The sequence below is a fragment of the Drosophila albomicans genome, chromosome 2L, assembly GCF_009650485.2.
Source record: "Drosophila albomicans strain 15112-1751.03 chromosome 2L, ASM965048v2, whole genome shotgun sequence".
Classification (NCBI taxonomy): Eukaryota; Metazoa; Arthropoda; class Insecta; order Diptera; family Drosophilidae; genus Drosophila; species Drosophila albomicans.
In genome coordinates this window covers 23,645,896-23,716,269 of record NC_047628.2, presented here as the reverse complement: position 1 = coordinate 23,716,269, position 70,374 = coordinate 23,645,896, and the positions used below count along the sequence as shown (strand labels likewise).

The 70,374-nt window shown below is 36.7% G+C and overlaps 1 protein-coding gene across 5 annotated transcripts; it reads right to left on the bottom strand.

The window, feature by feature from the left end:
• Window positions 1-19,695: 19,695 nt before the first annotated feature.
• LOC117564090 (transcription factor hamlet) lies at window positions 19,696-60,488 on the bottom strand. 5 transcript variants are annotated; one of them, XM_034242723.2, is made up of 8 exons: window positions 60,335-60,488; window positions 43,701-44,263; window positions 38,717-38,851; window positions 38,399-38,645; window positions 30,253-30,376; window positions 27,088-27,244; window positions 21,402-22,472; window positions 19,696-21,335 (listed from the first exon to the last, which is right to left on the bottom strand). In XM_034242723.2, exons 1-8 carry the CDS (start codon window positions 60,393-60,395, stop codon window positions 19,995-19,997), a joined length of 3,699 nt encoding a protein of 1,232 aa, XP_034098614.1. In that variant the 5' UTR covers window positions 60,396-60,488; the 3' UTR covers window positions 19,696-19,994. The 5 variants fall into 5 exon arrangements, with proteins under 5 accessions (XP_034098614.1, XP_034098617.1, XP_034098615.1 ...); XM_034242726.2 differs by lacking the exon at window positions 60,335-60,488 and adding an exon at window positions 54,628-54,720; XM_034242724.2 differs by lacking the exon at window positions 60,335-60,488 and adding an exon at window positions 48,094-48,635.
• Between the last annotated feature and the right edge of the window lie 9,886 nt (window positions 60,489-70,374).

The following is a 70,374-nucleotide window of genomic DNA, read 5'->3' as shown; positions in this document are numbered from 1 at the left end:
AAACAACATTTTAAGGAATGTAAGTTAATCAAATGAAGAATTGAAAAGTACATTAAACTTTAACCATTTTATTAAGAATTAAACTAAAACTAAACAAATTTAAGACCTTTTTATATTCCTTTGATTTGAAATTCTCATTTTAGCTATAAATACATAAAAAATAATGAACTTATGAAAGTAAAGTCAAGTTCATTAAGGCTTTAATCAATTTTGTAATAAGTAAAACAATTAATACCACTTCATATAATCATTAGCTTGTTCTGAGCTGCTTTAGTTGCCAGACAATTTAAGCCATAAAACCCTCAGAGACAGACAGAAAAATGGAGAGAGAGGGAGATAAAGAGCTTCATACACTTGTTGGCACATATTAAAAGGCAATAACAACAATGGGCAATGTTTAAAAAGAAAAACAACAAAAAAATAGAAACCAAAGCAAAGCATTAAAAATACCGTCGGCGATTTCGAGGCAACTGGAGATCTTTACAGATGTTGTCGTTGTCGTTGTTGGGCCTCTTTATTTTTTTTTGTGGGCGCTTTTTATGGGCGTACAAGATCTGCACTGTTTTTATGATGCGGCGCTGCGGAGATCGTCGAAGATCGCCGACGGTGGCTTTAGATGCGATTTTAACGACTACCGAATTCTGTCCAGACAGACGTTAAGCAGGAGGAGGAGGAGGAGGGGAAGACGGGGGGCAAACTTTTGGAGTGGGAGCAAGTCATAGAAGTCGCTTTGTGCCACGCCATGAATCATCCACAGTCGCAGCTGGTTTTTGGCCATGATTATTTGTGGCTCTTAACTTTGGCTCAGCATGAAGCTGTTAAAAATTTGTGCGAAAATTAAGTTGGCCTAATGACAGTCTCGTCGTCTGGCAATTGCATAATGCAACAACAACAGTGACAATTGGCCAACACACGTGTTTGTTGCCACTCGATAAGAATCGAGTCAAAGTCAATTTGCGTTACGTATACGACACGTGTGCACCACACCATTGTACTCGTATCTTTCTAAGCCGCTGTAAGGCAATGTGTAACGGACATATATCAAGAGCCAAAGCCCACGGATTACTCATTCATATCCGCAAATTGTGTAACAAACAGAGCCACAGCCTCAAACCCAACGTTTTTCTGTCTTCGTCTCCGTTTCCATCTCCATCTCCTTCTCCTGTGCTGCAATCGCTGTCCGCTCTGGATGTGGACACCGAATGCAGCACGCAGGCAAACGCCATTAAAAAGTGAATCCAGTACCCAGCTGTCCCACAGCTAAAGTAAACCAATTTCTGCAAAATATTAGAGCAACAAATTAATGACAGAAAAACATGCGACTAAAGGATGTGTAGACGCATCCTGAATACTCTTTTAAATACGAAAGTGTGAGTGTAAAATAAATACCAATTGATAACCGAATGTATTTCAAAATCATCTATCATCATCATATCTTTAAAGCGCACTTAATGTTCATTCGTAAAATTTGTTTGAAATGTATGTAAAGCTCTAAACTTTATTGTGCTATGATTTTTTATGTTATTACTATAATTTGTTTGAGTATTTTTTTTAAATAAATGCTACATATTACTTCATTACTACTATTTAATCCTTTTAAATCTCATATTCTATTGTAATTTACAAAAAATCTCTACTTTTTTTAAATTTATTATAAATTGGCAAAAATATCATGATTTCTATTTTATCATTTTCTACTGTACTTTATAGAATATAATATTTAAAATTGTAAATCATTATATTTTCAATTTTATTACATGTTTTAAGAAATTTTCTGCCTTTATGTCATCCAATGAGTTCTTAAATTCGCTCATAGCTAATAGTCCTTTATATATAATATAGTATAGTATAGTAATTAAGAAAATAGAATAGAATGTATGAATTGTAATTTATATAATCTATAAAACCACACAGTGAGTAATAGTTATTATTGCGTAATCAGATATATCAACAACTTTATCAATTTGATGGGATATGCGAAGAGAAGAGAGGAGAAGAGTCAAGTGACCAACAGATTAGCTTAGCTAGAACAGCCAGCTGGTGAGAGTATGAGCAACTACGCCTGGCGACTTTCAATTAAAAAAGAAGCAAAAAACAAGAATGACAATCTGATGTCGTCGTCGTCGTCTTGCTTTGACTGTTGTTGTTGTTGTTGTTGTTGTGGTCCAATGAAAAGCAAAAGCGGCTGGCCTGCAATGCAGTCCACGTAGCTCTGGTTGTCGACATTGTTGTTGTTGTTATTGTTGTTGTTGTTGCTGTCGCTAAAGCCAAAGCCAAGCCCGAGTCTCAGTTGGAGTTTGCAGTCAGAGTCGAAGTTGGAGTCCGCGCTTGAGTTTGAGTTTGAGGTCCAGCGCAATACAATTTACTAGCTTAGATGCTTGGCATGAATAAATAAAATAGCAAAGCACATTAACGCCCCGCTGCAGCTGCCAACTGTGGCAACTTGGCCGCCTTCGCTGCGGCAGAGCCAGAGTCAGAGCCAGAGACCCAAAGACCATCCGAAAAATCGCCTCGCGAAACTTGAATCACCCCAAAGAGTAGAAAAAAAAACAACAGACAAGTAAGTAAAATAAACCGGACCGATAGATAGCAGCGCAGCTCAGCCGATCAAAATAGCAAAGGCAGCGCCAACTGCGACGGCGACAGCGACGTCGACAGCGCCGCACAATTACAAAAGGAGCAAAGCGCTGTCCAGCTGTCCAGTTGTCCAGGCGAGGCAGCGGGCGCGAAATGGCTTCAAGCAAATTGACGCCGCAGCCACCACAGCAATAGCAATAGCAACAACAACAGCAACAAAATGCCAAAGCAGCTGGAGGAAAACACAGAAAACCAACGCGAATGGACCACAGTTTGTCTCCCTCTCTCTCTTTTACTCTTTTATTATGATTATTTTGCTGTCTGTTTTTCTTCTTTTTTTTGCAATCCAGTCAAGGGTGTGGTGGCGTCGCTGCCGACGTCGCTGCTTGCAATGGTCGGTGGTCGGTGGTCGGCTGGTCTCGTGCAAACAACGACGACAACAACAACAACAAAACGAGTCACGCTCAATGCTAAAAACAAAAGACTTGGGCAACAAGCCTCTCTCTCTCTCTCTCCCCCTTCTTGGCAGCGGCCTTTGATACAATTTTTTTTTTGCCTTATTTTGCTTTGTGTTTTGCTTTTTGTTTTTGCGCTGTCTTTGCGCCTGACTAAGCGACTGTCTGTCAGCTGCAAGCGAGTGTATGTGTGTGTGTGTGTGTCTTTGTGTGTTTGTGTGTGACGTGGGCACCCGCCCAGGCAAAACTGACTTTGGCTGCATTGGCTACTGCCCATAACGGCGTTGTTAGTAAAGCAGCGTCAGCAGCGGCGACGACGGCGACTGCGCTGCCGATTACCGTTAGCGCCAGTCAGTGTTACGCTCTCTCTCTCTCTTGCGCTCTCTCTGTGTATTGTATTCGCTGTGGACTCCATTTGTGTTGGATCTCTGCTCCTGCTGCCGCTCTCTTTCTCTCTCTCCCTCGCTCACTCGATGTGTTCTGTGTTCTGCACGTTGTTGTTGTTGTTGCTGTTGCTGTGTCGCTATTAAAAGCAAAAGTTTGCAATTAACAAGCGAGCGAAAATTGTTTTGTGGCTTGAATATCACATGTTGCTTGCACTCGGCTTTTGGTTTGGGGCTGGCCTTTTTGTATTTATGCAACACGACACATAACATGAAATATTAGCAATAAATTTGTAAATGATTTCCATTTGTTGTTGTTGTTGTTGTTGTTGCTGTTGCTGTTTTTCGCGCTCTGCACAAACGGAAAAGAAAAACGATATGTGGGCTGGCACTTGTTACAATTTAATCAAAATGGAAAATGAATTTAACAAAAAAAAAAGCTTGAAAAAATAGAAATCCGACACAGAAAATGTTGCAAACATTCGTTGTAGGCAGATTACGATTTGTTGAGATTGGCTTTTCAGATTAGATGATATATTTATGTACATGCCATATCCATATATGCGGGTCTCTTGGTTTTCTTACTCATTTTTTTTAAAGGTACTCGCTCTCCATACAGTATTTCGACATTGAAGTTGATTCAGTTTCTTGGGTAAATTAAGACATTGACAATGTTTCAAAAAGTGAAAGACAACAAATCATTAATGACTTTTACTTTTTTGACAAACGTTCGCCAAAAGAAAGAAATATCAATTATGTAATTTTTATACATTTTGAAATAGATAATTATTGCACTCGAAAGTTTATGACTCACAAGTAGGCAATTTATTTTGAAAGTCATTAGGTGTCAATATATTACTATGACAATTTAAAACGTTTTAGTGCTTAAATATTGTGTCAAATTTATAACTAATTTTTATTCTTAAATAAAAAGATCTAATTAAATTTATTATTTATGAAATCTTACTAACATTTATTTTGCAACTTATTTAATTAAAACTAATTTTTAAATATTGTATTAAATGGATACAACAAATCAATTGTTTATTTATGAAATTTCAAATTTTATTACTTATAAATTTTTAAATTTAAAAATTTTTTTTAAAGGATTTTAAAGATTAGTCAAAATTTATTTTAAATTTCTCAAATTTTTTAACTTTTACTGTAATATTTTAAAATTTAAATTTTTTAAATTTTTAAATTTTGTTTCAAGGATTTAAAAGATTAGCCAAAATTTGTTTTAAATTTATCGATATTTTTTAAATTTTACTTTAATATTTTAAAAATATGGTCATTGACAATTTATTTCTATTTTTTTTTTTTTGTTCTATTAAATTTTTCTGATTTTTCTATATTTTTCCAGCCTTTCCTATATTTTTTTATTCAATTTGCTACTTAGTTTTTTTATTACTTTAATTTAAATGAATGATAGATTATTAAATAATGTAATAAATGTTTGTTCAATTTGCATTTATGGAAATTTTAAATAAAAAAATTGTATATATCTCTACCAAATTTTTCGATTTCTGTTTATTTTTTTCATATAATTTGAAACAACTTGACGCCTGTTATTAAATTTGTCAATGTTTTGTATTATTTTATGACATTACTGTAATTGAAATTTAATTTGTTTATATTTAGACTTCATTTTTTCTTTCTAGAATCAAAACAAGTTATCTGTGAGATGAATGTATTTCATGTATGGTATTTATTAGTCAATACTGCGCCTATCTTATAAAGTGGTGTCTCCTTCTAAATTACCTTGTAAATTCTTGTGTTAATTGCATTTGTTTTATGGCAGCTTAAAGCCTTGCTAAATGTTTGTTTATGGCATTTGACGAAAAGGCTTTTTATGCTTTTATAACCCTGTTGCAGTCTAATTAAAAGTTGTTCTGGTTTATTTTTTTATTTTTTGTTGCTTATGAATTGCCAGCGGCAGGCAAATTGAATAAGATTCTAATTCTGAAGGCGTCTCTGTGGCAATTGCGATCCGTGCCACACAGCTGTGCGACTTGTTTGGGCGTGTTCCTTGGTGGTCTCGACTCTCGACTCTCAACTCGTAACTGCAACTTCAGCTGCAACACGGCAGCCACAACAAGGGGCAACTTGCAGCAATTGTTGAAATTGGGTGTTGCCTGTGGACAGGCTTTGTCTTTATGTCTGTCTTTTGCTGGGTTCTATCAAGTTTGCTTAGTCATCTAGTTAGTCGAACTTGTTAGCTGGATTAGTAGTAGTTGCTTAATCAGTAATATGGAAGCTGTTCGAACTGTTATCGTCAAGTCAACTTGTTGACCAAACGCATCACATTCAAAGTTCTGGCCAAGGAAAAAAAGCAAAGCAAACACGACGTCGCATAAATAAATTAGAAAGTCAAAGTCGACCTCTAAACTTTATCTAAGTATATTGCGCGCCTCAGTGGTAGATTATTGCATATTTTATGAACAACAACATCAAACAGCAACAGCAACAACAACAACAACAACAACTGGCAGTGCACAATGAGAGCTTTGAGTGCGGCCAAGCGACCACGCCTGTAATTTAAATTAAATTTGTTTTGCTATATTAGGTGCCGCCGCAATATGTTGCCAATACACACACATACACACACATCTGAACAGTTACAGATACAGATACTCGTCGATATATATATTTATAGAAATATCCGTAACTAGGCGTTGTATTTGCCATTTGTTGCCGACTGACCGCTTCAATGATGAGTTGTTGTTTTTTCTCGCAATGAAAAAATATAAAAATAATACAAAATTACTATATCAATATACATTCTCATATATAGAGTTTTTTCCGGCTTTCGGTTTTTTTTTTGTTAGTTTCTATATACACTATATTTTTTTGCAATTTATTTATGACCCTCTCAATTTATGTAGAAATGCTATTTAATGGGTATTTCGACATGAAATCCGACAACGTACAAATGATTTATATCATTTTGCGTGCAGAGCGAAATGTGTCAGACTCGGACTCTGAATTTGAATCTGATTCGAATGGGGGAGTTGAAAATCCGTTGACATAGCCGGAAAGTGGCAAAAACAAAGTGAGCATTTGCAATTAACCAGGTTTTGTTAACTGGGCTTTTAGTGTGTGGGCGACCCCAGTCACTAAACGGATGCAGGAACTTGGTCAACTCCATTTGCATATTCGAATGTGTCTGCTGTTTGCTGCCTGTTCAGTGTTTGCTGTTTTACTTGGCCCTATGACACTGATGAATTCCATACTCAAATCAGTTCACTTTCCAACAAGTTTTTCTCTAGAAATATATTCGCAATTTGTATTTTTAGCTCAAGTTGTAATAAGTAGAAATAGTTGAAATAAATCCGTATTTATTTCCAGCACGGATTTTATGGCAAATGGGAAATTTTAATGGGTCGAATCATCTTTATAGACTTTAATGTAACTAAAGAATGTTACTGAAATATAATTACTACTTTACAAAGTGTAGAATACAAACAAAGATAAAAATAATGTATATAAATTGTATTATTTCCATTCCATATTTGATTAGTTTTTACGGAAGTGAGCAAAAATTCTCGAATTGGAAATTTTTATTGGACTAATTATCTTATAGTTTTTGAATTCAGTATAATATAATAACTCAGTATAATGAATATTAGATAATATCTTTTATAATATTATAATTCAGTATAATGTATAAAAGATAATATCTTTATCAGAACATATTTATAAACTACTTAAGATAAACATTTGCATCTCGTATATAAAACCAGTTGTAATATATTTAACAAGATTGTTTTACCGAAAATGTTGTTGATTTAGGAAATTACTAAAACAAAATTTTAATAAAATACTAAAATAAAATGTTTGATACATTAAATATTAATGTACGTCAATTTAAAAAATATATTCTATTTGGATTATTCTCTGACGAAAATGTCACGTTCATCAGTATCTAAAGATGAGTAAAGATTTTTGACTAAAGATTAATCTTATAGCTCTTAATTAGCACTTTAATATGGGCTAAGAATGATTTTAAATAAACTTTTCTGTTTTAAAATAATTGCAGAAATGAATGAATTTATATGCAAGCCAAAAAATGAATAAATTTTATGGTAAAGCAGGAAAAGTTTATAAAATAAATCTTAAATCGAAATATAGTGCTGATCTAGAGCTATTAGAATAACCTTTACTTATTGTTAAAATTGCTTCAGTTTACGTTTTTTTCACTGTAAATTATGTATACATGAATATATATTATCTTATATTTATGTAATGCCAACTAGTCTAGTCTATAAAAACCACATGTTCAATCGACAATCGAATACAATTCCATAATATTTATCTTTGGCCATAAGAGAACAAATGTAAACGAAATTCCTTGGCATTAATAAAAGTTTAATAAATAATGAAACAAGATTTGCAAAGTGAACTGCGAGATCAACCATAATTGCCCTTTTATCGACTTTGAGTTTATTCGCAATCATTTGCGATTGCAATTGCAGCAATCGGGCAAGCGGGCAATCGTTGAAGAGAGTTGCTAAAAGAGCTTCAAGAGCAACATCGAGAGATGTAGAAAGCAATTTCGAGTATCGTTTACAGCTATGTTCATTAGGTAAGTTAGTTAGTTCTTGGCATCAGTCCATAAAAGTAGTGGACAGACATAACATGGAGTGCATATGATAAGTGCAGGCAACCCAATTGCAATCGAAGAAGAAGCCTCCACAATCCGAACACTGGGCAATCATCGAAGACAGCGTTGGATAAGTACTACAACTTCGAGTCGTAGTCGAAGTCGAAGTCGAAGTCGGGGCGCAACTTTAACTAACTAAATAAAGAAAGAACGAGGCCTTCGAGAGCACCACATTTTGGGTACTACATAAACAGGCAAAAGATACAGATGCATTGCTTGAGATACAAAGATACACAGATGCATAGATACTTGGGCAGTCGGTTGGAAAGGAAAGCACAAATTGCCAATGCGATGCGATTTCAGGAATTTAGCATAGTTTGTGGCTTTCATTTGCATTCAATTTGGATTTGGCATTCGCCTATTTTTATTTTGCTTTTCTTTTTGTTGTTGTTGCTGTTTTTCTGCCTGCATTTTATTGTCATTTTACGTTGTTGTTATATGTCTGGCAACAACAACAACAACAGCAACGACGACGACGACGACGACGACAACAATAATCGACAACAATAATAGTAACAACAACACACGAATGCCACGCGCCTACTTATGTTGCCATGTGGCATGTGAAGTGGAGCTCGCTACGATCCCGTTCCCGTTCCCCATCTCCTCCTCCCCCACTCTCTTCTTCCTTGCTGCACTGCGCAGAAACCACACAGCGAAAGAAACGAGCCAGAGACAGAGACAGAGCCAAAGCTGGGTCTTAGATAGATCCTCAACCACATCGCAGGCTGATGCATTTTGGGTGCTGCGGCGTTGCCAGTTAAATTGCAAAACACCTTTGCAGCGACAGCCAGAGAGCAGCCAAAGCAACCAAGCGGAGATGCTGATGGAGTCGCAGATGGAGGCTAAGGTACACAGACACTCAGAGGGAGTTGCACCTTGGAGTTTCGGGGGGAGAGGCAACTAGAGCTCTCTTTGTGTGTATTTTTGATCCGTTTTCGTTTTGTTGTTGCCCAGATCTTGCACTACATAAGGCCACATGCATGTTGATGATGATGATGATGATGATGACAATGATGATGATGATGCTGACGAATGGGGAGATTGAAACGTTTGCAGCTTGAGACAGCTTCTAAACAAATTGTCGAGTTAAGAATCAGAACATACATACTATATGTAGGTTTTCTTTGCCATAAGAAATTAATAAATAAATCACTAGTTAACAAAAGTCATCTAAACTCTTCAGCTGTCATTGCTTTAAAAATAGTGTTAGTATTAATTTTAATTATAACTAACCTTTTAAATAATTATAATAATAACAAGAGTCACTCTTCAATAGTAGTCAATAATCTATACAAATTATCTAGCCTATGTATTTACTTATTTATAAACAGCTTAGTTGGAAATGATAAAATTCTAGAGCTTTTTAATTTGCATTAACAATTTAGTTAACGACTAACTAATTATCAAATTAGCTCCTACCAAATTTCAGTTTTAATGTCTAATATGCTGACGACTAAATGAATAAATATTTAATCACTAAATATTCCCGCAAATAAAATAAATGCCACATTATGAGATTTCAAAAATCATATTTAAAAACGTTTTGTTTAATTTGAATGCAACGGTTTTCTGAATAATTATTTATTATTATTACACAGACAGAAAAAAATATCTATTAAAAAAAAATAGATTGCAAATCTTGATTTAAGAACATTTTAATAAAAAACAATTCTGAAATTAGGTTGAAAAAATCTTAAAATAATATATATATAGTCTAAGTTTACATCTTTACATTTTGAAAATCTTATTTTAAGATTCAAATTTTGTTTCAAGAATGTTTTATGTTGAAGAAAAATTCTTAGGTTAAAAAAATTTAAAATAAAGAAAACAATTTCAGATTAAAAGATCTTATTTTAAGATCGAATCGATTTTAAATTCAAATTTGTCATTTGATGTCAAATATTGAAACAAGATTCTTAGGTTGAGAAATTTCTTAAATCAAGATTATGTTTTCAGATTATAAAATCTCATTCAAGATCGAAAAGTTATCAAATTCAAAGTTCCCAACTTGATATCAAAACTTAAAACAAGATTTTTAGGTTGAAATATCTTAAATCAAGATTTTGTTTTCAGTAAAAAATCTGATTCAAGATCAAATTCAAAGTTCCCAATTTGATATCATATTAACCAGCCTTAAAACTACATAAATTTTATATTAAATCCTTACTGCAACAACCAGTTTATTTTATTTATGTTAAGTCAAATAAATATGGAATGTAATCCAATTATTTTTTGCGCAGTCATTAATTCTAAATTACAAATAATAACAAATAAATAACTTATACATATTCTATAGCAAATGTTTCTTAACATGGAAAAGATTGAATAAATATAATATTATTTAATTATTTTATTTTATTAAATCTAGTATAGCGTAAATATAAACCAAAATATCATACTAAACTGAAAACAATTCCTTTGCTATCTCCGCTTTCATTTCGTATTTTATTTATTCAATTGCAAAAGTGAAAATGAACTCAAATATAGTAATAGTGACTTAATTCAAACTGTAGCTGTTGCAAGCTTCAAGCGACCCTCCTGGGGCTGCTTGCCACATGCATATTCCTAGATATGCAACAGCCTTATGTCCCTCATCGGTGTCGTTGTCGTCGTCGTCTTGGAGACCGCCTCCTCCTTTGGCTTTGGCTTTGGCGCGCAATCGCTGAGATCTCAACTGATAGAGCAATGATGTGTGTGGAGTTGAAGACGAAGACCGAGACAGAGATGGAGATGGAGATGAAGCTGCACCGACTGGCAAACGCCGCACAAGCGGCACAACCTTAACTTGGCCAACATGCATACTCTAGTTTGGAAACAACAACAACAAAAGCGAGAGCGAGAGCTATTGCCATTTTTGGTGGCATGGATGCGAGTGTGGCGCTGCAGTCGCGTCGCGTCGCTCATGTGGCAACATGATGTTGGTGGAAATTTATGTCATCCCTTGTTGTCGTGTTGAATCTTACGATGACATTTCCAACATAATTTAAGCCCACGCATCCAGTTCCAGCTCAAGCTCGCATTCGAGCTCAAGCTTGAAGACAACAGAGAAACCCAAAGCAAACAATTCAGGCCTTTGGTAATGGGTGTTGAATGGCGTGTGTTGGCCCCAAAAGACACATTCTGTTGCACATGTGTGTTCGTGTGTGTGGTGTCTTTTTTGTGGCATGGCATTTTGGCAAAAGCTGCCACATTGACGATGACACCAGCAAAGAGACGACAACAACAGCAACAACAACGACAACGACGACGTCTGGTGATAAATTTGTTGCATTGCGTGGACGGAGCTCAAAAGAGAAAAAACAAAAACAAAACCAGAACAGCAACTTCTACAACAAATGCAACAATCACATGGAATGAAAACATGAGGCGTGGAATCGTGAACAAATCGTCTGCATTGTAATTTAATGTATCAATTGCTTTGATTTGCCAATTTCAGTGATCACTCGACGCGTCTCGGGGGCGACGACAAGCGGCACGAGCAGCGCTTCAGTTTCAGCCTAAGCTTCAGCTACAGCTTCAGCTTCAGCTTCAACTGATAGCTGAGAGCTCCGACAGCTCCTATGAACTGTACTCGAACTACTCGGCAGCATCGACTTAAACACAAGCTCAAGCTCTCTAGCTGGGACTGCAACTGCAGCTAAAGCAAAAGCAAAAGCTGAAGCTGATGCTGAAACTGATGCTGGAGCAGCACTTGGGGCTTGATTAGTGTGATTTAGTTACAGGCCGTGTGCCAGGCGCATGACACGGACGGACGGACAGACAGACAGACAGACACAGCAGAGTCAACAGCTAGGCGACTAATGACTGTGATGAGCATGACTAAAAGATACCCTACACATTCAAATGTAGTGAACTCAAATTGCATATTAATTTAGTAAGAATTTTGTATCTATACTTTTAAAAACTTGCTAAAAAGTAGTTAAAAAGAATACTTATAATATTATTATATATTAAAGTATATGTATATTAGAACTTTTTTTATCTACTTTTTAGTAAGTTTTTAAAAATACTGACAGCTTATACGAGAGAACTTATTATTTCTTATTATAATAAATTTTTCCTTGTTTTGACATAAATATATACAAACAAAAATTCCGTTTAATTAAAAATGAAATATTGCAAATGTAGATTACTAATTGCCAAAAAAATATACTAAATATTTATTTTAATATTTAAAGAGAGACAATTTATATCTATTTTGTGGTAGTTTTAAATATTTTTAAAATATTTCCCAATGTTTAATTGTCCTTAACCAAAATGCTTTTTTCATTTCAAAGCAAATTAATATTAAATATAAAATAAAAATAGACGCGACAAAGATATGATAATTATAATTCGAAATTTTCAAAATATAAATCTTTATATTCATTCTTATCTAGCACATAAAAAAGAAGAAAGAATTTTACAATATATCATTCTGTTATTTATTTGTTGGGTTTTATATTATTGCGCAAGTTGTGGGCAAAGTATATATATAATACATTTAAAATATTTCCCACTCGAAACTAATATATTTGAGGTTCAATTGTCCTTTATAATATTGAAATTAGAAAATAGTTGTACTTTTAAGAATAAAAATTAGAAAATTGCCAAAAATGGCTTTTAATTTCAAATCAAATTAATATTAAATAAAAATTGACAAAGCTATGATGATTATATTTCGAAATATTCGATGGACTTTAGTTTTTTTTTAATTTCATTATAGTTTAATTGAACTTAAAGTTATGATGATTATAATTCGAAATATATCACTATAATGAATAAAGAAACCTTAATCACAGAGTTGATGGCCTTTAGGACTTTAGTTTTTTTTTTTTTTTTTAATTTTTTAATAGAACTTAATGAGTAAACTATGTAAACTTATGGATTATTTTAGACAAAGATTTTAAGTAACTTTTTCTACTATGCGAATTATTTGCAATAGAGAATTTTAAAATGACAACTAGATCGCAACTTCAACATACCTCGCCGCGTACATTTACAGGGTATTTGCTTTGACTCTCTGATGCTCTGAAGAAGCAATGGGTCGGAAATCTGTTCCCCCTGCAGTTTGGACTTGAACGACGACGACGACGACGTCGCTCTTGTTGTAGTTTGCACAATATTTGATTCCATCTGCAAAGCTGACAAAGGAAGCGAGCCAACGAGGGATGGAGAAAGAGGGCCACAGAGAAGAGAGGATAGAGGGGCTGGGGAGGGGCGATCGCGAGTACTCAATACCAGGGGGACCCGGGGCCGGCCCACTGTGCGCAATTTGCTACACGAAACTGTGCCACAAATGCCGAGGTAAGCAGCGGCAAGCGGCAGCGTGCAACGTGCAACAACATCTGCGGCAGCCGAGCGTTTTGGTTTTGGTCGCTTGTGGTACCTTTGGGTGCTTTGGGTGCTCACTTAGTTCGTTTGTAGGAAATGAAAACATCTGCTGACTGATTGCCCCCTGGTTGCAGTTGCAGTTGCAACCACAACAACTAGAAGAGGAAAAACAACAACAGCAACAACAAGAAGAAAAAAGAAACGGAAAAAAATGTGCAGCACTCTCTGCCCAATCACTCAGGCAAGTTATGAACAACAGTTAGACGCTGAACTGAACTGTGGCTGCCACTGCTGCAACATCAACAACATCAGCTCTGCGCTCCGATTGTTGCCGCCAAGAGGGCTATATATAGAGCCATAGTAGGTCTCTTCATGGATCAATGGGATACGCGTGATATCCTTCGGCTAGATTCCATGGCAGTTCGCAATTCACGTCTTCCGTTGCCAGCATTGATTTGGTTGCCATAATTGTGCCATTAGCTTGCAGCCAGAGCAGCGGACAGACAGCAGACGGACAGACAGACGGATGGGCTGACTCGACACAGTCCAGACAGCAACTCTCCACACACACATATAAAGAGTCTCCAACAATCTACAATCGACAGTCAACACAGCCTTCTCTCTGTCTCTCTGCTTAGACTTTGGGCCACCTTTGGGCGCCTTTGGCTTGTGTCTACATTTGCATCCGTTTACAAGCGTGACAAGGGAGGGGAAGTGGTTGGGGGGAACCTTTCGAAAGTCACCACAAGATACAAGTTTCAGTCTGGCAGCGTTTAACGGTTCTCGCTACACTCGCCTAATGTGCCTTCGCATTGATGCGCAGTTTGCAGTTTTGTTGGCCCTGCTTCGACATCGCTTCGCTTTGACTCAGATGTTGCCACATTTGGGACTGCAGCTGCTGCTGTTGCTGCTGCTGGGGCGTGTAACTGGGCCATTTGTGTAAGCGGCACATAATCAACAGTTGCTTAGTCTCAGTCCATCTATAAACTGGGCAAGGGCCAGAAGACTTCGACTTCGACTTCGACTTAGATGCTTAAAGTCAGCTCGTTATCATAAAGTGCATTTTTGATTTTGGGGCTGTGGCACATTTATACGATGTGCAGCACATGCCCCACATCCAACCCAGCAGCAAATGGCAGCAGGAGCTGTAACAGCTTGTGGCATCAACTCTATAATCAGCCATAGAGAGGTGTGAGTGACCTGAATAGAGACTCAATTATAGATCGAAGCAAAACTGAAAAGTATTAGTGCTAGTAACTCGCAATTGCAAAACATTCCTTCTTCGTTCTTTGCCTGGTGCTCAATAAAAAAAACCACGAGAAATTGGAATAAAGGTTACGATCTGCGAGGATCATCAATTGCCATCCATTTGTGGAAGCTTTAGGGCTATTTAATGATGCCCCAGAGCATCGATTTAATGATGGGAATGAGAGCAACAACAGTTTTATGAAAACTTCAAGAAAATATAAATATTTAAAAACTCATTTGTAAGACACGTTATGAGCACTAAATAAGTTTACTTAAGGCGGAGTATAGACACTAATATTATTAATGGATATTCAATTTTAAATAGGATTCGTTTAACTTTGGATTAAGGTAAATTTGTCATTTTTAACTTGAATATTGACAGCATGTGTAAAATTCATTGAACATAATAAGGTTTAAAAATATAAAATATCAACATAAGGTTTATTAATGTTACTTATCGTAATAGATTCAAGTTACAAATATTTTCGAGAAATATAATTTTTCTGAGCTCAAGTCTATGATTAAGGCAGTAAGAATATGCTAAATTAATTAAATTTCGCATAGACTCAAGATCGTTTTTTAAACTCTACAACAAATAAAATCCAATAGAAAACTTACCTAGTACATATTTCCAACAGTTAAAAATCCTTCATTGTTACTCAGCAACATGTTTATGCTTTCATTCCTTTACGCAACATTTAGTATATGTTGCCAGCAACATGTTACTGTATCAAAATCACTCAACACCAGCTCAAAAAATTGTCACAAGAAAAAAAAACGGATAAAGACGTAATATGCATTTTGCTGTGGAGTTGTCGTACTCTTTACTCTACTCTTTCGCACACATACACACACGCGAGCGTAAAGGAAGACGCAAAAGATGAACGCACGCTTTTACCGTTTGTCGAAACATGAAAAAATGCTTTTGCATTTGCACATTTGTGTTGGGCGCATTGAGTTTCCCGTAAAAGATTACACATTTATAACACTACTATTATAATACTTTTGCACAGTAACATCACCTTCACTTTATTATTGCATATTTAAATGTTGTTCACTGCGTTTTTCGCATTTTTTCGATAACTTTACTACACCGATCACCTAGCACGTGTCCACACTATAGAGTTGAAGTTAGAACTGACGACAATTGAAAAGTGCAAGTGGAGACAAAGCGCGAAAAGAGCTTTTGAGTGCCTACTTCCTGGGCCACCTATTGTTGTGTTGTTGTACTATGATTGAATATCAGGCAATGTCGTATTTCCTACTTCTGACTTTCTAATTAATAGGGTGAAAGTACGATAACCGTGAAATAGAGCAAGAATGCTAGGAGGAATTTGTCAGTAGAGAACTTTTATTTTGTATATTAAAGTTAAAATTCTAGTCAATAGATGGCGGTTTATTAGCTTAGCTTAATGGAATCAGGCAAGAAGAATTGTATATTGTAATTTTTAAATATAATACAAAATAAAGTTTAAAGAACGTCTTTGCATAGTATATTTCAACATTTATAAACATAAAGAAAATATCAATTGATCTAAAATTACTGAAGACTTAATTACATCTTCTTTAGACCACCCAAAAATTTAAGACCTTCTCTTTGTTTGCCAATTAAATAAAAATTCGCCCAATTCAATTTGAACTCATCAATTATTTCAACAAATTTTTGACCAACCTATCGAATAACTATTTATAGTTTATAATTTCGCAATATTTCAGACCAAAATGCCATTGACCAAGTCATCAAGCAGCCCAACTAATTGACCAACATATTGTGGGTAATATGTTGGTCAATTAGTTCGACTGCTTGAATATTTTGTGTGGCTCAAATTATGCCTTCTTCAATTAACGCCCAAAGGCCACAAAAAAGCGAGTAACTAATCCAACATCTAGATTCTATGCCTTCGCAAAAACTAATGAGAATCGCAAAGAAGGGGAGAAGGGGAAGGCATAGCCACATTGTGGAATGAAGGCAATTACCAATTATCTACTGTTTTCTACACAAATTTAACATAATTTGGCCAGTTTTGCGTTCGAATTGTGCCACAATTGTGGAAGTTGGCTGTGGTCAGGGCCAACCACGCGCCAATAAGAAGGGAAGGGTGGAGAAGGTGCAAGGGGAGCAGGACTGAGCTGGCCCGAAGATTATTATTTTGGCTACCGACTGCCAAATGTATTTCGCATAATCGAAAGTGACCGAACCGCAGCTATTTCGACTGATCTTTTGTCTGAGTCTGACTCTCGAGGTGGTGCCTTGTGCACAGGTTGAAAAAAAAAAAACAAGTAAAAAAGCTACATTCGAGTGTGCTCGACTGTGAGATACCCGCTACCCATTTTATAAAAAAGCAAAATATTGCGGTAGTATTCTCAAAATATACACAAAAATACTACAAAATGCTAAAAATATACCAAGTGGTATATTTGGTATATTGAGTACCACATTAAAAATATACCATAGACGGCACAATATACCAGATTCTCAGCCAAAGTAACTAAGACCCCATACAAAACAATTTCTTTGATAACTTTGACAACTTTTATCTGATTGCTACCAAATTTTAAGGAATGTTATAGTTATATTTGCATATACAAAAATTTGCGACTTGTTATTCAAGTTTCATCAATTTTTGGGGGCGGAAGTGGGTGTGGCAAAAATTTTAAACAAGCTTGACCTGCATGCAAACACAAGAAATGCTGTCGGAAAAAAAGTATAGCTCTATCTCTTATAGTCTCTGAGATCCAGTGTTTCATACAGACAGACGGACAGACAGACAGACAGATGGACATGGCTGGATCGTCTCGGCTGTTGACGCTGATCAAGAATATATTATATATAGGGTCGGAGATGCCTCCTTCTACCTGTTACATACATTTCCTTCCATCACAAACTTATAATACCCTTCTACCCTATTGGTAGCGGGTATAAATACAAGAAATAATGATTGATGCCAATGCGGCGTTTGGCTAATACAACTTAAAATTCAGTTTAGGAAAAAACAAAGAAATAGAAACAAAAAGCAAAAAACTGAACGAAAAGTATTGGTAACACAGGTAAATGTTATTGGTATTGGAATTGCTATATACATATAGATATTGGTATTGGTAGTTCATAGTCTTAACCGCATTTCGCCGAAGGCGTAACACACTCTAAACCGGAAGGGTAATTAACTCGCATTGCCGATCACGCCTTTGCATTCAGAGCAGATGGATGGCTTGGCTTAGATGACTAGCTGCCTGCTGGATGGATAGATGGATGGATGGATGGATGGCTGGTTGCTGGGTTGCTGGGTTGGCTGGCTAGATACACAGATATATATTGAGATACGCAGACCAGATAGATAGCTGAATAGATGAATGAATAGCGCTCTGGGTTCGGTATATTAAAAACCTATAAGTTTCAACTTATTTCTTTTCTTCGTTTCCTTCTCGTTTTTTTTTTTATTATCTTATTCTCTTTTTTCACTCGTTTCTTTCTTTTTTTTTTGGCGCTTTGATGCGAATGATTAATAATAAAGCCAGTTTCAGTTTTGAGTTGAGGTTCGTAGGCAAATGCGTTTGGAAATGATGTTTTGGGCGCTGCCAGGATTGATGGCTGTATAAAGTCTTCTTTTATGCGCTCATTTACAGTCGATGAGCGTTTTAATGGCTTTATTAAGTGCTCAGAGAAATGTGGTTTTGTTGCCAAATAAATGATGATATTATGAAACAACCTCAATTAAGTTATTTGTTACAGTTGTTAAACTATATCTCTGGGCAGCTGCAGAATTGTGGAGATCTTAAAAGAGAGCACTAAAAGTATAGGTATGTTATTTATATAGAGATTTGAAATACGAGTACAGCATCTGAAAATTATTATCTTAGAAAATGCGCAATGATTTTCTGATTTGAATGACATTAAATATAAATTATGTAAAGAGGCGAAAAATACCTATCTTAAATTGTTTCATATGGTATAAAATATGTTAGGTAGCATAAATAGTACTTTGAAATATACTACGTTGTATAAGTACTATAAAATATACTATGTAGTATAAATAGTATGTGCCATATAAAATATACTCAGTGGTATAAATAGTACTTTAAAATACAGTATGTTGTTTAAATACTATAAAATATACTATGTAGTATAAATAGTATGTACCATACATAGTATATTTACAGTATATTTAGTATAACCATCAAAAAGCCAGTAGCAGTACTTTGAAATATAATATGATGTATAAATACTAAAAAATATACTATATAGTTTAAATAGTATATATAGTATGTCCCATACATATTTACAGTATTTAGTATTTCATTTGAGGGTAGCCAGTAGCATAATTAGTACTTTAAAATATAGTATGTTGAATAAATACTATCAAATATACTATGTAGTATAAATAGTATGTACCATACATAGTATATTTATACAACGTTGTATAAATACTATAAAATATACTATGTATTATAATAGTGTGTATGGTACAACACAGTATATTTACAGTATATTTAGTATAACCCTCAAAAACTCAGAATTTTGTTTGACGAAAAGAAGAAACGCTTTTATTTTTAATGTGATTGTTTTATTTATTGATTTTTTTAAATGTTCCATAACGATCTCTCATTTGCCTTCGCATACATGTACAGACATATATGTACATATATAATAATTATTTATATATATAGTTAAACGTTAAGTAAATGTTATAAAATGTTGTAAGTTTTGTATTGAGAATTGCAATAATTAGCACTAAAAAATATTGAAACTTATTCGCATAGCCTACAGATTGAAGTGAATGCGACTTGCGCTCAACACTCAAAATATCCAATCGAATACCCGATTTATATTCTGTATTCCTCTGCCCCCTGATGCCTTATATATAATTTTTACATACGCTCCACAATTTACAGCACAACTTATTTGGTAATAATAATAACTATGTATAATATAAGATCATCATCGAGTGTATATCGAGGCTAGTCTACAATTTAATTATATATGATCCAGTTGTGTACAGAGTTTATAAAGTTTATCGAAACGTGATTTGATTAAGTTGTAGTTTTTGTATACGTTTATATATATATATTTTTTTTTTAGTTTTTCTTGTGTTTACTTCACCGTCTTTTTCCATTGATTGCATAGCTACGAGTAGTTAAATTGTTTTTTTTTTCAAAGTTTTTTTTAGTATTTTTTTTTTTTGTTGTTGTTGAATTTATGTTAGTTACATTGATAAATAAGTATCTAGAAGGAAAATGCGAACTACTTAACGATTAGTTTTTCCCTCTTGGAGGCACACGCTTAAGTAAAAGTTTAAAGTAAGTTTTTTAGTAGCAGGAAAACTTCCCTGTTTGATTTTTTTCTTTCTGACTTTCTTAGGTGCTCACTGCGATCGTTTCGCTCAGAGCTGTGGGATTATTGTTGTTGTTGCTGGTGCTGTTGTGGTTGCTGCTGCTGCTGCTGTTGCTATTGTGATTGTTGTCAGTGTTGTTGTTGTTATTGTTGACCAGCAATTCCTTGTCGAAATTAGCCGATTGTCGCGTCGACACCGACAACTGATCATCACTGCCCGCATATTCCTCCGTATCGCCATCGGCACCCCCAAGACTTGTGGGCGTGTACACGCCCTTCATGAACGAACGAATATCATCGAAGCAGGCCTCATCGCGCTCCTTGGCCTCATTAGAACTGGGCGAATCGTGATACTCGAAGCCAGCGGCATCCGCTTCGTGTTTCTTCACATGCCGATCGAGATTCGTCTGCTGGCCAAAGCTGCGATCACAGATCTCGCACTTGAAGGGTCGCTCCTTGTTGTGGATGTTGCGCACATGACGCTGCAGATTCGACGAGATGCTGAACGAGCGATCGCAGTACTCACATTTGTACGGTTGCTCCCCGGTGTGTGTGCGCAGATGTCGCGTGAGGTTCGCGGAACGCGGAAACACTTTCCCACAAAACCTGCACGTGTAGCGATCCTTTAAGCGTCCTCCTCCACCTCCACCACCTCCACCGCCTCCGCTGCTGCTGTGGCTGGCGGCGATGGGGGGACAAGCGGCTGAGAGGCCGGCGGCACGCAACGCTTTGCGGAAAGTGTGCTCGGGCGGACACGACAGATGACGTGAGACGCTGCTGCACGGAGCAAACGCTCCAGCAAGTGGCGACTCAATACCTGGCCGTCCGCCCATTTGGCCTAAAAAAGGAAACGGTGGCGTTGAGAAACGATTGCGATACAGCTCCTCCAACAGCAGATGCGGATGCATCTGAGGACGTGGACAAGCCAAGGCGGAGACTGCAGCGGCTGCAGCTGCGGTTGCGGATGCTGTGGCTGCTGCCGCACTCTCCGACATGCTGCTCAGCTCACCCCCGGTGCTGATCGGAGGCGAGGGAGTGCTGTGCGGTGCTGGCGACGCACTGGCGCTATGCGTTGGACTGCTGCCCTTGTAGGACAGCCGTGAGGTGGACGAGGATTCCGCCGAACTGTTGTTGTTGCTGTTGTTGTTGCTGTGCTTGGCCAGCTTCGCTGGAGGCGGTTGCTCCAACTCGGGCGTGGGCGTGCGACTCGTGAGCGGCATATAGTTGAGGCTGGCGGAGCTGCGACGCTTGCGACTGGCAATGGACAAGTCCAGGGGCAACTCAGCGCTGCTTTTCTCCGGCTCAGCTTCCGGCTCGGAATCGCCATCGACGGGCGGCGGAGTGCTGACAATGTCAATGGATTTCTGTAGGAGATAAGTTAGGAATTTAGTATTTATCTCAAAGGGAATTTCTTTTAAGTCAAAACTTACTCTATCATTGTCCGGATCATTCTCTTCCTCCTCCTCATCCGCTTGCAATGTTCCTTCTCTTTTGATCTTACTCGAATCGAGCTTCAGGTTGGCTGCCGCCTTCAGCTGTAGCTCTGCATCCTGTTCCACTTCATGCTCCAGCAGCTCGTCTTCAACTTCCTCCTCCTCCTCTTCCTCGTCGCTGACCTGCGTTTCGGACTTGATCAATTTCCGCTGCTCCGGTGAACTGGAATCGCGTTTGAGCCGCGATGGCGAATCCTCCGCCTTGATGTTCATCGCAGCCTGCAGTTGCTGCTGGAAGGCGGCATTGGGGAACATGAGCGGTCCTATACCGCGACCCATTTCCGCCAGCTGCGGATGATTGGGAAACATGTGCGGCAGCGGAAAGTTGCCCGCTTGCTGCAGGCCGGGTGTAAAGAAGTTGGGCAGGCCGTAGTGTGGAAAGCTGGCAAAGAACGAGGAGCTCGGACGCATCATAAACAGATGATTTGGTGGCGTCGCCATGTTTGCTGAACTTGCAGAATCGCTGCTCGAGTTAGGGTTGGGATTAGAGTTGCTGTTGTTGCTGTTAGTGTTGCTGCTGTTCGAGGCGGCGGCGGCAGCTGCGGCAAGACGCTGATGAGCACCAGGTGGCAAGATCAAAGGTGGCGGTTGTTGTTGCTGCTGCTGTTGCTGCTGCTGCTGCTGGTGATGATGATGATGATGGTGATGATTATGATGCAGTCGCGACTGTGAATGATGATGACTCCGGAAAGTTTCGGTGGTGTCGCAGAATTTCTTGTGCTTAGAGAGCGAGGTGACCGAATTGAAGCTGGTGTTGCACTTCTTGCAATTGATTTGAACACGGCAATCGGCGTGCATGCGACGATGGCGACACAGGTTCGAGAATTGCGTGTACGCCTTGAAGCAGACTTCGCAGACAAAGGGCTTGACCGATGAGTGGATGTGCTGATGTTGCTTCAGCCCCGACGAGGTGGCAAATGTCTTGCCGCACTCCGGACACGGATGACTGCGAGCTCCAACGTGATAGGCGCGAATATGACGCTGTAGATTCGATGGGTCACAGAATACCTGCAAAAGACAGAGTCGGAGAGAGAGAGAGAGAGAAGTAAATAACAATGATCAATAATCTATGAGTGTGTGGTGAGGTTGAGATTTAAGACTGACTTTGCTCTCGTTACGCTGCCAAATGAAATGAAACTGAAATTAATCAATCATCTGCTGCTGCCGCTAAACGGATCTGTAGCGAGTGCTCGGTTCAACTCTAGGTAGACAATGCTCCCCCCTTCTATAAGATTACGCAAAGGCAGCAGCAACAACAACATGAGCAACAACTACAACTACAACTCCACCCACTAGCAGCAGCAGCAGCAGAGCAAAGTCGACGGCGACGGCAGCAACACCTTCGTCAATTATTAACATCAATTGCTACAATTGTCGTAGCCTGACCATCCCTCCCCCCCTCACAAACCTCTCCCTACCCCTCTTCGATTCACAGCCAAAAGCGTGAACAGCGCTGCTCTAGAAATATTGTGATTTGTTCACCAACCAGAATCAAAAAAAAAACTGTGATTGCAAATTGAAATGAATTCATGCTAAAAACAGTATAAAATTCTTGAATTTAAAAATTATATATTTATGTAGATAATTTTCTTCTCGATGTAGTAGATATTATAATTATTTCAACAACAATCTATAAATGCCAATATAGCAAATGAGATCAATATTTGCTGCAGGTTACAATAAAGTAAAAATGTAATTAATTTGCTCACTCACAGCTGCAAAAAGAATATAGTAAGAAATTTGAGCTCACATAGCAAGCACTTAAATGTAATATGTATTTAAATAAAGCCCCCAAGAAATATTAAGCAAATTAACATTTGCTACATTTACCATACCAGATAATAAAGAGAGCAATAATAAATAGAGCTTCTAGCCTGAAAGGAAACATACAGAAAGCTTTTAAGGCACCTTAAGCTTACTTTACAAAGCTCTTCCGCACAAAAATCACAGTTTCGATCACAGTGACTGCGACTGCAGTTCACGCCTAGGCAAATTCACAGCTAAAGCGCTTTTTTGTATACGTTTTTGGGGGGTTAACGCAATGACAGATCGAGCCGTTCATTTGGCCCAGACACAGACACAGAAACAGCGACGCAGGCACAGGCCCAAGACAAGTTAAGCCCAGCCAAGGCATGGACAGTGATGGGTACGTGAGAGCGAGAGAGAGAGGGAGGGAAGAGAGGGGTGCGCTAGGCACAGCCAGTTTTTCAGTATCCACTTCAAACTTGATTTTCGGTCAGAGCCTCCACCCGCGCTGCGCTGCGCTGCGTTGATCCGAGCTGCGCTGCCTTTTACGAAACTGTTATGCCTAATCATGCTGTCATAATGCGCTACGAATTCATATCAAACGATGATCGAGTCAGCCTCTGTCTCTCTTTTGTTGTTTGAGCACGAGAGAAGAGTGGAGAGAGGAGAGTGAGCGAGGCGGCGACTGAGGACTGAAGACAAACGGCGACACACACAAGAATAGCTCGTGCTATAACTACATCAAATGGATTAGATTCAACTACTCTCCAAAAAGGCGAAAAACGCCACAAAAGACAACGGCAACAACAACAACGGCAACAACAACAACGTCGACGACGACGACGACGATGGTGTTACAGCAACAATAACAACAACAACGACAACAACAACAACGGTAACAGCAATAGTTGAAGACTCATGGATAAAGTGTAGGTGTTTTGGCATGCAGGCAGCAAAGGCAGCCGAGGCAACGAAGGCGACAGAGTGAGCAACGAGAGCAACAGGCAGAGGAAGCGAGAGAGCAATAGAGACGAGCTCTGGGAGCTTGAAGCTCGCAAAGGTTGGCCTTTGGAATGCGATTGTCTGCGAAGTGCTGTGATGTTGTTGTTGTTGTTGCTGTACTTGCGAGTTGTTGCTGCTATTTTAGTTGATGCTGTTGTGTGTGGCGTTAGGATCGTACGTGGGGTCAGACCAAGGCGTCTGCAGTAGGGCAATGAAAGGAGATCTAGAGCTTGGCAGAAGACCAAACTGGTTAAAAGCCAACAACCAGTTGGCCAACTGTCCAACTAAAACATGTTACGACTCTATACAAAATACACACACAATGTCTGCAAAGTAATTAAAAATGTTTAAAAACTGTAGCTAAATTATTTGCGCTCCTTGTTAATAGGCACTTTTATTTGCTATTACAGTAGCAAATATTCGTTTGCAAAAACAAATCCCTGCACAAGTGTAAACATGCAAAACAGCCAACAACAAAATTACTATCGCATTAGCGCGACAACAACAATGCATAAGCAATTGTTTTTGCAAAGCTTTGGGACATAAGAAGTCGGAAGCTCACATTTGTTTTTGTATGCATGTTTTAGAAGCTCAAATTTGTTTTTTTTTTTTTTCTTTTATTTTCTCTTTGCTGTCGAATTTGTTTTTGCCAGGGAGAGCTGGCATTTTGTGTGTTTGACTTAGTATATTACGTTGTGTATGTTGCAATTACAAAAACAAAGCTACCTGGAGAGCACTGAGCAGAAGTTGCTCTCTTTACCTATAGAAAAATGAGAAGAGCATAAGTTCTACAGTTATCGCCATATTGTTTTTGCATTTTACATTGACCTATTTTTAAGAGCATGTGTAATTGTTTTTGTGGGATGCATTACTAACAAAAACAAAGCTGCGCAGAGAGCACCGTTAAGAGAATAATTTGAACATACATACATACGTATATCGCCGTTACTCCCCCTAGCAGCAATGGATCATGACGAATTTACTTAAGTATCGGCTACTTTACAGCCTAGCACTGAAGAGAGAGAAGAGTTGAGCTCACTTAGCCCCGCCAAACGAGGTGCGATGTGGAGTGAAGTGAAGTGCAGCTAAGCTGAAATCCGAAATGGAAAACATGCTAGATCCGTGGCAAATCCCTTTTGAAACGCTTTAAACTTGGACTGCTGCTTGAAAACAAACAAAGCTGACAGCTGAGCTCAGACCCCGTTTTCGATTTTTTTTTCCGCCGTATTTGATTTTATTTGGTTTTTATTTTTTTTTGTTGTTTTGGACCTCAGCGAAAGTATTGCCCTTTTATGTAGGCAGGCAGGCAAGATCGATCATCATTTGTTTGTAGCCTCGGCCAGCTCCCGTTTATGTCGCTGTCCGAGTAGTGGGAGTGAGAAGGGGGGGGAGGTGTGTGGCATGCCCCACCACAATGCGTGCTACTTACATGCCACCGAAACAATTACAGAGCGCTAAGTAAACTAACTGTAATGCAACGAGACGTTGAATCGATTGAAATACCGTTTGAAATGCAACAGAAAAGGGAAAATCGAATATCAAAAAAAAAGACGAGAAAAGAAAAGCCTCTAGAGGAGGAAAAAAGAGACAGACCACAAGATTGTAATCAACATGCCATTAAAACATCTTTGCAACATGTCCAACTCGTCGATGACAATGACGAAGTGCCGAAGACGCAGACGAAGACGAAGAGAGGCCTGTAACGAATCGATCTATAGCTATCTATCTATAAGACTTTCAAGCTCTCTGTCTCTTCTGTGGCCCTTTAATTTAACATTGGCATTCAAATGCAGCGCGAAGATGAACAACAACAACAACAACAGCTACAACAACAACTGCAACAGCAGCTGCTGCTGCTTGAACGAGTTGGTAACAAAGTTTCTTCATTACGGCCGAAATGGTCTCTTAAGTGTTTTGGATGAGTACACGCCCTAATTTCGTATTAACCCAGCGCGTGCGGCACCATCCAAAAAACGGTGTGCGGGGAGGGGGAAGGAGGCTAAAGGGGGGCGCAACTGGCAAAAGACAAGTAACCAAAGAGGTTTCTTCGATACGTTTTTTTTTTTTATTTTATATTTACTTAATGCCAAGTTGAAGCGCCTGCGGCTATTGATCTGCTTGAAATCAAAAGTCAAAAATACCACAACGACCTGATACAATAATTAATGATACGATCATTTCATTTAAGGCACTGCCGCTGCCCCTCTAAGCACCTAACTCTTATCCTAACACGATCTTAAGAGCTTCGGATATTCTTCGCAAAGTTTGTTCTAAATGTTGTTGTTGTTGTTGGGTTTCAAGTTCAAGGGTTTTAAAAGGTCGAAAACAGCTTTCATTGAGTTTGCTAACTAAAAATTACGAAGAAAAATCGCCAAATAAAATAGAAATTATGAGAAATAACAATATTAAATCAATGGGAAAGTTTCAATATATGAAATGCGTAAATATTTTCTACTACTTTTTAAAAGTTTGTAAATTTAGCATTCATTCTTAGCGTCCTTAAATTCATTCTCATATATTCATAAAAATTTTGCAATCGTTGAACATTTTTATATTTACAGTTTTCCCCATTCTGAATCCCAAACAAACATTTGTTTGCATTCTCAATAATATAAACTTTTTCCCAATCTAAAAAACTACTGCTTAATTCTTCCATTGATTTTTAGATAAAATTCTATTCTATTCTTTTTTATGCTTTTCCTATATTAACTTTCTTTTTAATCCCATTTTAAAAATCATTTAAACATAAAAATAACAGTTCTATATTAACTTATCATCATGTAATCATAAAAATAGCAGTCCCATATTAACTTTCCTTCTAATCCCATTTCGATAATCATTTAAACATAAAAATAGCAGTTTTCATTTGTCTTACCTTGGAACAGTTTTCGCAGGAATATTTCCGGATATTGTTGTGGGCGATAGCTCCGTGTTTGATTAGCAAAGGACGATGGCAGAATCGTTGGCCACAAAGTTCGCAGGCGAATTCTCCACGCTTGAAATGATGTGCGCCAACCAAATGATCATCCAGACTGAAAGAGAAGAAAATATATGGAATAAACGAAATGAAAGCCAATTCAAATTATGGTTAAGGACATAATGGTTTTTATGGTTTATTGCTTTTTGTTTTGTTTATCGCTGTGGCTGTCATCAGTAAAAAGAAAAACTGAAATTAGCAGTTGCGACAGTCGGACAAACTCACAGACGGACAATCGACAGCCTCAATCAGAGCGTCAAGTGCGTCAGTTCACACGCCTTTTCTACCAGGCGCTTTGTTTGTTGTCCAACTGCGGGTGACGCCCAAAAGGCAAAAGCAAAAGCAAAATCAAAGGCAAACACAAAGCAAAAGCAAAAGCAAAGAGCTTGCTGGCGTCAATTAGTCAAATGATGTTCAATATTTAATATGCGCCTGACAGATAAGCGATCTCTCAACGCTCTCTCACTCTCTTTTTTCAACAGCTGCGGCCAATGAGTGTCCTCCACACACGCAGACACTCAAACACACAGCACTCCACTCTCCCCAACTCTACACTCTACACGCGCGCTCTCTTCACTCTCTTGCTGTTGTCCTTGATTGTGCGATGATTATCGCATGGAACGTGTGGGAGGAGCAACGTCGACAAAAGGCGGCCACATTTTTAGCATTTTCCCTTTTTTTCCACTCGCATTTCGTTGTTGTTTGTGATTTTGCTTTTGTTGTCATCGACATGGAAGAGTTGACGGCACCCAGAGACAGCATTTGAAGTGTGGGCGTTTGTTTGCTTACAACAACAACAACAAGAGCACAAGCTATGCATGTTCAACATCAGATAAAATTGCAAAAGCCTGATGGACAGCAGAGCCAGAGAGGAAGAGAGAGAAAAGAGACACGCAGGCAGGTCCGTTATAGCTTCTCCTTTCACTCGAGTGAGTTTCTCATCTAAAATTCAATAAATCACACACTAACACACACACACACACGCAGTTGACCGATAACTGTCGCCGTATTGACCACCCACAGCTCTCTCCTGCTCCTCTTCCTCTTTTTACTTTCCACTCCTTCTCCTCTACACACAATACTCGAAATCAAATTCAAATCAAAAGCGCACTTTAGCACTTGGAACGCAAATAAAAACCAAACTCGCGTGTTGTTCTTGTTGTTGTTGTTGTAATATTTGTTGCTATTGTTGTTGGTGTAAAATATTTGTAAATATTGTACAAAAGTTTTGCATTAACTGCAGCAATTGTGTCTTGATTAAAGATCTCGAAATGCCCCTATGGAAAGTGGAATAATAATAGTTGTTCGTGTAACAGATGCAACTGATGATTTCCCTTGAAAGGCGGCAAATTAAACCAATTTGATATGTAGAGCTCTCGAGTGTAGCAAACTACTTTATAAAGAAATAAGTTTACTAGCTTAAACTTTATCTTATTCTTTTCCTGATTTTTTTTTAAATTTATGATTATATCTTTGTACTAAAAGAAACGAGTTTAATAAATGGTTTTCTCGATTGTTGACAATCTTCTTTATCTCAATCAATCAATCTCTTAAATGTCTCTTCTCTCCACAGCATTATATTTGTTGAAGTAATTATGATGTTTAAGATCTTCAAATTGTAGCAAACTACTTTATACAGAACTAGATTCACAAGTTTAATATTTCCTCATATTTATGTATCATATTCATAACATTAAATATTCATTAAACTGAATGAATTTCTTGATATTTCAAAATTTTAATTAAGATTATAAAGAATGTTTTAAATTGTATATAAAGTTTTCTATTGTCACTATCTTCTTTATAAAGAGCTAATCTCAATCAATCAATCAATCTTTTAAATGTCTTTTCTATCCACATCATAATATTTGTTTGAGATCTTCAAATTATAGCAAACTACTTTATAAAGAACTAGATTCACTAGTTTAATGTTTCCACATATTTCGTTTTTTTGCCTTTTCCTGAATTTGTTCTAAATTTAGCACTACATCCTTATACTAAAAAAAAAATAGTTTAATAAATGGTTTTCGTTAAATTTCTGAATTTTACTTAAGATTATAAAGAAAGTTTTAAATTGGATAAAGAGTTCGATTGTCACAATCTTCTTTATAAAGAGCTAATCTCAATCAATCAATCAATTTCCTTACTATCTCTGTTCTCCACATTATTTAAGATTTTTAAGATCTTCAGTAAACATCTAAAATATGCATATTTTAAAATTCTATTAATCGATATTTATTATGCAATATGGTGATGATTCGTTTATGAACTAAAATTTAATATATAGTTGCATTCAATTAACTATTTTCAAAAAAAAAAAGTTTCTGTACTTCTTGTTCTATTTATTGAAAATTAGCATTAAGACTTTCTATAATAAAATCAACAAAATCAGCAACACCTTAAAAGACAACTTATTATATTGTTAGCAACTAAATCGCAAAATTTAACGATATGGCAAAAAAAAAAACACTTTTAATTATATTTATAGAAACTCCATCAACAAAATCGACGCTACTGGAAGTGCCTCAAAGATTCCGACTTTTGACTTGAACTTGAGTGAATAAAATGATAAAAAATAAAAAAATCAATAAGAGACTCGTTCGTATCCATCATTTGAACTGGCTAATTCCAACTCTCACTTTCAACTGGTTAACTCGACTCATTGAGCTGGCGTTTTGGCCAATTTAATGGGGCACTTTATTGGCCACACTAAATATTGTATTATCGCTATCAACTTTTAATTAAGATCGCCGACGACGAGCAGCATTTAGCCACAATTGGGAATAGTTGCCCCCTCCCCGCACTCTCCATTTGCTGCCCCGCCCCCACGCCCAACAAGCTTGAGAGAAGCACACCCATAATTCTGTGGGTAAGTTGGAAGCTAATTGGCAGCTTGTTTTCGACCATTTATTGTTGTTTTTGTTTTTTTTGGTTTGTGCTACGAAATTTGATTGCGATTATTGTTGAAATGCCAAAGCAATTTTCAAGACATTCTCTTCTATAGAGTTTATCGAACAGTTATCTCTATAAGCTATAAGTAGTTTAATCGATTCACTAACTTACCGTTCTAAATCCGTATAGACATTATCACAGACCTCACAGCGTATATCGAAACCGTTTTCGTCGTCTGTAAAATCGTTATCGCCCTTCTTCTCCTTGGTGTACTCGTCACCGCTATAATGGGAACCTGCAAAAGACAATCGAGAGTTCTATTTAGAATATTGTTATGCTATAATAAGAATAATTGGAGGAGACTTTATGAATAGGTATTTTATGTTTATTAAAGTGGGAATCTTCAAAAGAATTATATCGATATAGAACCAAAAATATATAATATGCATAATAATATATATATATATTTATATATAATATCATAATTAATAATGATAATACAATAATATTATAATAAATTATTATATACTTCTGTTTAAAATAAAAAATTTCTAAAATTTTTTTTCTACTTTTGCTATTTCTTTTCTTTTCTAAAATTACAAATTCTTTCAGATTTCTCTACGAAAATTATTCTGCTTGAAATTAGAATTCTTCTGAGCAATTTCGATTTTTTACAATCTGAACTCGCTTCATTTAAGAATTGAATATTCCATAAAAAATTGTGTCTTTTAGTTCCAGAATTATTGAAATAGAGAATCAAGAAATAATACAATTTGAAGACTGTTTTTTGCATTGAAGATAGAGGAAGACATTTAATAAAATTTTAAATTAAATAGAGAACTGATCTTTATAATGATTCAAAATGTATTTTAAGATGATACTAACGACATGAAACATAATTCAGTCTTTTTATAATTTAAGACTTCTTTTTGAAATATCAGTTTTATCTTTATTGAAATAAATCAGTCTTTCTTTTTGAATTCGCTGATTTCTTCATAATATCATTAAAAATAATTTAGTCTTAATTCAGAAAATCTTTTTGAAATTGGATGTTTCTTTTTTTTAAATGTCAAAATATTAAAATACTTGATCAAACACATTTTACTTTGGATTAAAGACTACACTTTGCGTTGAAGATATGAAGATTTCAAATTAGCTATCTCAAATATTTAAAATTTAATTGAAATTTTCTTTTTTCCTTGATTTAAAATAAAATGGTTTTTAATTGAAGACTCCACTTTGAGATGGATTGAAGACTAGTTTTTAATCAAATGATATGGAGATTTAAGATAAGCTATCTAAAATACTTTTAATTAAACTGGAATCTTCATTCTTCTTCCTTGCTTTAAAGTAAAAGCGGCTTCAATTGAAGACTCCACTTTGAGATGGATTAAAGACTACTTTCTAAGAAGATATGAAGAGTCAGGACTAGCTATCTAAAATCCGTTTAATTAAACTTATTTTTTTTCCTTGATTTCAAATAAAATCGGTTTCAATTGAAGACTCCACTTTGAGGCGGATTAAAGACTACTTTTTGAGCTGAAGATATGAAGATTTAAGATTAGCTATCTAAAATACTTTAAATTTAATTGGAATCTTTATTCTTCTTCCTTGATTTCAAATAAAATCGGTTTTAATTGAAGACTCCACTTTGAGGTGGATTAAAGAGTACTGAAGATATGAAGATTTCAAATTAGCTATCTAAAATACTGAAATCTTAATTCTTCTTCCATGATTTAAAATAAAATCGGTTTCAATTGAAGACTTCACTTTGAGGTGGATCCTTAACAACTTTACACATCACTCACACTAACAAATGTTGCTTCACTTGACACAGCACAAAGTTGATGTTCACTTTTTGTTTGAGATGATATATATGAGATGATTGTTGGAAGAGTTTAAAGAGGATATAGTTGAGAACTTGAGCACTTGACACAACCGTTCGGTTTCGCGTTTGAGGAACAAGTGTGTTGCTCTGTTCGCATTATGCCGCCGAGCTAATGTTTTGTTTGCTCGCTAACAATCTGCAGCGGGCCAAAGGACTCGACTCGGACACAGGACGCACTGGCATATGACCAGCTAACACACACACACACACACACACACAGAGACACAGATACAGATACACTTGCATAGATAGTGGTAAGCACGCAAACACTTAACACAAAATTGGTAGCAGCAACCAAATCGTGTGCACTCATATCGCAGTATCGTAGTCTGGCTTGACGTTGAATAGATAATTGTTTCGAAATGAAAGTAAAGCACACTCACACACACCCCTCTCCCCTCTCTCTCTACACTATGCTGTAGGGGTCGCGGGGGTGCCAAGTACACAAGCCCAATGACAATTCCGAGGGGAAATGACTATCGAGAAACGAGAAACGTCGTCGTCGACGTTGTTGTCTCTTGGCACTTGGCACTTGGACAACCACCAGGTGACACACACACTCACACACACACACACTAGCCTCTGCTCACACAGGTGTGCGCTGGCCTCAGCCCTTAACCCGCTGCTGGCCAAGAATGCAACCTAAGGGATGACAATGACCAAAGATTATGCATGCAAACACATCCATTCATCGCTGCAAAGAGGGAGTGATGGAAAGGGATGTCAGGAGGGGGACGTCAGTGCACAAGGGTCGAGCTCTTGGCTCGCGGTTAGCTTCGGTTCCGTTGGACTGATTTCCATTCCGAAAAAGTCATATAGCACCTTACCAAACACACACACAAAACATGAAACACAACACACAGGTGTTGCCTCTCAAGGCAGCCCACACTCCTCTCCGTTCCCCTCTCCTCTTCACTCTCTCTCTCTTCTTAGGGGTGACTCTTGATGATGAATATGGTTTATGCTCTGCTTCTGTCTGCATAATTGCGGGTCAAAAGTTAATTTTCAGCGTGTGCAATATGCTCGAAAATGAGAAGCAGAAAAGCGAGAAAGCGACAGCAAAGGGACAACAAAGAAAGATTCCCACGTAAGGAAAAAGCGTGGGATATGGGAACTCTAAAGAGGGAGGATCTAGGAGGCTCTGGGAGGGTCAAAGAGGTTCTCTAGGAGACAACTTTGCTGCCCCTAAGCAGGCGTCAGCTGGCCCACTGATAAGCATAATAGCCTGAGAAAGTTTTTAGAAGACAACTCGAAATAGTTTCGACTTGAAATTTATGCAGTTGAAAGAATTTGAACTAAAAGAAATGAAATTTTAATTCAAATAAGTAAATTTCCAATACAACTAATCAAATGTTCAGAAAAAGAAAGAAAGTTGCTAAAAACTGAAAAAGTTGAATCTAAACTTAATTCCCTGGTTATATTATAATTGAACTAAAAGCATTGAAATTTATACTAAAATTATTAAATTTGAAATATAACTCAAAATAGCTTATGCTACAAATTTATGCAACTAAAAGAATTTGAACTAAAGGTAATAACATTTTTTTTTAATATTATATAAGTGAATTTAAAATTCAACTAATCAAATTTTCAGAGACTTGAGAAAGTTGCTAAGAACTGAAAAAATGTAATCTAAACTTAATTGTCTGTTTAAATTTGAACTAAAAGCATTGAAATTTATTTCTAAATTGAAATTTGTGAATTTAAAAAATAAGATTCATTCATTCATTCATAAAAACAAGTTAAGAAAGAACTCTTCTGAAGGCCTTAGATGCTTTGGCTAATCTTATTTCAATAAGGAATTGTATTCGTTATTTCAATAAAATAATAATAAAAATGAGAAGGAAGAAGTCAAATAGCTTCCACATTAAACTGTACTGACTGATATAATTTAAAAAGCCAGAGAATCGAAAATATTGACTTTTTAATTTAATAAAATTAAAAAAAGGAAAAAAAAATAATAATATATAAAAATTAATTTAAAATAAACAAAGATATTTATCCGTAAGCTTTGCATTATGTTTAATTTTCATTTTAATTTCATTAGCTAGAACAAATGTTAATAAAAGCTTTCATTCATTTTGATGCAGATATTTTTTTTTTTTTTATTTTTTTGTGACAAAAATAAAATCGAAATAGCTTTCAAACTATTTGAACATTCTATTATTGTAATAAGACTACTACTACTTTATTTTTGTTCAATTTGCAACTATGACCAACTGATTAAATAAAAGATATATTTATTTATTTAACACTAGCCATAACCTTTTCATTGGGTAACTGCAAATATTTCAAATTCTTGTCTTACTTTCCATTTAGTTATTTATTTACGTGTTTAATTATTATACAAAATAATATAATAACTAAAAGAAGGGAATGTTGGCTACTAAGACTATCGACTCTCTTTCTTTCCAAGTACTTCGTTTTCTATTGCCCTAGTCTCGTAAAACTAATTGTAAATAGGATTCGATTGAGCATTTTCCAAGGTTGTAAATGTTAACTAACTTAAATTAACTGCTTCAATTATCTTGAAGTTAATTTGAATAATCCGAAGACTATTTTCCTATACGCTAATTGCAACTAAAATGCAATTTAAACTATTTGAAACTCTTTTCTTTTATATGGCCATTGTCAATGGTGCAATAAAGAAGCATAGCTGAAATTTCTCGCATTTTTTTGCAAGCGATACATCAAGTTGGAAATCACACTTGCCACCTTATCAACGTTGTCCCAGAGGGGCCTTGCAACAACAACAACAACTGCAACTCAATTCTCAATCCTTTCACGCCTTTCACCAATCGCTGCTGTTGTTGCAGCTGTCGATGTTGCAACTTGTAGATTGATTTACTGAAATTCAATGGACATTTCAGAGTTTTGCAATCAGGATTGTAGATGGTAGCTCAAGTATGTCTCTCTCTCTCTCTCTCTATTATTTGCTGACCCTGAAAATTCGACAAACGGAAGCCGAAAACTGTTGACAAATGATTGATTGAATTATTTACACCTTACAACTGCTGCTGCTGCCGCTGGTTAAAATCAAAGTTAGATCCGCCTGCTAATCGATTTGGCAGCAGCTCGTAAAAAAAAAGGGTTCGGCTTCGGCTTTATCTATCTATAAAAAACTAGAAACACACTCCTAATGATGCCCAAATTGACACCACGATGATCATTTAGCCAGAAGACGCAACGCGAACGCGACTTGGCAAAGTTTCAATTTCAGCTTCAGTTTCGGTTTTCGTTTTTTACGATTCGTTTTATATTTTTTTCGTAGTTTGTTAGTTTGGTAACTCTGGGCATAACATGCCAGCTCATTAATCATCTATCAGCTTTGTTGGCGACAATGTGTCACTGTGTGTGTGTGTATATATTTTTGTATTTTGGGCTTGGTCGTGCTTTTTTTTGTGGTAACTCTTTTAGCTCTTGGCGTGTGCTCCCTCGAATTCGAATTGAATCAAACACACTCGAATCGTCGTCGTCGTCTGAATTCAATTGTTTTGCTGGCTTTGATTGGTCCATTGAAGTCACACCGCACTAAGCTGAAAGCCATCTCAAAAGTACTTTCTGGCTTTAGCCTTACGACTCTTTTGTTTCTTCTGAGCTCTGATCTATGCTCTGCTCTTTGCTGTGGCTGTGGCTGTGCTGTGCTGTGATCAATGCTGTGGTGGCTGTGTGCTATGCTCTGTTTTGTCATTTCTGTTCCAAATGGCCACATAAACTAAGCCTTCAAGTTGAACAAGTCATAAAAGTTTTGCTACTGTCGCTGATCAAATTGAATTTATTTCTGTGTTTCTTAATAATTCGAAAATAAACTCATCATATTATTAGACTCGCTGCAATTGTTAGTTGCTTTGGCTGACAATCTGGTATATTTTGTACTTTATGGTATATTGTAGTACTAAATCGATATACCACAAATATTCTTTAATAAATTTTAGTATTTATTGGTATAAATAAGGAATACTACAGAACTGTTTCGGTATATTTTTTAGTATTTTTTGGTATATTGATTTGGTATACTTTAAGAATAGTACCGCACTATTTCGCCTTTACTCAAAATACAAAAATAGCTCTCGGTATATTTGTAGTATTTTTTGTATATTGATTTGGTATAATTTAAGCATAATACCGCAATGTTTCGCTTTTACTCAAAATGCAGAAAAAACTTTCTGTGTATTTGTAGTATTTTTTGGTATATTGAATAAGGTATTAAGATTAATACCGCACTGTTTCGCTTTTACCCAAAACACAAAAATAGATTTCGGTATATTTGTAGTATTTTTTGTTGGTATATTGGATTGGTATAATTTAAGCATAATACCGCACTTATTGGTTTTTACTCAAAATACAGAAAATAGCCTTCGGTACATTTGTAGTATTTTTTGGTATATTGATTTGGTATAATTTAAAAATAATACCGCACTTAAATTAGGGGTATTTCACAGTCGAGCACACTCGACTGCAACTTTCTCACTTGTTTTTGAAATATTTCTTAGTTTTCTATGGTTTTACTATTTCTCAACATTTTTATTAGTTGCCTTTATAATTTTGTTTAATTTTAACCAAGAAAATTAATTTGTCTATTTTTTTAATAAAGATGAAGTACAATTTGTTTTTGTAGCTACTCTTAGCTCAACTATTTTTAATTTAAGAATTTATTGAAAAATGTTTAATATTTGATAGTCAGTTTGTAAATATGAGAATAATACTGTCATAATGCCATAAATTGAATTTTTCTGCATTTTTAAAAAATTTGCAAGAAAAATCTGCTTATTTAAAGCGTGGTGATCCCAATTTTTGCTTTTTAAATAATTTTTCAATTATTTATATTAAAGTATCGTTATCTATTAATTTTTTAACATGTATTCAATGTCCTATATTTGAACTGCTAAATATGTTATTTATATGATACATAAAATATATGCAAAGTCACTTTTAATTTTAACAAAATATATTCTAGGCACCTTCATTGAAATTTTATAAAATTATATCATTGTTGTCAATACAGCGAAATATTTAGTAAGATTTTTCCTAATTATTGAATTGGACTTATATAGAATTTAAGCCATTGAACTGATGCTTTATTATCATAAATGCATAAATTCAAATTTTGAATATTTGGTTATATATTTTGTCTTTTTTTGCCAGCAAATTTACTTGTTTATACATATCTTCTTAACTGTTCAAAATAAATATCTTTGTTTCTCTTTCAATGTTATATGAAATGTGCCTCTTTTAGCTATTTTTCTTATCCGTTACTTTTTGACTTGTCTGCGAGATAATTTTATTCAGTTGAAGTGGAAATTGTAACGGTCAGAACTCATGCTTAACAATTTACCAAGTCGTTTGTTACCAATTCAACCACACACAAACACACATACAGAGCACACTTGGCCCCTTTAGCTACCCTCTTATCAGGGCCAGGACCCTGAAGGTTGAAGGTCCTGTGTCTTACCGAACTTCGACGCATTCGTGTGTGGCCAACAGGCCGTGACTTGGCTGAGTGAAAACTTGGCCAGAAATACGTTACGAACGAAAGAACGAAACGCTGAAAGTCAACTATCAAGAGTTGCAGAGTTGTGGGAAATTGCGCCAGATGCGATTCCAAATAAAAACTATGCTGTATAAATATGGTTTTAATTGAGAAATTGTAACGTTTGAGGACGCAGGATCAATTACGTATTCAAATTTTAAAGCTGGCATTAAAAGCAAAATAAAAAATTATGAAAAGTCTTTCGCTCAAAAATGATTTGACGCGTGATAAAAAGCTGAAAAGCCAAACACAAAAGGCAGGACGAGAAGGGAAAGGGGAAGGGTATAGAAAAATAGTTAAATCCTTGGCTGGAAATGGCTAAATGAGACGTGCATAAATCCCACATGTTTATAATCAAACACGATCGCTTGCTTGCAACATGCGGCAACCCTCTCACAATGGATTAGGCTTAAATGAAGCGTGTGCCATTTTACAGCGAATGAGAGAAAGAGAGGGGGAGAAGGGAGAAGGGTAGGCAGCCCGCTTGATGGATCTCTAATGAAATTATCAAACATTTTAATAACAAATGAAAACATGTGCGGTGTTGCCACAGATTGGTGCAAGGCGCATGCGTCACACAAATTGCCTGCCACACACACACACAAGGGTGTGAATTAACCCCTAAACAATAGGCTGCCCCCTACCCCTGCCCTGTCCCTTCTCCTTGCTCTCCCTTATGATCCTGCGATGCTGTTGACACTTCCAATGCTGATGCTGATGATGTTGTTGTTGTTGTTGTTGCTGTTACTGATGATGATATCATGTTGCAAGGCTCGTGCCAGCTTCATTGTCACGCGCATCATAACCGTGCCCCCACCCTTTGCTGACCGTGCCACAAATTGCTGCATGCCACAGCTGTCTGCCACCAGCATATATATACTTAATATTTCTGGACTTACCATTATCTCGATCACTGCGATCATCGTTGCTTAATAAGCTATTGTTGTTGTTGTTGCTACTGCTATTGTTGTTATTGTTGTTGTTGGCTACTGTTGCCACCGCTGCTGCTGCTGCGGCAGCCGCCGCCGCACCTCCCCCCACTCCGGCGCCAGGAAAACTGTCACTGATATCGTAGGGACTTTTGGGACGTGCATCGACCACAATTTCGGCGCCTGCATTCACATCCCGCTTCGTCTCGTACCACAGCTATTAAAAAATGACATTTTTAATTATAAAAGTAAAAGAAAAAACCGAAATTATATTAATGTTGCACTCACATAGCCGGCAATGATAAAGTTCCTTAAATTAGCCTCTTCGATTTCATCGATTTGCACGGCGCGTATTTTTTTCAGCCATGTGGCCACATCCGCTGAGGGCTCGAGCCAGCCATGAAACAGCGGTCCAGCAATTACCTAAAACGAATTAAATAAAAACATTTGTTAATTAATAAATTCCATTTTTTTAATTAAAGTTCAATTGCAAGTTGTTTTATGCGACTACTGGCGCCATCTGTCGACAAGCTGTACCGCATAACTGTGCTAACTGTGCTAAGTGGCGTGCCTTAGCTGAGACACAAACCTCTTAGCAGCGACAACTGCGCACAAGAGCGCTGCTATTTGTAAAAGTGGAGTAAGAGTTGGAAACAACATTTATCAAAAGGTAGTAGAATTGTAAAAAGGTAGCAAGAAATGTTATTATTTTTTATTTATTAGTATTGCCAAAGACAACAAAGTGTTAATACATGAAAGGAAATTTTATTAAGGAATTTGTTGAGCTTCATTATTACTGCATATTTTTCCTCACTACTTATTCACTCAATAGTAATTCACAAAGAAACTATTTCATTCAAAGAAAATACTCTTTCTATCCCTTTTGCACTTAGCGTGCGTCTGCCCTAGTCAAGGTCAAATACAAAGCAATATGAATGGCGAGCAGCCGCCTACAGATTTTGTATGCAAAATAAAAGCAGCGCCGTTACAACAACAACAGCAACAACAACAACATGGCGGGCGCAACTAAATACGCATAATTTACACAAATAGCCGACTGCGGTTTGGCAACCCAACAACAACAACAGGGAAATGAGCAATACGCCTTAGACTCTGTGACGCCAACGGAAGCAGCGGCAGCCACCTCAATAATTACAACTACAACAAGAGCAACAACTCGAAACTGGCCAAAGCAATAACGAAAGCAACACCAACAACAGCTGAATGACTTTGCGTATGCCGTTGCGGCGTCGCAGTCGACGTTGCCGTCGCCGTTGTCAGCCTCTTGTCTGTCAAGTCATATGGAAAAACGGCGTTTTACAGTTGTTTTTTTTTTTTGTTGTGTGCTTCTTCTATTTTTTCAGTTTCATTAAGTGGCGTGCGTCTGCACAAATGTATGCATGTGTGTGTGTGTAAGTGTGTTTGAGTGGGAGAGTCTGCAGAGTCTGGGCAGAGGGAGGGAGGCAGAGGCTGCGGGATGAGAGCATATGTTTGTGCACGCTCCAAAAATTAAGTTAACAACGCTTCGAGTGCTCGGCGCCGTGGCGTATGCAAAGAATTATATGAGAGCACACACACACAATCGCATGCAAATATGCAAGTATATTTTATAAAATTAAACTCAAGTTGCGGTTTACACATGACTGCAAACTGCATGTTTGCAAATGTGTGTAAGAGGATGTGTGTGTGTGAGTGGTCAAGTGTGTGTATGTGGAGCGACTGATGATTCAAGTGGAAGAGTAGAGAAAGCCGCAAGCAATTATATGAGTAGTAGTAGTACACTTGTATAAGAGTGAACGCTAATTAATTGTAGTATAAGTATAAGATGGAGATCGTTATACTGATGACTTGAAAAGGGTTGATCATTAACGAAAATTCATTATTTCTTTACTTTTCGAAAGTTTAAAGCTTTTAATATAAATAGAAATATTTTTAACATAAAATTATGCCTACAAAAAAAGGCATATTTAATTTTCATCTAAAAACTGCAATACTAATAATATTTTGATGCAAATATTAAAGATTTGTTGCTAGAAAACTAAACTAAAAATCGTTTTTCTTTTGCTCAATCAATTGCACAACTTTAAATCACCTCAAAACTGCAAATAATCCTTCCCGAAAAAAACAACAACTCAATAAAAGACTGTCATGTTTTATGACAGAACTACAAACATGACGTACAAATCTGCAGAGGAACCGGAGAAGTGAGGAGATTAGCTGAGCCGGAGACTGAGATGACAGGATAACGGATATATCTGTGCAATATGAGGCAGCCACTAAAGATAAGATCATAAGGATATCCAATAGATACATAACAAGACTACTTACTGGCGGGGGGAATAATAAAAACATATGCATGGAGAGAGAGAGAGTGTGTGAAGCTAATCTTTGAATTGTAAGGAACACACATGTGACAAGACAAACATGTCCAGGTTGTCCTCGCCATTCATATGTTTTTATTATTGTTATTTAAAAAAAAAGATGAAAAAAGAGGCCACAGCAGCAGGAGCAAAAACATGACACAGTCAATGGGCAAGAAAAATATTTACGCGCCAGAGATAATCTCGAAAAGTGTTGGGTTCACACCTAGAGAACGGGCTTCAAATTGCGGCAGACACAGATACAGATGCAGACACGAGATACAGATACAGCAACAGTGAGAGTTGAAGATACAGATACTGAGCTATAGGGCCAATGTATCTGTCAAAACGGAAATGTGAATGGGAAAAGTGCGCTTGATTTGAGGATCATCCAGAGCAGCAAAAAAAAAGAAAGAAATAAGGAAGGGATCAGCCAAGGACTGAGGACTGACACATTGGCAAAAATTCAGTTGGCTCGAGTGGCAAATCAAATAGCAACAACAACAATATTGTTGCAATACCTGAATGCCACAACAGATAGAAGAAGGGACAACGATCTGCAGGACTAGGTAGAATCAGCTATCCTGTGACAATTGTCAACAGGACTAGGCGCGATAATTTGATTGGATTGTCTGTCAGTCTGTCCGTCTCTGTCCTCTGTCTCTTTGGGCCTTCTGCCTGGTCGAAAAGTGTCAGTTGACTGACTGACTGACAATCAATCGAAGGGTTTCCCCTAAACTAATTGGAATCATCTCGTTGCGAACGGAGCCGAGTTTTTGGGCCTCAACTTAAGCCTCATTTAGGGTGCACTTTGTGGATGTGACCAGGAAATTAGCTCTGGCCAAGGATTAGGCACATTTGACTGACAATTGTGCGTAGCGAGCCGCAAATATCCCCGTGCTCTAATCAAATCCATTTCCAATCGTTTGATTTTCCTACCCATTCTCCTACCGAAAAACCTCCCGGAAAAATTGCATTTCATTTTCATTGCAAAAACGCAATTTTCGTGCAATTTTCGCGCGCAGCTTTGATAGGATTAAATTTCCCAAAATCGAAATGAAATCAGAGACGAAAAATAGCAGGCAAAAATATATAAAAATGTGGACATATGGGAAAGGATAATGTCGTGGCTAGCATAATTGAATTGGCAATTATCAAGGTATCAGTGAAAACTCTTTAATTGAGCAACGAAGTGTGATACAATTTTACCACCAGAGTAAAGCAAACAATATACAATTTAATATTCAATCAAAGGTAGTTACTAGAACTTAAGCAATTAAATTTCACGAAAAGATCTTTCTGAAAAAAGTCAGTTATATAAATTATATTTTACAAATTTAAAAAATAATCAATGCCGAATAAAATTGCATTTTAATACTCGCAATTCAAATAGAAACAATAAATTTTTGAACTCTTTTGCTTTGAAACTGAAATTGCTTTTGAATTATCTGGCGTCTAGATTCTAGTCTATTGAAACCCAAATGCATTGCACAAGCATGATATAGATAGTATTATCAATTGTTTTGCACATATTTTTTAGAAGATAAGCTACAGGATTCTAAGAATTAGACATAGGCTGATTAACACTCTGCAAAAGACTCATTGACGGTTGTGGACATTTATAATGCAAGTGACTTTAAAACAACGAAATACATTACTTCATAAATTCACATTTGAAGCTGTTCTTAGAAATGACGTTATTAAAGTGTTAAAGATACACATTTTAGCAAAGCCATTAAGAACTCTTTAATCAATAAAGAGATAAACATTTCAACAAATTAAGATTAAGACATGCTTAAAGATTTTGAAATTAATAGAAACTATTCTATCAATGAATACACATTTGCAAATGCTCTTCAACATGGTACAAACATGAAAGATAGATTTTATAACTCTACGAACTAGATTTAGCTAGAATACACAGCAACATTTGGAAGTTGATATTTGAATTTGCTCTAACTTACAGAAATACTTCACTCAATAAATACGCATTTGAATATGTGCTTCGAGAATGCACAAATATGTGAAATATACAAAATGGTAAGGATAAAATAAACTGTTAAATTTGGTAGCAAAAGACTTTTCAATTACTAAGCCAATAATTGGAATTTGACAAAGCAAATTAGTGTAAGATACATTATATTTCTATCAATATTCTTTAGTAATAACTGATAAATTAATGTGGAATTATATACTGAATTAATATGAAAGATACTGGTGATTTTATATAATGATAAATTTGAATATATGTACTATCTGGCAAAGCAAATCCATTAAAGATACAGTATCTTACAGAATGTAGGAATGCTATAATTGATAAATGCACATGGAATTCAGCACTCAATTAAAGTAAAAGATACATGAACTGCCAATGCAATACATTAATATACATTTTGTCAAAGCGAACCCAATAAAGATGCAGTATCTTAGTACCAGTATCTTGCAGAATGTAAGAATGTTTTAAGTGATAAATGAATATGGAATTATAAACTCAAAATAAATATAAAAGATGCTAGATACTAATTCAATTTCATGTGCAATACTTGAATACACCTTTTGGCAACGTAAAGATACAATATCTAAGTATCTTACAGTACGTGAAATTACGCACTCAATTAAAGCAAACCTACTGAATTCAAATTCATATACAATATTTAAAGATACGCTTGAGCAAATCAAATCACTTAACTAATAGTGTGAGTTCTATAGAATTTCAATTCAATTGCAATATTTTCAGATACCTCTGAGCAAATCAAACCCATTAAAGATACAGTATCTTAATATAAAGTATCTTTGTATAAAGTGAAATCTACAGAATTGAAATTCAATTGCAATATAAGGTATCTTAGACATATATATAATATATCTTATATATATTATATTACAGTATAAAGGATAAACTTTGAACTCACCTCCCAGGCCAAATGTCGTTCGCTGGGCTGCTGGCAGAGATGCATGGGAAAGGGTCCGTAGCGGGTGCCGCGGGGCAGATAAGTCTTGGCAAAGACGCCATTATCACGAATATCGAGATTGGAGACGGGCTCGCGGAGTCTCGCCATATCGATCAGCAGACGCTCCGCGTGCTCATCGCTCAGCAGATGTTCGAGTCCCGCTCTGGAGGCCGAAAGCGAGGCAGCAGCCGAGGCGGCGACGGCAGCAGCGGCTGATGAATTGGGACGCAAGTGACGTTGCTGTTGTTGCTGTTGCTGGCGTTGCATGTTGTTGCTGCTGGTCGACGATGTGGGCGAGGGAGGCGATATCGTCGGTGGCAGGTGGCGAGCAACAAATGAATCCGAATCGGGGCGACCACCCGATGAACTTGGGCTGCCAAGTGTGGCAGCTAAATGCGCCGGCGGCAAACCCGAGAATCCTGTTGAACCGTGATGCGTCGTTGCACTCAGATCCAAATGATGATGATGGTGATGATGATGCCGCACCACGCTCGGATCGTAGTCGCCGTTGTCACCGTTGGAGCCTACGAATAAAAGAATTTTCGATTAGTAGTTTTCGATTTTCGACTTTGAACTTAATCCTAATCGCAAACAAAAATAGAAAGTGCTTCCCGTTAACAGTTCACAGCTGTCAGCTATCTCATGACAACAACAACAACAACAATATAAACCTGTATATATATATAGATATAGTATAGTGCTTTGATATCTGTGTTGTCATCACAATGTTTAATTTGCTGTTTCAGTCTCTATCTCTGCGATTTTGCACTTGAAATTGTCATTCACACACAACACTCATTCAACACTCGTCACACTGCTATCAAAATGATCATCTATCTCTTCAATGGGAGTGTCCACTGTACTCAGGTATGTGTGTGCTATTAAGCTCACCTGTAGATCGCATTACCTGCGCAGCCTGTGCAAACAATGTCTTGTTGTATTGAATTGATTTCAAATTCAAATTCCTTGTCTCTTTCTCTTATTGTAACTATTTGAAATATTTGATTGTTTATTCACTCGCTATATACAAATGTATTTATATGTATATATACATATCGCATTTGTTTTCTATTTATTTTGAAAGATGTGACTTGCTCAGCTGTTGCTTATCAAATAAATAGACACGCCAAATGGATTCCCCCGAAACCAGACTAGACATTCATTCCAACCTGACATTTAACACCACGATAGATATATATGAGATATACCAGATCAGCTTCCCATTAAGTTATTCGAATTTCGGATTTCAAAATTTCATTAATTTTATCTATGTATACTTGAATATTTCATTGAATAAATGAATAAAATCATATTCGTCTCATCGAAAACGTAAAATAAAATAAAATATTGTTTCACTTTTTTAATTTATGTGATTGGTAACATTTCTATTATAATTTATTTTAAATTCGTATTTTAAAATTTAATAATTTAGATATTTTTTTAAATTTGCAATTAAATGAGATCAATGAAATCATTTTCACATATGAGACAATACAAAATAAAATAAAATCAAATTTCTTGTGATCTTCTTGAACCTCTATTTGAACAAATGGTAATATTTTTTATTATTTATTATAAGAATTTACTTTTTTAAGTATTGATTGTTAAGGCGAAATTGTAACATTTAAAACTTAATTATTTTGTTTTTAAATATAATATCAACTAATTAAAGGAAACTGATTTTGTTGCAAAACTTTTGTTTGTATTACAGAAAAACAAATGAATTTCTTAAATCCTCTCCAATTGTGTGTTGAAATGAAATATTTCTTAAAAATTGAACACTTTTAGGAATACTTTTATTATCTTGTAAATATTTAATAGAATATTATTATCATATAATATGCTAATCCAAACAAGTTCTATATTTGTGTTTCTTAGTAAAAACCAATACAAAATATAATGTAATATTTTTTAAATCTTGTAATAAGATTTAATATTACTAATAAAAACTTGGTCTAATATCAAATTTGCTTGAAAACAAGATGAGATTTAAAATTTTCATTCTTGACGCACTTTTTAGACCAAAGTACTTTGACCAAAATCTTGATTTTAGAACTTTTTTTCAGTTATTTCTATTTTCTTGTAATTATTTACTACAATATCTGATCATATATCTTTCTACATTTGTGTTGCTTTGTAATTATTTAAAATGAAATCATATTAAAATAAAGTAGTATACTCGTATTCACATTTCTTTGTAATGACTTACTAGGAAATTATAATTATAAACTACGAATAACATTTTCGAATTCTTCATTGAAATTCTTAACCATTTAATTCCGTATAAAATTGCTCAACAATCCTCAACTGTTGCCTCTCTATTTACCCTTCTAAAGACCCGGCACAACGATGACTAGACCCTAAATTCAAGTGAAGGAGATAAACAAGAAAACACTTGTCCCGAATACTAAAAGAGATACAAAACCGAAAAAAAGTTGCAACAAATTACGCGTCGATTATTTATTTATATTTGTCTATTCTTATTGTTGTTGTTGTGATTGCGATTGTTGTCTAAGGCTTGTACCTACCGCCTTCTTTAAACACTTGAAACTAAATCGTAATTTGAGCTGTTAGACAAAATATGACAACTTACAAACTACACACATATATATATATATATATATAGTCTCTGGCAGAAGTATTTGCCGATAAGCGGCGCAAACGAAAACGAAAACGAAACCGAGTAAACGGAAAAATAGACGAAAAACCCGAAAAAGATATCGAGCAGTCAACACTCAACACTCATGAGTATGAGTGTGTGTGTGTGTGACTACTCAGCAACAGTTAATAGTTAAATAGGCAGTAACAAAAACCCTGATGATGTTCGTGATAAGTATCTGGACATAGAAATGCGCCGCACTCAACACAAACAATGGAAGGTGGTCGAGTAACCAAATAGCCAAATAACCAAATAGCCAAATATCCAAACACAAATCCTCAACAACCTGACAACTTTCGCACTTCCTTGGCACACGCTATTTGCCCATCGAATCTGTATCTTTAGTTCCTGGCTCAACTTGTGATCCTCCGACGGCGTCTTTCGCAACCATTCGAGAATTTGTTTTCCTTTTTTTGTTTTTGAAGTGTTCTCAAGAGCCGCCCTCAACAATTTCAAATAAGTTGCTTCCACACTTTTGAATTCTTCGTGACTATTCACTTTTAGTTTTATTTATGCACTCATTTAATCACACACATGTTTCTTTCTTTGTGCTTCAATTCTATTAATTAGCTTAGTTAATTATATTTGAGGAATTTGTTGGGAAGCTGCGCTTTGCCATGATAAAGTTTTTTTGCTTACTGACTTCTGACTCATTTTGGCATAAAAGGTGTTTATAGAAAAGGCAAATCAAAAGTTTTCAAAGGCAAGTTTTGGTGATAACAACTTTGTGTGTGATAAATCTAAAAGGATTGAAGGCTAAATCAAATAGTTCCAAGAATTAGATAATGCCTTCGAATGAAGTGAATTGCTGTAAAACTATTACGCTTAATCGGTGCTTATAAATTCAATTTGGAAGTCAATAAAAAGCTTAAAAAGAAACTTCTCATACAGTAATAATAATAAAATGAATTGCTGTAACTTAGCTGTTGGTAACTGCATAAAGTCATGTTGATGTCTTGTTTATAAATTGTATAAAAACATTTTAGAAGTCAATACAAAGCTAAAATAAATTGTATCTATTCCAAAATATACATATTAACTTTGAAGATTTTATAATATATTTTACTCTTCGCTTTTTTTGCAATTGATGATAAGATATATTTTAGTTGTTCGCAACTGCATAAAAACATGTTGATGTCTTCTTCAAAAATTATATAATAATCGTTTTGAAGTCATTATAAAACAAAAATGAAATGTATCTAGCTCTAGAAACTAATGATGTTTGTAATCTTCAATTATGAACTTTGATTTATGACAATTTGATGCATTTTAAATGCTCAAAATGACAACCACGAATATGAATTAATCAAATTTTGTAGTGCACTTTAATTGACAGCTTATATTGCAGAGTATGGATAAAGTAATCTTAATCTTTATTAAATAGTTTTTATATGGAGACATCACTGAGTTTGTAAGTCATTTCTGCATGTCTCATTTTAATTCTTCAATGGTTTTTTTCACAATCTTCACAGCAAGTTTGATTTTAAACACTCTTACACATCTGCACTCACACACAAGAATCAATTTACTGAAACAGTTGTGTTGCAATTAATGTTAGACAAGTCAAGTCAGGTGTCTGCTGCAACTATTTGTGGCAACATCCACAACTGGTAACACAAAACTGCAACTGATAACAGCCACAACACACAAACACACACACACAGAAAGAGATTATCCATTTAGAGAGTAACCAACCTGATATAACATAACGATCGAATATCATTTTGAAGCCGTTCAATTTTTACAAAGTTAACAAACGTCTTCGTTTCACGTTTCTCCTCTTCTAAAGTTATCACAATGCAAAAAGTGTTTCAAGTAAATAAAAATAATAATAAAAACAGCAAATCATATGCAACACAAGAGCGAGACAACAACGCGACGCGACATGGCAGAAAGAGAGCGTAAAAGCGATTTGATGAGATCAATGTCTTTTTTTTTTATTTGTGGCACACGTTGCGTATGCGTAATATTTTAGAGCAGTTATTCCTTGGTTAGATGATTTTCGAATTCGGTTTTATTTGTGATTTGATTTGGTTTGATTTGGTGTCGTCTCTATCTGCCGGTTGTCTTCACAAGACTGAGTACCGAACGGATACGTGACGCTGACAGCGCTGTTCACAGCGATAGCGCAAAAACCTCGACAGCGACGACGACAGCGACAGCGACTGCGACTGCGACGTCAGCGCAGGCAGCGACAGACGGACGACGACAACACGAAGAAAAAAAAAGAATGAAATGAAACCAAAACTGTGATTCCGATTGCGAGCGAACGAACTGACTGAAGTGAAGTGATGATGATTCTGACTGCAACTGAAATGTGAAATGTGTGTAAGTGGAACTGGCAACTGAGAGGCGTCTCTTTGGTTGGTTGCTGTTCCTGCTGTTGCTTCAGTTGGTGGTGGTGTTGGTCGCAAGGATGCCACACAAAATAATGATGTTGATGTTGATGATGATGATCGAGCTGCTGACAGTGCTTAAGCGCAGCAGGGGATGAAAATAATGAGAGCGAGAGCGTGCGGCATTGACAGACTCAGTATCTGTAGCTGTAAATGTATCTGTATCTGTATCTGAAGCAGTCGCTGTATCTGACTACCCTGCATTTGTGCAGCGTGCGCTCTCTCGCTGCTCTCTCTCGCTGCTCTCGCTCTCTGCTTCGCTCTTTGAATCTGTGTCAGCTCTGTAAGCAGCACCAACATCATCATCATCATCATCAACATGTTCATCATCGTTTTCATCAGCTGCCGAATTGCTTCTGATTCGAATTGCGCCCGAGGCGCAAGTTGAAGTCCTGCTGTTTGTTGTTACCCTTGTTGTCGTTGCTGTTGTTGTCTGCCTGGCCACAAAAGGATAGCAAACACACACACACACACACAGAGAGAGATATAAGTGTGTATATACAAGTGTGTATATTATGTATTTGCTATTTACCTACACACTGTTTTCCTATCAGAATGCAGCAGCAGCTGCGGCAGCGACAGCGACAGTTCTGTGTTCTCTATGTATCTCACAGATACACGACATTCGCATCGTGATGAGAAGCAGCAGCAGCCAAGCTATATTTGGCTGAGAGGGAGGAGCCAGCGCAGGATAATAGGGCGTGCACATCTTCGCATTCATTATGCACACACACACACACACACACATACACACACTTAGCTGTAGATACACAAACTGAGAGATACTCAGATACTCTGCTGTTGGCTGCTGCTCTGCTAGCTCGCTCTCTCTTTCTCTCTGTCTCTCTTCCTCTCTCTTTTTAGCACACAGCTTGTTTGCGGTTTCGCTGCGACTATTATGGGGCCACAAGCAATACGCCCAGCCACCCCCTCCCCATCTCCCTCTCCCCTCTGCCCTCTTTCCCACCCAGTTGCTTGCCCCAAACTCGCGTCACCTTTAGCAGTCAGACAGTGGCAAGTTTCTGGCTTGCGGTTGCCCTTCCTTGTGTGTGTGCGGGGTTGGTTTGCCACCTGCCACTTGCCTCTTGCCACTTGCCTCTTGCCTCTTGCCACCTGCGTCTCTGTTGCGTCTCCTGCTCTTCCAAAGCGTGCGCAATAAGCGCACATTAGCCTAATGGCTCTGTGTGTGTGTGTGTGCGGGTGTGTGTGTGTGTATTGGCCAGAAAAACTCATGGCAATAATTGAAAGCGACTGCGTTGCTTTTTGCCTTTTTGGCCTGCGGCGCCTTTTCACTTTGCTCGCATTTTCTGTTGCGCTTTTTTTCCCACTTCTGCGTCCCCCAACAAACAAATATTCCTGGTGTGCAAGAGAGAGAAGGAGAATGAAAGAGAGAGAGAGAGAGTGCAAGCGAGTTTGTGTGACTGTGGTTAGGCTATGTACAAGGTTGATTTTTGGCTGTTGGCTTTTGTTTGCAACTTAATTTTGTATCTGTCGACAAAGTTTCCGACACAAACACACACACATACATCGCACACACACACATATATACAACACACATACACAGAACACACAAACTGTGCGGTTTTCAACGTGCTGTAGCATTAAAGAGGAAAGGAAGTGTTTCCAAACTGATTTGTTGGGCTGGCTTAAACAATTAACAACTCGTTAAGGATTTCTACACGTAATAAATTTAATTAAACAGAGTTGGAAATGTGTAGACATTTTTTTAAATATTTCTTAGAATATAAGAAATGAATTTTTAAGTCAATAAATAAATAAATTTATTTTAAAATTTTAAAGGAAATATGAAAAATAAGTAAGAGCGCTAAAGTCGAACAATCTCGATTGAAAGATACACTAAATTAATTTAAAATATACCAAACTAATATAACACAAAATACTAAAAAATACTAAAGTTTATATTTGGTATATTGCCATAATACTACATTCAAAATATAACATAGATTGCAAAATAAATAATAAGAATAAATAATTCCCGCTACTTTTTTTAAATAAAAACAATTCCGTAAGGTATTAATTTTAAAAAATATACCAAATTAATATAACTCAAAATACTACAAAAATATACCAAAGGTTTTGTTTGGTATATTGCTATAGTAGGACATTCAAAATATACCACAGATTGCAAAATAAATAATAAGAAATTTTTTGTGCTTTTCCAAAAAAAAAAAATAGTTAATTGTTTGTTTAATTTTTTTGTTAAATAAATATTTAATAAGAAAATGATTGTTTCGTAATGATCAATTTTATAAAGATTTGTCAATAGATCTCAAAAAATTGTTCCCGATAAAAAATTAGAAGAGATTTCATATTTTTACTACAATATTAATAATGAAATTATGTTTTTTTGTTAATTCTTGTATAACTTTAGCGTTTTAATGAATTAAACGAAATATTGAAAGTATTGAGCTATTTATTTCATCTAATTATGAAAATATATTGTCCTGATATATATACATATATATAAAATAAAATTATATTTGGTACTAGAAACTTTAAGTTTATAATAAAGGAAATGCATATAGAACTAAAATTTTATTTTATATATATATTTATTATATCAGGACAATATACATATATTAAAAACTTAAATTTTCTAGTACCAACTATAATTTTTGCTTTATATCATTCTGCAGCTAATTAATAACTGTGTTGACCTCTGTATGACATTTCAGTAAAGACTTTTAGTCACATCATCATTATTTTCCTGAATATTTTTGCTGGTCCCAACTGGACTTCACTATCGCCGGACTTTAATAGCTTCCTGAGCTTTATGAGGGTGCCTAATGGCAGCGCAAAGCAAAAAAAAAATTAATGTTCTGATTCTGATACTGATTCGGTTTCGGATTCTGATTCCCCCAAGTGCTCAATGACGTGATCCCTTTTCGCATTATTATTAACACGCGCTGATAATTGTTATGGAATTTCTTCTCTTTTTTTTTTTGTTTTTAATAAAATTTATTTGCACTGAACCCGCATAAAATAATTATTGCAAAAAAAAACCAAGCTGATAAAATTATCTCGAGTATTAATTAAATTTGTTTTCTTTTGAAATGCGACAACGCTGAATCTAGAATCCTTTGGCATTCCCAAACAAATTTAATTCGATTAGCAATAAATTTATGAACTTGTTATTTATTTGCATGAGGAATACGCCACTTAAGGGCAAGCCAGCCCCCTCATAACTTACGCAAAAGTGATAAAATATAAAAAGGGAACATGAAATATGAATGCGACAAAAGGTGTCAAAAGGTATCTGTATCTCTAACCAACTCCAAAAGGTATTTCTATCTGTATTTGTATCTGTATCTCTATCTATTTGCGTTTGTCAAACAGCAGCAGTCAATTAGGCGCACGTCGCAACTTTGGTAATATCATTATCATGAGGGCACAAACACTCACACACACACGCATATATACACACACACATAAGGGTTGCAGGGTTGCAAGGGTCATGAACAGACCCTTTTCTGGCGCTACTGAGGTTCTAATAGCGTTAAATTAAAACAACATAATCAACAACGTTGCGCCCTTGTCACATAATTTAACACGCAGTGACTTTTTTTTCTACATAGATAGATAGATAGAAAGGATTGCCTGTGGATTGTTAGTCCTTTATTTGCATTTCGCTTTGGTCTGGGGTCGTCGCTTTTGCACTCATATATGTTAGATAGACTCACATAATTCATCAGCAAACACGCCTCAAAAGTCAAATTTGTATGTTACATGCATTCAAATGAAATTATTGAATATGTTAAATATATCAAATATATTTCTAGGCAATTGCCTTGCTTTGATTGTTTTTTTTTACCCAGGGCCATAAATTTGTTGATGATAACTGGCCATGAGAAGATAGCTGTGCATTAGTGGAAAATAGTTAAGTTATTATAGGGAGCGGAGCGTCTTGCCATTGTCGAAAAATATTTATGATGTCTAGAAATTGGTGTGTGTTCATAACCTAACGATGTAGCTAAATATATTTGCCGATCTATTTTCTTGTATTCATTTAAATTTACAAATTTACTTTGTAGTCATTCAATTTGTTGAGTCATATTTAAAATATTGTGCTATTCAAAAATTATTATAATTAAAATCAGATTATTTATATTTGGTAATTAACTATGAAAATTTTGAGAGGAATGTTTTATGATCTAAATTGATTAATAACAGAAATATTTTTTGATACATCTAAAAAGATCTTAAGAAAATGTTGATATTGAAAATGGCTTACTCGAAATCCAAGAAGATTTTAGAATAGAAAATAAAAACATCTTTCACATCTAAAAACTGGAAACTTAATGAAAATTCTATAAAGTAAAACTTTTTTATCTTAAATATTAGCTGTCTAAATGATTTTAGTAAAATATCAATAAAAGCATAACAGTGCTTTATAATTCTTAAAATATACCAAACAATATACCATAAACATGTAAATATACCGTATTTGGTATATCGATGTGGTACTACATTCGAAATATACCATTGAGGCCAATTCTTAAAATATACTAAACCGTGACAGCAAAAATCTGTAAATATACCGAAATCCATATTTGGCTTATCGATGTAGTACTACATTCCAAATATACCATAAAGGTCAATATATACTAGATTTTCAGCGTGTATAAATAGTTTGCTAAAGTGAAAAACTAGACAACCAGAAATAGCTTATTTGCCTCGTCTTTATGTAATTCCAACTGGCACCTTTATATCATATTATTAACCTTCTATGGTTTTAACATCCTTGAACCCTCAAATATGATACTCAATTGTCTAAGTTAACTGCTGTTAGTTTAATAGAATACGCATTACTTTTGTGTTTTGATTTTTACGCGCCAAATGTCCAACTGTGCGGCCTACAAATGTCCTCGGGCATCAAGCCACTTGCCCCCTTCATCTCGGAAACTTCTTCGGAATGAACTTGAACACTTCCTTGACTCAAGAGAGAAGAACATGAACAGAAGCAGTGAATTCTGTCTCTCAGTCTCAGACTGGGACTTTGGCTGTCGTCTATAATTAACTCAGCTGGATGGCTGATCTTTGACTTTAACTGTCTGCACAAGGACAATGGTTCTTCAGAGCACAAAAGCTGTGATTTTAGCATACACTCATGCTCAGTACTCAAAACTCATGCCCCCTTTTTGCAAAAGACGAATAACCAAAAAAGTTCTTGAAGAAATCAAAAGTCGTCGTTGGTTTATTGTTCGAATGGAACTACAACTGGCAGTGTTATAGAGTGCTGATATCTGCCTTGACTGATCTTGTAAACCTTACGTTATATTTTTCAATTGTTGTGTGTCTTATTGACATGCCACGACTTCAACTTCAACTTCGACGGCTGCTCCTGCTCCTGTTTCTGCTATTTCCATTCTCTTTTGTTATTTGCGGAACGGAAGTTGTCCCTTCTTTTGCCCAAAAAAAAAAAGTAAAATACGAAGAGAGAAGCAAAAATGTTGAACTCACAACTCAAGTCAAACTGAAGTAGTCTGCTCACTATAATTATAACGAGGTCAAAGCGAATGAGAGAGGGAGAACGAACGAAGGAGAGATGTGCAGCCTGGGCAGATGATGCGATTGCATTTGCTGAGAGTAGGCGTGGAACACGTAACTTAATACGTAGCTCAAAGCTGCAATCTTACTCTCATTCGCGCTCTCTCACTGTCTCTCCCCCCTTTTTTTTTTTTGTCTTGCTTAGACGGCACGCGCCCCTCACACAGGAAGAAGATGCATTTGCTCTGCAGTTGTCTCTTCGGCACATCTGCTTCGCACCCTGTCCGCTTTGAGGTTGCGCAAAATAATTGAAAATGTCACTCACTTGTAACCCTTTCTTTGCAATATTTTACTGCATTTTCTTTTCCTTTTTTTTGGGTGAATTTTTGTTGATTTTTGCTTGTGTTTTTAATTGGCGTGAGAAAACCGCTTTAAATTATGATTTTCGTTTACTTTGCGAATTTAGCTCATTTATCACACACACAAATACACACACCGTACTGATCACATATTATTTTTTACGAGTCTTCGATTCACTGGCTCCACGACTATTAAACTTTGCTCTTACAGAGGTCGCTTAAGTGAGCCGCCGGCGCTTCGATACTCACACACACACACACACAAATAAACGATAGAGTCACACGCGCACACACTCGAAATTAGAGGAGCAAAGATCTGGAGAGTGAACGAGTAAGGAGATCGCAAGTGAGTGAATGGGAGTGGAAGAGTGCTACGAGGTGACAAACTTCTTTTTATTTCTTTTGTACAATCATAGAGTGAAATAAAATATATTTACTGAAGCCTCCAAAATTCAACTAAATACACATTGCTCTAGTGAAGTGCCTATGATATCAACAAATACTCGAAGCTGCGCTGCCTTTCGTGCTCAGCAACGGCGACAGCAAATGTTCTTTTTAAATTGGGAGCACCGGCAACAACAACAACAACTAGAAGAAAACACAAAAACAAAATAATGCGAGTTGGCAGCACGTCGTCCACAGGCTGTGCGAGCGATGGAGCGAGACAGCGGCTGAGCTGGCAGGCAGGCGGTGGGTGTTAAACGGGGACAACACATAAAATATATGAGCACTTGACTCTCACTCTCTCTCTCTCTCGTTCTCTCGTACAATTTCTTGCACTCATTAACTCCCACCACCCTGACGACGCGTTTGTTCCTTTTGTGCTCTCTATTTCACGCTGATCGCTTTTTCTGTACTTATGAAGTGTACTATGCACTCGGCAATTAATGTTGCTGTTGTTGTTGTTATTGTTGTCGCTGTCATCGAAGTTGTTATCGTTGTTGTTGTTCTTGTTGTTGTTGCTTTATAGGCAGCTAGTTGACTCGTCGTCGTTGTCGTGCATGCAAGCAATCCACTTACTATCTATTTTCTAATATGAAAATAAACACATTAACGATTAAACAGCAAAACCAAATACAGTGGAACGACTTTGAATTACCCTGCAGGCAAGCATTATGTATAAATACTATACATTAAAAGATATCAATATGTGAGCGTTAATTAAAAAGCAGATTACTTTAAATGCGATTATTAATAAATTTTTGTAGAGAACGAAAAAAATTGAAACGTCTATAATTTTTAATTATTTACTTGTCTGAACTTCACTACCCTCTAGATGAATACCCTGTAAACTCTGTCGCAGACAAATGACAATGTATCTGATTATGAGACACCATTGTAAACAATTTGTAAATCGATAACCATCAACAACACTATAATAATTCAGAAATATATACGTATATAGAAGACACTGAAATACCCTGCAATTAGTAAGAAAGTTGGCAAGTTATATTGGCAAGTTTGTTGCCAATTACAAACTAATAAATTGCACTTATCAATGTCTCAATAGTTTATGAATGAATATGATTTTACGACTTCCTAGTCTCCAAGATAAGGGGAAGTTCCCCAAATACAGACATTCTTCAGAGACATCAAAAACTGAGCTAGGATGCAACGAAACTCTTTGTATCCACTTGCTATGACAGACCTTACTCAAGATTGGATCGTGCTATATATCAATATGCGGGTCGTATCAGAGTCGAGTATCTGTCGTGTAATGTGTAACTGTAAATAAAGACAAAAGTCCCACACTCATAAACAATGGTCCAATGACAAGAAAGTGACAGTAGCGTCGATAAAGCAAAGCCCCATATATGATAGTTATATTTATGCGTATACAATAACAAACATTTCCCAGTAAGTCACACACACACATACACAAACACAAACGCGATGCGATCTTGTCGGAGGGCCACGCAATTATCTTAGTGAACTACTCACCACACAAACGATATACTTATACTATAATACGATATGTATATATAAGACGCGTACTAGGTCGAAAGATAAAAGAAGAAGAAAACCCCCCACGAGGGCGCGTTACAAGTGAAGTAAATTATTTGTATGTATTATATATTGAACATCAGCGAACTCTGACTTGGAATGTCTGACTGACTGACCGAGTTGAAGACTCGGGAGTGACAGAATGGTCGATGACAGAAAGCCGATTGATTATGGCCAGTTTAGAAGGTGCTTAACTTTATGGCCATCCATATAATTGATGGTTGTGGTGGTGGTCGTATATATAACGCATACGCAGGGTCTGCCTCGTGGCTATCTTTTCTTCTATCAAGACAATGTTTTTCAATTTTTATCTGCCACACTCGCACACACACACTTAGGAAAACACTTTTGCTTTTGACAGTAAAAGGTCTCTGTGTTGCCTCTTTTTTTTTACTTCTATTTTTTTTTGGAGTGCGAGTTGAATCGGGCAAATAAATGTTCAATGTATTTCGGTAATAAATTGTCGAAATTGGAAGAATAATTCGGCTATTGTAAATTCATAAATATATCAGGTGCCGGAGCTGGTCTAGCGATGGGGCAACAATACAATAAAAAAAATATAGAAACAAAACTGAACCGAGACGATATCATCTAGCAGAGGAAATACGAGTGCTCCAAACAACCTCCAATTGTTGATTGCTTAACCCAGTTTCAGTTTCAGTTCCATCGCCAGCACAGACATTGTCAGCTTTTAAGGGTCCCACCCCCCCTCAATAAGGTAGCCAAGCTTCGAGACAGGAAAGAAAAAAAGAAACTAACACACTAACACGTGTACACACTTGGAGGATCTAATCAAGTTTATGGAGCATCCATGCTTTTTGATAGCAGTGGCTATAAAAATAGGCGTCTATATAAAAGCATAGCACTGACTGATAAGTCGCGAGTACGCAACCGTAATCTTGATCCGCAGCTTATCTGGCGTTTATCTCTATGCCAGGGTGCCAAAAAATGTTCACAAAGAGAGTGAGAGAGTAAAAAGAATTGTGGCATTGTCTACTGCGAATATACATATGTCGGGGTCTATCAGGTCTATCTGGCTCTTGGCGTCTTCTAATCATTATCTGCACTCGAGTTGTAAATATTATGAAGGCGACACTTTTATTTTGATATATTTATGGGGCCCTCTAATGTGCGTTGGGCAACAACAAACGCATTGAATACTACAACGAATACGAATACGAATACTACAACGAATACTTGTTAGGTGTAAATGTAGTACTCAGACTCATAGTTTAAACTAGAAACTCATTTGCTGTCTTCACACTCACACATTATCAGCCACGAAATGTTTTATGTTTTATGATGCTATATATATAGAGCTATTTCTTGCCTAATTGAATGATATGATAGCGGGTTTTAGAAAATATTTTAATAGCTCTTAATACAATCGATTCACAGGCAATAAAACCGCTGATACCAAATGCCCCGAAGTATCGCTCTATTTGATATAACGATACGGTGCGATGACAAGGAATACATAGGTTCAAAACCATTTGGGGACTTTTTACCTTGCGATTGTAAAGTGGTCAAAATCGGGTATAGTAAACTTAAGCCTGGGGTACTACAATTGCGAAGTTTCGCTCTACATCCCCAATTATCGTTTGGTTAGCAAATGAAAAAATCTTTCAAAATTACATTTTTAAAATATTATATTTTTTTTTTTGGCAGACTTCAATATTTTTAAGTTTTATTCAAACGCTGAAAGTTTCATGAAGATCGTATGTTAGTTAAGGGTTGATCAAAAGATATAATGGGGTTTCTTTGATCTTAAGGAAATATTTAACACTTTTCTTAGTTGGTATATTACTCTTTTATGTTCAACTGCATGGATTTCAAGTTATTCTTAAGATGAATATATTCCCTTTAAAATTCTTAGTTATAGATCCTATCTTATTAAAAAATATTGACTTAAACAAATACTGACTAATTTCAAGCCCGCAATTGAGTGCGCTTAGAACCATGTGTTTACCGCATGATCTGCATATATATATAAATATTTATATTAACATATTAGATTATTTATCTGGACATTATGGAATATGGAATATGTTATTAGCCCGCATTAAGAACTTTAACAAATAGCCATTAAATGCCATCACATGCCCCAAGGGAATCGGGCATTTTTTTTTTATTGGGGCTTTGGTATTTATTGAATCATTTCCAGAATATCGAAAGGAAGCGGGCTCTACAAATTTATACTTAACTTGTGCCGGAAACCTTGTATCCCATATGAGAACATAGAACAGTTCTAGTCTCTGGATTTCATTCTGGCACATGACATAATGAAAAGATAACTGCCGCTGAACTAAAATATTATTCATGAGTTTGTCGTTAAGTAAGTGCGACATATACTGTATAATGTATTAAAATTATAATAAGACTGTTTCGCAACTTTTCACAGTCGCAGACTTATCGGGTCAGAAACGTTTTCAATGTCAGTTGATTGCAGACACTATGTCATCAGTATCCGATCCAAAAGCAGAGCAGCAAGTTATCACCACAGAACAGTATTCAACTGAATTCATATTGTCCCGTTCCGTTATATGAATAAGTATTGCGAAATGGCTTTCGGAAGTTTCCACTGATAAACTGAGAGAGTCGATTAGGAGACTTGGCAATGGATCTGTTGGAGTGCTTAAAATAAAAACCCTAAATGATTTTGTCACAGCTTTTGAGAATTAACATGTGCAATGTGTCGCAACATTTTTGTTGTTTGTTATCTGAAAACAACGAACAACAAAACCAAATTTTAACTCGAACAATAATAAAATGTCCCGAATCAAGTAAAATTAACTTTGCTAGTACATGAAACAGATGTCGCAGACTTATCTAGATTAACTTCAACTCCAAGTCGAACCTGCACAAAACAAGTCTGAGTCTCTCTGGAATATTGGCTATACAAAAATAATCTAACTCAACGCCCGCATCACATATATTGAAGTATTTCTCAACACTATCTCAAGGGATTTGAACGCTTTAAAAATTTGATTAAAATGGTAGAAATATTACAGTTCTCTTCTGATTCTGATTCATTTTGTATGCAAAATAGTTTCTGTATAAAAATAGAAATCTTTAAAGTACAAAAATATTCTGGGTAATTTACTTTGATGATAGTAAATAATTTCCCATTCAATTTCTAAGGAAGTTTTTTTTTCTATTAATTTTATGTGAGATTAAGTGTTCTTAAATTGAAAAAAAGTTCATCAAGATATTAAATATATAATAAATAATTCCCTTTAATTTATGTGTATTGCTTTAACTACTTATTATATAAAAAAGTTTAACATAATTTATCAAAAATAATGAAATGATCAAATATTCATAAAATATTTAAAAAGTCATATTACATTAATTATATTTGTATGAATATTGAAAATTAAAATTTAACAGAATTTAGATACAAACTAAATACTTAAAATTTTTTGATTGGAGTTTACTTAACACTATATAATTTAATCTTATGAAAATGCGATTTACTGAGTGTTAATAATGTGATATTTGAATATTCAGCCTAATTTATATGCTACTCATATATATTAGACAATTAAAATATTATTATTATTATTAATTTTTTGCTATTTATAGTTGTCATGTTGCATTAATTTAATTTTATTTGTATAATTGTAATAATCTGTTCTATTTATCTAAATTTTATTTTATAGATCTTACCTTGACTTAGCTTTTTGGCAATCGCTTTGGATCGCATGATAATCTCGAGCAGTGACGTCATTAATGCTGACAAACTTAAGAGAAGCACATAGCAAAAACCGTTAAGAAGAGTTCAAAAGTTCAGGCCACTGACATTGAAAATAACACTAAAAGGATTCCACTGAGTGTTTTATGTGTGTGAGTGTAAATGTGTGTGGTTTATTTGGTTGTGTGTGTATGTGTGTGGAACACACACACAATTAGAAATCACAGCTTAAATCAAGCGCACCACGTTAAACCGACTGAAGCGACACAATTTAAATTTGCATACCACAAATGGTGACGGAGGGGGACGAACACTTCTCATTGCTGTGTGAGGGGAGGGACGAATTTAAACTCTCACACACACACACACACATGTATGCATCTAGTATTCTTGGCAATGTTTTTGTTCTTTAAGCACACGCGTCGCGAGCAGAGGGAGGGAGAGGGCGTGTGCCCCGAGAGAGGTGGTGAGGTGGGGGGCGTGTGTGATTGGAAATACTCTACGATATATATATGTTTGTGTGTATATGTATATTGACGAACTAGCGCAACAACAAGTGAAGACCGACGGCAAAAAAAAGGTGCTGCCAAAGCGGTGCTGAGTTGAAGCGCGTTTGCCGCAAAAGTCGCAAGTTGCAAGTTGCAAGTCAAACTTAAGGCACACCGATAACAACAATAATAACAACAACAACGATAGCGATGGCGATAGCGAGAGAGACAAACGATAACACAACAATAACAACGAGAGCGCGACTCCGACTGTGTGCCACACACACCTGCCCATTGAAGCTCCTCAGACGCGACTGACGACGACAACGTCGACGGCGACGACGGTGGCGGCGACGATGGCGACGATGGCGATGGCAACGACGTCGACGAAGCCGCCGACTACGAGAACTAAGACTACGAGTATTTCGTCTATGCGGTGCTGCTGCAAATAGTTGTTTTTGTTTTTTGTGTGTTTCTTTCTTTCGCTTTTTGTGCTATTTTTTGCTGCTGCTCGTATTCAAAACTTTGCTTTTTTTTTTAGTGAGCAGGCGGCGCTTGCGGCCGCTGATTGCGACTGACTACGCGACGACTAAAACGACAACGACAACCGCAATAGAGCGACAGCAGCGACTACGATAGCAATTATGGCGGAGCAGAGGGAAGGGAGGCAGAGGGAAGGGGGGCAGTCAGACTGAGTCCAGCGAAAGCTAACCCAACCACCAACCACATAAAACACAGCACAAGCCAAGGCACGCGTAGGTGTTGTAAGTGTGTGTGTGAGTGAGTGTGTGTGTGTGTGTGGAAGGACACTAACGTTGATGAGAACGCCAAGCACGACACGGCATAGCTCTAGAGTTCCTAAGCTTTGCTTGGAGCTGTAAGAAAGGCAACGCAATTCATGCAAATCACGTCACGCAACAAAGAGACAGGCAGGCAGTCAGGTAGGACTCCAGGACTCGCTCCAGTGATTGGCCATTGGTCAGCAGCGTGTGGCTAGCAGAGACAGAGAGCGAACAAAGCAGCGCAACGTCAGTGGGGCAACTGTGTCAGCGAACTGTTGCTGAGTGCTGGTGAGTGAACTGCGACTAAATACTGAATAATCCACCACAAGTTCTATCTAAAACAAGGAAGAAAACTACAGTCGTGTGTGCTCGACCGATAAGATACCCGGTACTCATTTTGCATAAGAACAAATGTTGCATTATTAGTCTTAAAATATACCGAAAATATACTACAAAATACTGAAAATATACCAAATAGTATGTTTGGTAAATCGATATAATACCACATTCAAAATATACCATAGACGGCATAATATACCAGATTGTTAGCCAAGCCAACTAAGACCCCCAGTAAGGAGGCGTTTTTGCACATACAAAAGTATTTCCTTAATAACTTCCACAATTTTTTTTCTGATCGCAAATTTTCAGGAATCTCAATACCTATAGTATAGTTGTTATTGTACATACCAAAATTCGCGACTCTAGCTTTAAAATTACGCTTGTTATTCGATTTTTGTCAATTTGCGGGGGCGGAAGTGGGCGTGTCAACATTTTTAAACAGACTTGATCTGTGTCCAAACATAACAAATGCTGTCGAAAAAAATGTATAGCTCTATCTCTTATAGTCTCTGAGATACAGTCTTTCATACGAACAGACGGACAGACAGACAGACGGACATGGCTTGATCGTTTGGGCTGTTGACGCTGATAAAGAATATATATACTTTATAGGGTTGGAGATGCTTCCTTCTACCTGTTACATACATTTCCTGCCGGCACAAAGTTATACTATAATACCCTTCTACCCTATGGGTAGCGGGTATAAAAACTTTTCTCTTTTACTAACACTATTCATCTTATAAGCAAAGAAAACCCTATGTAAAGTATATTTAAATACACCCAAAAAAGAGAAATTCATCATATTATAGAAATGTCAACATACAAGGATATACTAAATATAAACTTATAATATGTATAAACTCAAATAATCTTTAAAAATTCCTAAAATTCCTATTCATTTTCAAAAAATAACTTTTCTTACTTTTTCTCTTTTCTCCTTCACTCCTTCGTCATATCTCTAAGGAATATAAATCTGTAGATCTGTATATTGAATAAATTATCATGTTGGAGAACATTTTTTATTAAATATGAATTATAATACATTTTTTAATGAATAAAAATAAAAACATAATATTTAAATACGTTAGTATTTATGACAAATTCTTATAGATTATTCATCAGTTATACCAACTATTATCCACTTTTTGCTTTATTAAAAGATAGTGTTGTATATTATAACATACTTTTTTCTGCTATACTTTTTACCTGCTTTTATGTCAAATTTTAGAATATTCGCTGAATTACGACAGCGAAGCAATAAGTGATCCGATTTAGCACTTTAAAACTGACGAATTTCCTCAAGAACATGGACAATGTTTACCATTAAATTTACATACTGAAGTTGTTCAACTTTTTCTACAGTTCTACACCGAATGTATATACTTTTCTTTGCTATTTGCCCGCCAAGGAGGCAAGCCTCAAGTGCTGGCGCCCCTCGCTTAACCTTGCTATCTTTGCCATCTATCTATATGCCTATGGCACTTAGTAAAGCCCGACAAGCCATGCACATGCCCACAACAGGCCCAACGGCTAATGAACAGCCCTCGAGACAGCCCGCTGACCATTTGGCATTGGGCCAATGGGCTGGCAAATGGTCAACACGGACCACCCCTCCCCAGGGGGTGTGGGGGTGGCAATAGGAATGGGAGTTGACTTTTGCCTGCTGCATTTGTCGCTTGCGCAGGCCGCGTGTCAGTCGTTTGTCATAAGTACAAAAGTTGTGGCCCCCTTTTTAGCTCAGCTTTGCTTTTCAAGTGCTATGCAATCAATAGAACATCCCCCACATACTAGAGGGTGGGAGGGGAGGTGGAGGTGGAGTTGGTTTCTTTCTATCACCTGCCCTGATGCAGTCTGCGCTCCAATTTCAGCGCATTGCTCGCATTTTTTTCGTATTACGAGAAAACTCATAATAAAACCAACTCAGCCGAGGGAAAAACATTTGTTTTGCCATGTCGTAAAATATGCAAAGATTTCAACGCTCAACTCTTGCCAATTGTTTGTGTTGTTGTTTGTATTTATAGCCAGCATTGTTGTTGTTGTTGTTGTTTGTGCTATTCTCTTTTTTTTTTTTTTGGCAAATTTATGGTACGTTTAATTGTTGTAAATGACTCGCTATCCAAATGTGTTGCGCCCTATTAATATTCACAATTTCTATGTGTTTTATTAGTGTTTATCTAAGCTTTCGTGTATAATTCTCAGGGCGCCACAGCGCGTATACGTAATATTGCACCACTCAAAAAAAAAGAATACTCGAAGTGAATTGGTGTGGTGTGAAGTCCATTGTTCTATTTATAAATGCACTTGATCTTGCCTTACAGTCCACGTACTATTTTGCCAATTTCAAGGTGACCTATAATACTTACAAGCACTCTCGTACCTAGTAGTGTATACACTACTACATATATACTAAATATATATACTTGGTATATCATTCAGTTGGCATCATTCAGGGCATGTCGACGGCGAATGAAATCATTTTCCTGCTAATTATGGCAGAAATCAGAATCAGACGGCACACATGCTCCATACATATCTGTTCAACAGCTATAGAACGGAAATCGAATAAAGCATTCAACTGCTTGCAAAAGGAAATGATTAAGAACCATTTAAAGAACCATTTATAGAATACGAAAAGTATTTGCTTTTTTGCAACTCTATTTGAAATCAATTCTAAATTAGTCAGTTTAATTTGTGATTTATTTAATGACATATTTCTTAAATTTTGTTATTATATACCAAATTATATTATGGAATTATGGAATAAATCAATATAAAAAACATTATTTAAATTTTTTCTATTTTTTCCATTTGTAAATACATATATACAGATTGTATTATAAATGTATTAGAAACGATTATTATTATATATGTTAATATTCTATTCATTTTTTATATTTTATATTACATTATATTTTATTTTATTTTGTTTTGTTTTATTTTTTTTTATTTTATTTTAATTTATTTTATTTTGTTTTATTTTATTTTAAACTACAAATTTTCTAACATTAAAAAAATTAAAAAAAGTAATTATTTAAATATAAATATTTATGTACTATTTCCTTAATAAGTTTATGGACTTGCATTCTGAGAATAATTGTGCTGAAGGCTTCATAAACATTTACTAAGCCAAATCTTCACAGCACAGTCGCAACGTATTGACCTCAAACATGTTGCCTTAATTAAGACCCAAGCACACAAGCATGACTACACACATATACACACATAAAACACACCCACGCATACACGTACACATACACATACTTATACACATTGCCATTGCAACGTAGATTGAATGAAGGCCTCTTTCATTAAGATTACGAGCCATAAGAAAATTCTCATTAATTTCAGAGCTGGGGCAGCAGACAGCGCTAAAATGGCATCGACTGAAGTTTGATAGGGAGTTGATGAAGAGAGGGAGGGAGGGAGAGAGAGAGCTGCATTGCATCGGTAAAATGAAATAATTTAGCGAACATTTAATTATCAGAGAAAACAGTCTGACATTACATAAAGCACATGCACATAAAAACACACACATACACATGCTGTGCTTGTCTGTAGGAAACATACATATATATAGAGAGAGATGCAATTGCCAGAATGAGGTAATCGTAAATTGCAGCACCGCAAAAGTTTCAGCAAGCGCGCTTCCTCTGCTCCCCCTCAGCAGCAGCAGCGCAGCTAACATCTGCCCAACTCATGTATAGAGTCAGAGACACACGCACACAATCACACACACGCTTAGCCACAAACACACACATACCGACTCATCGAGTCATTGCTACTCACACACGCGCACAAAAACGAAAAACGAACGTTTCTGACTGGCGGGCATTCAGATGGTTGTAGTAGTAGTTGTTGTTGTTGTTATAGAGCCATCGCCATCGCTGGTTGTGTGTGCTCACTGCCTGTCGTCTCTTATCTCTTGTTCATTATCTCTCTCAAAAACAAGAGCAACAACAACAGCAGCAACAGCAACAACAGAAGCAGTGCGAAGCGAAGCGATGAGAGTGTCTGTCATTCGTTTGTCATCGTCATCGACTGGCAGCCAGCGCAGTTGGCAGCCGCAGAGCTCCCAGACCCGAGACCCGAAGTTGCCTCTCTCGCTCTCTCACATGCTGGCTGGCTGAGTGCGCGCGTGTGCTTTGCGCGTCTGCGCTTTACGACGGTAGGTGGAGCTTTGCGATGGACAACCGTAAGCGAGAGAGTAAGCGAGTGAGTGTGAGAGAGAGTTTTTGTCAGTTATTCATTGCACGCAATTCGCCGTTATGCGGCGAATTTAGAATTGCTTACGAGCTGGCAGGCACTTTTTTGCTGGCCCTTTGGTGTTTTTTGATTAATGAAGTGTGTTAAGAGGCCAAACGACGACGCAAACTGTTGCAATGCCAACGCAGACGACGACGACGATGGCGACGACGATGACGATGGCGGTGACTGTGACTGTGTTGGCCTCACCAAGGACAATGCTTGCGGCCAAACGAGTCCTTGATAGGGGTTTAGGTTGGCCGCAAGTTAATCAAATGTCTATGTCCCGTTTTACCGACGGCACCCGCAGCAAACAGCGCAGATAGGCGTGGCATAGACTCGCCTGCTGTCTGCTGTTATCATATCTCTCTATCTCTGTGTCGCCGCAAAACGCTGACGCTCTGCTGCTGCTGGTGCTGCTCATTTTGCAAGTGCGCTCTCTTTTATCTGTTCACTATGCAGCCATCCCACTCGCACAGCGCTGTCTGTGCTGCTCGCACACTTTGACCAGCGCGTAATGTGCTCCAAAATGTCGCCACTGTCGTTGGTCCATTGATGTGCGCTGATAGCGACAGCCGAGCAGGGCAGCGACGTCGGCAGAGACAGAGACAGCGGCAGCAGCAGCGACATCGGCAGCGTTGCTTCAAAATGGCGTGTTTCAGTATAGGTAAAAGGTATGTGCACATAAGCGAGATACACATATACATTTGTATGTATCAGCAGCCTCCTCGCTCTCTTCGCTTGCTCGCTTTATCTCACTCGGCAGATACATAACAGATACCAACAAATATATACCATACATAACATATATAGCAAAGCATTGACATAACGCCAGACACTGAGTATCTTGCTTGCACAGTGCTCTGCAACTTTCTTGTGACTGCCAACAGCAAACAAACAAACAAACACACAAACACACACACAACAATAGCAAAAACCTCAGGCAAGTTCGTTTCTGCTGTCGCTTTATTGCCACAGCAGCAGCAACAACAGCAGCAGCAGCAGCAGCTTCCAATGCTGAGTTTTATGTCTTCATTAACTGAAAAGTTATGAGCCATAAGAGCGAGTGCTTCAGGCATAGACATTTTACCAGGGGCAGCAGCAGCAGCAGCAGCTAGGGGAAAGGAGCTAGAGGGATAGGGACCAAGCGACCACAGCATCTGTGTGCGGTAATTGGGGACTGTCGGGTGACAATGGCAACCAGAAATCACAGCAGCAACAACAACAACGTCGACAGTTCTCCATTCTCGTGGTCAGAGCGTGCAAAAAATGTTTAAAAATGGAAACAATAACAAGAGTAACAGCAATAACAGTAAACGTAACGACAACAGTCAGTGAATATTTCTGATCTGCGTCATGGTAATCAGTTTTAATACCCCTTACAAGGAACGTCTCGCTAAAAGAGTGACTTCGGTTAATTTTCAATCATCTTTTATTTATTTATTTACTTACATGTTAATTATTATACCAAATAATATAATAGCTGAAAGAAGGGAGTGCTAGCTGCAAAGGCCATTGACTCCTCACTCATCTTTTATTGTCCAATATTTAACTATGTAATAGGGGAAGATATCCAAATTGACACTCTAAAATAAATTCTGTAAATGAAATTTCCAATATTTGTTCCAGTTAAAAAAGGCCTCTCTTTAAATTTGCAATTAATTTATTGAATTTAAACATATTTTATATAGGTAGAATATTAGACATTATAATTGACTTTTATAATTATTATTAGATATAGGGTATCTCTCAACCGACTACTCACAACATTGCGATGCACATAAATCTGGAGTATAGCTGTGGGTAGCAGTAGCTTTCTTGACAACGCACAGTGGTCACCATCAACATAAAGAGCTCGCTTGAAAACATCATATTTTTAGATTCGGAGACCACATTCAATGCACATATTTGTACAAGAATATCAATATCATACGAGTATATACAACCTGCATAAAGCGTAATCTTAATCCTGCGGTTCTAACGCTGCGGTTCTAAACTCAAGATTTGTCATTCTACAGTTAATATTTAGCAGCGATTATTCGATTTTATAATGTATAGCCCGCATTGTGTCATCAACGCTTCAATCGAAGAAGAAGAATGTTGAAATGTGTTAAAAAGAAATTTGATTTACACAATTCAAATTACTTGTATTCAAGTAACAAATAATTATAGAGCGCAACTTCTAAACTTAGTTTTAATTCTACTGAAATTGTTTCACAGCAAATAACTTTTTCACCACTGTTGAAACGAGAGTTTTGCACGTTGCGTTGATAACTCATTTCACGTGTCTAGATAGTATTACTTACAACACTCAGAGCTGCTGTCGCTGACCATGGGACATTGACGTTGCAACAGCACGACTTGCTGACATCAGTTCGAGATGCGGGAGTCTGGCTCAGAGACTCACAGACTTTACTAAATGGCTGCTCGCTGTTCATATACCTATTGAAAAACAACGAAAAAGGGTATAATGGAATGAATGCATCAAGCTATCAACTCTTCTTTTTCAATGTTTGTCGTTCAATAGAGATTCATCGAATTATACTACTACAAGAGAAGGCATGAAATTTTTAGATTTGCTGTTTATAAGACGTATTTCAATTTTACCATTAATAACCTAAATGATGGTTATTAAGTAAGTGTTAGATTTTAGATGATTAATTTAACTAAAATTAAGTAAAAATTTTAAAACATTTATTTGTTTGCTAAACTTCTCTTCAGTCTACTAGAAAGATTAGAACATTACTTGTTAATAACCATTTAAAGTTCTTAAATATATGAAAGTTTCTATTCAAATATGTGCCAGAGTATCTGCAAGTCGTACATTCCTGTTCGCACCCTTTTCAACTTACTTGTTTTTTACTGACTCTCGTAAAAGTGAGCAGCATTTGCAGTAGCATTGTTATTGTTGCGCTGGTTTTAGTGGCTGTCGTAGGAAGTCATCAACAACAACAAAATGAAGAGAAAACACAACACAAAAAACTGTCGTCGTTCCAAGTCGTCCAATATTCTATGCTTGATTCCACACAGGTCTCACTAGTTAACTTCGCTTCACTGATGCGCTTTTTTCAATTTGTCACGTACGGTAGATTTTGAGTTCGATATTCGCTTGCTCATTACATCAACGTTGAACATGGAAGACTAGTGAAATATGTTATGTTGTAAGGGAGAGGGGGAAAGGGGAGGCACACTTAATAACAAATTAGTATTTATGAAATTCATAGAATTATTCGTTTGTCCCGCTAATCTATAAAAATCGCCTTGGGCTTGCATGTGACGGGTCTATCTAATTATGCAAGATTTGCCGGGTCTTAGCCTCGAAAGTCTCGAAAGTCTGAAGTTGGTTTTCAGTTTCTAGGCCAATACACAGCTAAGGTATATATAATATACGATATATATATTGTGCCATAGACTCGTCTATGATGTAATGTTGACTAAATTATGACGTTGGTCAAAACGTGCGCTGGACACATTTATCATTTTGGGGCTGGAATCCAAGAGAACTCCGACTCCCAACTCTGACTTCCAAATGCTAAAAGCAATAATAACTTTATGTCTTTTGCGGCGAGGCAAATAGCGAACACACGAGTCCAGCGAGTCCTTCGAGTCCTTGAGTTTGCTATGATAGAAAATTGTGTCACGACAGGAAGCGAGATAAGAGCGTAATTTTCTTTCAACGTACATTGGGCGACAGGTAAAAGCTTTACAAGCTGACCCCTATCAACCACCCCCGCACTCTCTGCTCTGCTCTGCCCCCCCTCTTTGGCCACTACATTGCTACGGCGGCCCGGATGTGGACTATCGTGGTTACCGTTAGTCATTTTCAGTGATTGTTCAACCGACGAAGGCACCAACGTTGACTTGACTTTTAATGATTGTCACGCTCCCTAACCCTCCACCTTCACCCTCTACATATTTTTCACCCTCCCACTTGAGCACAACAGACAGGCGAATGAGGTGCTGCCCCTCCTCCAGTCTGCTTCTTCTTCTTCTTCTTGCTCGAACTGTGCCTAATTTGCATTTATATTCATAATCTTGGGCATTGCGTCATGAAATATTGCATGTCCCGAACTTGTGACACTTTAATTGCTCACTGGATTACACTCGGCCAAACACAGGTACACACACACATTTCAAGTACAGTGGTCACACACTACAGTGGGC

Excerpts from the sequence above, each read along its gene's own strand:
- LOC117564090 (XM_034242723.2), bottom strand. The coding sequence starts at position 60,395 with ATGACGTCACTGCTCGAGATTATCATGCGATCCAAAGCGATTGCCAAA. Across the intron at positions 38,852-43,700 it reads AACGACATTTGGCCTGGGAG|GTAATTGCTGGACCGCTGTT; the intron begins GTGAGTTCAAAG and ends AATTCGTTTTAG. Across the intron at positions 21,336-21,401 it reads ATGATCCGGACAATGATAGA|AAATCCATTGACATTGTCAG; the intron begins GTAAGTTTTGAC and ends TATCTCCTACAG.